This window comes from Rhinolophus ferrumequinum, chromosome X (assembly GCF_004115265.2).
Source record: "Rhinolophus ferrumequinum isolate MPI-CBG mRhiFer1 chromosome X, mRhiFer1_v1.p, whole genome shotgun sequence".
NCBI classification, from domain to species: domain Eukaryota; kingdom Metazoa; phylum Chordata; class Mammalia; order Chiroptera; family Rhinolophidae; genus Rhinolophus; species Rhinolophus ferrumequinum.
The window spans coordinates 16214789-16286877 of NC_046284.1; the positions used below are offsets into that span (position 1 = coordinate 16214789).

Sequence of the window (72089 nt, forward strand, 5' to 3'; positions counted from 1 at the left end):
TTCAGCCTGACTTTTTCCCCAATTGAAATTCAGGCCCTCAATGGTTGGTTTTTCTTGGTTCTAAATGTTGATAAAAAAGGGTTTTCTCCACTCCCTCAATTTGATGTGACAGGCTTCTGGCATGAATAATGGAAGCATTTCTTTCACAGGCAAATCAACTTAATTTAGCAAGCCTTTATACTCTCAGTGGGCAAGCCACAATCCCCGAGATTCCATGAGAGCCTTTAAGTTGGACGAAACCTTTAGAATTTGCAGAAAATGTATAAAGTAAACAACACTTATTTTGTCACAATACTTGAATAACTTTTATGCAGGAGTTACAGATGAATATATTACTTCCTAATCAGATCTTGATTTACAAGCAATTTGTGATGAACCCTCCAAGCTCAAGAGAAACTCGCCCTCAATAAGAAAAATAAGAGAAGTCGCTACACAAATAAATTTTAAAGCCTGAAGATTGAAAACAAAACACAACAAAGAGCTGAGAAGACAAAAAACAAATAACCTCTCCCTCCAAAAAAAAAAAAAAAAAAAAAGACAAATAAAAATCAAGGTACTTGTGCCTTGTAAGGCTGAGTGGAGTTTATAACAGCAGTAGAGAAGAACTATTTTGAACAATCCTTTTCAGTGAACTGAAAGGGTAGCACTTCTAGCCATCAGATTAAAAGCAATACATCCTATAGTCATTTCCACTTCCAAATTCAGGACAGTTATTCCTCTGAGAACTTTTCAGAACGTAAAGAAGACATGTTAATAATGCGTTAGAAAAACGGATGGCACTCATAAGAATAAAACTAAGACATATGCCTTGCAGTTGGCCACTGAGGAATGATTTAAAAATGAAGGCAACCAGACATGCAGTACAACAGATTTTGCATTAAAACAGTCTCTAACAGAATATGGCGGTTCACATTTGCCCTTTGGCCTTTGGTATCTTTTATATAAGGGGAAGATGGGAAGAAAGGAAAGAACAAGGACTGCGAATCTGGAGGCCTGCTCCCAGCTCAGCCAGAAAATTTCCTGTGACCTTAGACAAGTCCCTTCCTCTCCCTGTGCCTTTTATTCCTCCTCTGTTCCATGAGAAGGTAGAATGAGGTGATCTCTAAGATTCCTTCCAACTCTAAAATGCTCTAATCATAGCCTGGTGACAAAGTCTAAGTGAGTAGTGATAAAAGTACTGAAATATGACATGTAACTCATAAATCTTAAAGAATGCTTACAACTCTGAGGATGGGGCTTGAGCAGGTTTAGTAGCAGATTGAACTTGAGCTTCTTCTGGCAGCTTTCCATAATATATATACATATATACAATGTGCTTGAATCTGCAAAGAAAACCCTAGCAATTAGGATTTTATTGGAGCAAAAACAGTTATTTTTATTCTAAACTGTTTTTCTTATCATCAACTTCTGAGAATATTTATAAAATGGTAAATGATAATTGATAAGAGAATTTTACTACATACACACTTTTTTCAGTCCTCTTAATGTATCATAACTTTCAGCATACACATTGAAATGTAATTCTGTCCCAATCATATACACTTTCAATAAAGATAGCTAGCTTCTGCTTTACTGTTATTTAAAACAAAAATTTATGAAGATATGTTCAAGCAAAAATAACTGGCTTCCTTAATGTCAGATTTTTCACATTATATTTCAACCTCAATTTACATGTTAGGGTTACTTATATACAATAAAAAGAAAATTTATTAAATTTCAAATAATAATAAACCATAGTGAGCTATTTTCACATAAATATTGTTTCAGAGAATAAAGAACTGCGTTTTTTTTAAAAAAATACACATTCTACACATCTTTAAATCTCAATTTCTCTCTCTCTCTCTCTCTCTCTCTCTCTCTCTCTCTCTCTCTCTCTTAATTAGCTAATCAGCCAATTAGGTTCCAAGAATTACAAATGTCAGGGAAGGGAGAAAGGAAAGAAAAATGGGAACCTAGGCAAGGTAGAATAAAATCCTTTTACTTTAAAGGGTGTCCACCATTAACCTCTGAAGAATTCTACTCCACCTTGATGTATTTGTTATTCCCAGCCTCGACCCCTCCCACCTTCTTTCCCTATTATAATTGTTAGGTCAGTTAATTGGCTGATTAAGAATACCCTGGAATTTTTATTAACTGGCAATTAGAATCAGACCTAAGGCATATAGGATCCTTTCTGATGGGGAGTGTCACTTGAGTTACAAAGATTAATAAAGTCAAATGGATTTTAAATTCTGGTTTGGTTCATTTAGCCTTCTTGTATGGATATATTAGCATCCATAGCTTTAATATCATCTCAGTTGCTTTCAAAAAAAACTGCATTCAGGTGAGAGCAGCAATCATTTAATCTCCAAACATGAAAAAAAAGTACACCTGAGAATATATTGTCTATGCACAAACCCTAGAGGTGTTTTCATCTGCTATGATAACAATTTCTATATTTTATTCACAACACTCTTATTTCTATCCAGATCCATTCCAGTGGAAGACCCAAGTTCCTCATTCAAAAAGCCCACAGGAGTATGATATATGGCATGCCCTAATCCCCTTGGCCTAGTTAAGTCCTCTCACGGTCTCTTTCCATAACTTGTCTAAGACAAGCTGGCACTTAGGAAGATCCATTACACAAGGTATCCAGTTATGGGCGAGGCAAATGCTCCCTTACAATCCCAAACCAGTTTGCAGTAAGAAAATGGTATACTTCTATTAAAATGATGACCCAATGAGATAGAATTGGGCCTATCAATAACAACACGGACAGACAGCTAAAGAATGCACATATGGTATTGGGAGGGTAGACCCAGGAAAATGCTGGGGGCAGCATAAAGTAATAGTTAAACCCACGAGCTCTGGATCGGACATGGCCCAAGTCAAAATTCTGGCTCTACCACCAACTTAACAGTGTGACCTTGGGTTAGTAACCCAGCCTGTGAGAACCTTTGTTTTTTTCATCGCAAAATGAGGATAATAACAGAAGCCATCTCACAGGTTTAATGGGAGGACTAAGATAAGGCATGCAACTGTTGGTGGGATTGCAGACTGGTGCGGCCACTGTGGAAAACAGCATGGAAGTATCTCAAAAAATTGAAAATGGAACTACCTTAGGACCCAGCAATTCCAGTCCTGGGTATCCATCCAAATAAATCCGAAACACTAATTCGAAAAAATATATGCACCCCTATGTTTATTACAGCACTATTCACAATAGCCAGGATACAGAAACAACCGAAATGCCCATCGGTAGACGACTGGACGAAGAAACTGTGGTACGTTTATACAATGGAGTATTACTCGGCCATGAAAAATACTGAAATCTTACCATTTGCAACAACATGGATGGACCTAGAGAACATTAAGCTAAGTGAAATAAGTCTGACTGAGAAAGACAAATACCATATGATCTCACTTATGTGTGGAATCTAAAGAACAGAATAAATGAGAAAACAAAACAGAAACAGACTCAGAGATATAGAAAAAAACCTGTTGGTTGTTAGATGGGAGGGGGAAGGGGATGGGGGAAAAGGTGAAGGGATTAGAAAGAGCAAAGTAGTAGACACAATATGGTCATGGGGATATGAAATACAGTATGGGGAATATAATAATGTTGTAAAGGTTTTATAAGGTGTCAGATGGGTACTGGAATTATCGGGGGATCACTTCATAGACTGTGTAGATGCCTGACCACTGCACTGTACACCTGAAGCTGAAGTAGAACAATACTGAATGTCAACTATAAGGAAAAAAATACATATATAATATATATATATATATATAATATATATATATATATGGTCACGGGAGGTGGAGTATAGCACAGGGAATAGAGTCCATGGAACTGTTTGGCGGGGGAGGGCTATCACTTTGTGAGGGGTGTAAATGTCTAACTATTATGTTGCTTTGTACACCTGAAACTAATAATAATAATAATAATAGTAAAGTTAACCCATGCAAAGAGTTCATCTCAGTGCATGGCACATAGTAAAGGTTCAATAAGAAACAGCTATTATTGGCTTCATTGTCTTTCCCTCATTGGGTTTACTGGCTGGGTGAGTAAACCAAGAGGCTTAGGGAATGTTTGCTATTCTGTAGATCAAGTCTGAGAACTTGGGAAAACCTACAGGACAGCGATCGGGGCACACAAACTCTCCGTGTCTGAAGAGTGGAAAGAGTTTGGCCATGGAAAACCCAGCATTGGGGAAATGGAACATTGCTGGGATCCAGGTGTAAGCCAGGTTGACAGGAGTGGGAGGGCATGGGCCGGCCCAAACGCTGGGGCCTTCTGGTTACTCACAAAACCTGCTGCACCTATGGTGTGAGGCCCATGGAGAATTACACCAGTATCCCGGGGACACAGAGGTTACAAATGCGGACTGTGGAGCCAGACTGCTTGGGTTTTGTAGCAGCAGCAACAGCAGCAGTAGTTAGTCGTAGTAGTAGCAGTAGTTTCAGGTGTACAAGACAATGTAATAGTTAGGCATTTACACCCCTCACAAAGTGATAACCCCCCTCCCCCAATCTACTACCCCTCTGACACCGTATATAGCTGTTACATTTCCATTGACTGTATTCCCTATGCTGTACTCCACATCCCGTGACTATAAATATATTAAATTATAGTTGACATTTAATATTATTCAACTTCGCCTTCAGGTGTACAGTGCAGCAGACTGCTTGGGTTTTAATCTCTGCTGTTACTAGCTGTTTGGCCTCAAACAATGCAGTTGTGCCTCTTTGTGCCTCAGTTTCCTCCTCTGTAAAATTGGGAACAAGTTATGAGGTCCTAATTTATAATCCATGTTATAAAAATTAAATGAGTTAATATTTGTAAAACTCTCAGAAGAATGTCTGGCAAAAATGAGTTGTATATGTTTTTGCTAAATTCAGTAAATGAAACCTGTTTTGTACGAGCGGCATTCACTTTGCCCTCACGTCGCTGGCATCCTGCCCTCCAAATGACAAGCGTTTAGGAGACAGAATGATGTATGGAATCCTTGTACCGGCTTTGCAAGATGGCAATCAGATGACCAGAGGCCAGAAAGGGAGGACAGTGATGGAGCCAGGAGTCCAAAAGCCAGTACTCTCAGCGTTTACTGGTTTAAAACCTACCCACTGACACACAGTGACATGTAGTATCCGTCACCTTATAGGTCCTTTAACCTGAGAGAAAATGGGCAGGGGGCAAGTCTAGCAATGGATAAAATTGGAAAGGCACTGGAGTCTATCTTTGAACCTAAATTCTCGCAGAGCTCCCCCTCATCTCAGAAAATGCTTTCTCCTTTCCCTCCAACAAGCAAGTGCTAAACCCACTCCTTTAAAAAAAAATCCAAATGGAAACACAGAATGTTAGACTTGGAAGGTCTCTGTCCAACTTTTATGCCCTCATATTATAGATGAGGTCACTCGTGCCCATACAAGGGAAGTGACTTTAGTTAAACGACCAAATTCATATTTTTTTCCAATCTCTTCAGATTCAGCATCAAGTTGCAGTTAGAAAAGAACAATGGACCACTCTCATCCCAACATTTGCCGTTTGGATTCTTTGTAGACTGGTATGCCTTCTAAGAGTTCAAGCCAAATGCCACTTCATGAGTTCTGATGTGCTGTCTGCATGGGGCATTCCAATGCAAATCGAGTGTCTTGGTCGGAACATCTCGGTCCTGTTCTCCCAGATTTGCATCACTAATATATGCAAATGCCGTGTAGTCCAAGGGCATCCGGGGGGTAAAACTACCAGGGAACGTTGCCCTTTCACGGTTCTGTTTTCTCAGAGGTAATTCAGTCACTATGGCAAGTTTCCCCAAAGTAACATTTTTACTCCAATTGTGAACCTGATGGATTGTTTATCACATGACCAACCAAGAAGTTGTGTGCATCGCGTGTAGTAGCACAGAAGCAAAGGAGAGGTAGAATTTTGAGATAAAAAAGATTGTTACTATAGTTGCTAACACATGGTGACTATAGTTGATAACACTGTATTGTTTAATTGCAATTTGCTAAGAGAGTAGGACTTAAGTGTTCTCACACACAAAAACAGGTAAATATGTGAGGCGATGGATGTGTTAACTCGATGGAGGGGGGATCCTCTCACAATGCACACGGAATCAAATCATCAGTTTGTACACTTTAAGTATCTTACAGTTTTATTTGTCAATTATACCTCAGTAAAGCTGGAGGTGGAGGGAGTTGTGCAGAAAGATGTTTCTGAGTCTAGCTTTCCTCTCATTTTATACATGAGGAAACTCAGGTCCAGAGAAGGCGAGTCACCGAGCTAGTTAGGGCCAGATGAGAAGCCAGTCTCCCGACTCCTGGCCCAGAGTTCCTTCCTGTGTAAAATTTTGTGCATAAGTTTCAGTTTATGTGAAATTCCTTCAGCAAGAAATATATGACTTGCAGTGAGGTGAAGCATGTTATCATAGGGGCTTTACTGGGATTTAGTCTAACTGAAATTCACAGTCCCCTCTGTATTAAACATGTTGCTTTCTTTTCATGGGCAGAAAAATACCGTAATTTCTGTTAAAACCTTTTCAGGTATTCCGACTATGGGACATGGATGTTGCTGGGGAATGCTAATAATAGGTCAAAATAGCACTCTAACCCTGTAGATGTCAGAACAAAAACTCCCTAGAAACATTTACTCAGCGCTCTACCTTTTATCATTTGAAAATGCTTGATGATACTCAATTAAGAGGTCTCTTTTGAGATAACCATACTGCATTTAGAGAAATCCGATCATATAGCATTTTAAAGTATATTTCTTCCCCTAATTTTCTTAGGCATCTGCTGATCTTTATTTGTCAATGAAAACCATACATTAACAGTTTGGAAGAAAATGAATAGCCTTTCTTGCTATGTTATAGGTCAATAGTTACAGCCGAAGTTTCATTTCTGTCCCATTAAAATTGCTTATTTGCCACATCTCGATGTATATCAAATGGTAATAAGATACGGAATATATAAGGTTGTGACCCATGCCAGTAGGTTTTGCTGTTTCTGGGGTTTTCTTGTTAATTGGCTGCACTGTATGTCAGATCGGATTCTTCCAGGCCATCGTTAAAGCTGATGATCCTTCAGAACATCCGTGAAAAGAGAACTAGAAGGAGTTTCACCAAAACGAGGAACTAGAAGTGAAATTTCTACGGGCAGAGCAATGGCTTGGAAAATAAAGGGCATTACATCCTGTGAAACTCCTTGAGTATGAAAAAGGGTGTTTTACCAGGAGAAAAAAAAAAGAAAAAACTACTCAATTTGAAATTCTGCCCTGATTTCAGAGTTTTCAGGTTAGAACACATTTCTGGAAATAGAAAACTGACTAATATGAAAAAATTACTCTTACCTACGTCAAATAATGACTTGCCCCGTGGAGTTATGTATACTTTATTTCATCTCATAAATGTCTACCTCCGCTGCTGGGTGTAAGATTATTTTTATGGAAATGAAATTATATGCTAACCTCTCCAGTTGAAGCTCACTTTTTGAACCAATGGAATAATTGTTTTATGATGTGAATCATCCCTCTCTAATATATCTATTCTTAGGCTGGACTTTTGTTCAGAAAATTTCTTAACAGAGAGATAGCCTTCATATCCTTATTTTTCAGTATTTGAAGGATAGGACTTGGGGGAAACAGAAAAGCAGGATAGGGGAAAGGCAAGGACAATGGCCAGGAAGTCAGAATACCTTGGCTGAATCCAGTTCTAACATTTACTAGCCAAAGGACCGTGGCCACGTCAGTATATTTTTCTGGGCTTCAGTTTTCTTACCTGTAATAATGTCAGCTAAAGAAACTATGAGAGTCAAATGTAATCAACCATCTGTGCAAAAACACTTGGTAAGCTGTAAAATGCTAGACAAAGTTGATAATTAATAATAATTAATTAAATTACCCCACGTCCCCCTTCCAAAGCTGACAATGGAAATGGTCATCGGTAGCTCCACATAACTGAAAAATCCCACACCCCAAAACACAATTTCAATTAAATAGCCTGGTTGCGGCCCTAGCTTGAAAAGGGAAAGTGTGCAGTCAGGTAACATCAGAAAAGCCGTATTTAGCTGGAGCTAACTTCTGTGTGGAGTCTGCCACTGGCACGTTGAGGGAACGAAAACTAGTTTCCCTCCAGACTGACCGAGGGCGGAAAAAAATCCCCAAGAAAATCCCCAAGTAATCAGTGAACTTCAACTCTGTTAGGATCTACTTCAAATTTGAGTCTGTATAATATGTTGGGAGTAACTCATTAGATTAATTGACTTGAAAATACTGATCCTTTAAGGTGCAGTTCAATTACTGGTTCCGTAACCAGCCCTGGCTCTCTTCAGTTGGAATTAATCTCTCCCCAGCCTGTGCCCCAAATACAAGTGGTATGCCTCTTGTATGGCACTCATTGAAATTTACTTTATCTTAGAGTTTGTGTGTGTGTGTTCATGTGTGTGTACCTGCATGTGTGCATATATGAGTAATCAAAACATACAGTGAATGTTTAAACAAAAACAAAAAATGTATTACAGTAAAAGACACATTACCATTAATCCCCCTCAAAACACTCCCCCTCGCTTCGAACACACTTATTCCATCATCGTTGCCACTTTCTGAAGCAGTTCTGGAAGTCCTCTGTCATGAGTGTCTTTAGTTGTGCTGTCGTGGCTGCCTTAATGTCCTGAATCATTTTGACTTTGGGGAAGAGCCAGTAGTCGCATGTTGCTAGATCTGGTGAATAAGGTGGATGAGGACACACTGTAACGTTTTTATTTGACAGAAATTGCCATACACCAGAAGCGATGTGTGACATGGAGCGTTGTCATGATGGAGGATAAAACCATTTGCCCATTTCTAAGGCCATTTTCTACACACATCGTTTCTTAAACACTCAAATCATTAGAGTTCAACAAATTCAGGTCACACAATTCCATCAAGGTTAAAAAACACAATTAACATCACCTTGATGTTACTCATAGATCTTGATTGACACGCTTTTTTTGGCAGGAGGAATACTGGGTAAGTTCCATTGAGAACTCTGAACCTTGGTCTCAGGATCATAACCATAGACCTAAGTTTCATCTCCCATGATGACATGTCTTCAAAAGCTGGAACCTGAAGCAGCACAATCACACAACGGCAACAAAATTGACAAACGCCGTTGCCTTTGTTCAACAGTCAAAATGCGTGGAAGAAATTTCACACTCACTTGCCTCATGTTCAAATCTGTTGCTAAAATGCTTTGAACAGAATCATTAGTGATGTTCAGATCCTCAGAAATTTCCCTAATAGTCAATCGCCTGTTTAATCAAATCATTTCACTTACTCTTTCAACATTCTCTAGGGTTTTTGATGTTGAAGGACGTCCCGATCTCTCCTTGTCTTCATTCGATTCACGACCATTACGAAATCGCACAAACCACTTGTGAACTGTCTTCATAATCACTGCAGCATCAACATAAACTAATTTTAACATTTCATGTGTTTCTTTAGCACTTTTTTGCAGTTTGAAAGAAAATTTCATGTTACTGCATTGTTCGTGATCCATGATTTATGGCACACTATAAAACACACCTTCTCTCAACCGTAGCTCACACCTGACTGACTGCAGCGAACAAGTTGAAACTTGTCACACACTGTTACTAAGGCTCGACTCACCGCTTCCCGTATTAAAGATCCCTGCCTGTCCATTGGATGGCATTCGGCAGCAGCATTCACCGTACTATTTGATGACACCTCATATGCCTATGTCCTGCCTCACTCACACAGTAGAATCTAAGCTCCTGAAGTCAGGAACCACGTCATGGTCATCATTATATGTCCTTCATAACACCTAGCACATCGCCTTAGGAAACAGTAGTTGCTCAATAAACACTGCTAACTGTTAAAGGAAAAGAGAATTGTGCATTTACTGTTAAGGGAAGTATTTCCTGTTTTCTGTGCCCTATCCACTTATAGGTTTAAGGCATTCCCCTCCTTAATGAATGCAGTATTTTAGGGAACAAGTCCATGGAGTAATAGCTTACTGTAGGCATATTTTTAGAAAAATCAGTACATAGCATAAAAATCATAATCATTGTTCTTTTCTTTTTATGCTATATTATTTTTCATTAAGCACAAAAATTCTTCCAATCGCGTCACCTAGAGATCATTTTACCCACTGCTCTGTTTGGCCACCAGTATCTCGTCTCTCTCTCTCCAGCAATGGTGAGGCACATACCCTTTCCACGGAGAAGAGAAATCCATGGTTCGTTGCCTTTGCCAATAACAAAAATGTTGCAGAGCCTGGTGGTACAGCTGTTGCCACTGGCATCTCTCACATGAACCACATCAAAAGAACCAAGGGTGTCTCTCTGTCTGTTGGTGATCACACCAATTCTTCTCAGGTTGGCACCTCTGGAGACCATGCACAGGTTACCAGTGTCAAACTTGATGAGATCAGTAATTTTGCCAGTCTCCAAATCCATCTGAATGGTGCCGTTCACTTTGATGAGGGGAGCAAGGGAGCGGATGGTGTGAGCATCATGAGTCACCAGATGAGGGATTCCCTTTGTACCCACAAAGACCTTTCTCACTTTGCACAATTTGTACTTGACCTTCTCAGGTGTATATGATGAACAGCAAAGCGACCCTTGGTGTCGCAGATCACACAGACACTCTCTCCAGTCTTGTCAGTTCTGATGACATCCATAAAACCAGCAGGGTAGGTTACACCACTTCGGACCTTGCCACCTTAATCAACCGCTGCACGCAGATTTTCTTCACTTCATCTCCTGTCAGGGCATACTTCAGTCTGTTCCTTAGGAAGATGATGAGAGGGAGGCATTCTCTCAGCTTGTGGGGACCGGCGGACAGACGAGGAGCAAATACACCCATCAGTTTACCCAGCATCCAATGCTTTGGAGCTGCTACATGCTTCAGATGCTTCTTGGGATCACGAGCCATGGCTGTGCTAGGCACGGAACAAGCCATAATCCCTGTTCTTGAAGCACAGTGGTTGATAATCTCAGATATGACAATAGGGATTCCCAGAATAGATGGAACTGAGTATGGCAGTGCTGTTAAATCCCTTAAAGGAGGTCAGTGTACTTGATTTATCATAAGCCTCCATGCCAATTGGTGGCCAGGTCCCTCTAGGACGATGGTGTCCAATCCAGGAGCCACTAACCAAACCACCTGTGCCTCTGGAGCACATGAAATGTGCCAAGACTGAATTGAGATACAATGTAAATGTAAAACACACGCCTGATTTAAAAGACTTAGTACAAGGTTTTATAAATAATATGAAATATATCACTAGTAATTTTTATACTTATTGAATATTGAAATGAAACTATTTGGGGTATATAATAAAATATATTACCATGTTTCCTTGAAAGTAAGACCTAGCCAGACCATCAGCTCCAATGCGTCTTTTGGAGCAAAAATTAATATAAGACCCGGTATAATATTATATTATATTACATTATATAATACCCAGTCTTATATTATAGTAAAATAAGACTAGGTTTTATATTAATTTGTGCTCCAAAAGACGCATTAGTGCTGATGGTCCGGCTGGGTCTGGTTTTCGGGGGAACACGGTTTCAAAAATTAATTCACCTTTTATTTGTATTTTTCTAATGTGGCTACTAGAAAATTTAGAATTACATATGTGACTTGCATTATATTTCTATTGGACAGTACTAAAGTTGGAACCACTCCCTTAGAAAAGACTATCCTTAAAACAACCTTAACGCTAATAATTAGCACATCCACCAAAAACCATCTACTCTTGAGGCTATCGGGACCCTGAAAACCAAAGGGCCATGATGACACAAAGCACTGATACAAGACTACACTTTCATCTCCAAAATATCTGAGTCTGTATCCAAGCTACAAAGAGGAGTTCTGAATAAAGGCCTTCCAAGCAGAGAAGAAAACTAGAAAATTTTCAAGAGTTACATGTAAATAAGAAAAGGTATTTTTGATGTCCCTGAAGAATAAAACCTCAATATTTACCAACTTGTGCTGACATAATGCCACAAGAAACCAAAAAGATAAAATAAACTCCAAGTGCTTTGCATGAGGTACCGTGTTTACCTGAAAATAAGACCTAACCGGAAAATAAGCCCTAGCATGATTTTTCAGGATGACATCCCCTGAACATAAGCGCTAATGTGTCTTTTGGAGCAAACTTAATATAAGACCCCGTCTTATTTTTGGGGAAACACAGTAGCACAGTGCCTTCCATCCTAACAATGTTTGTGGAATTGAATTGAATTGGGAAGAGGTGGTCTAATTGGATTTGATCTCTTTTTACACTGAAGTCAATGAACCAGGCTATGTCCATACACAACCCTGAAGCTCTGTACTGAGTCTATTAACAGGTATTGAGGCTGGATACCAGGCTGTCTTGGCCCTTTATAACAGCAACTACCGTTTGCTTGCTAAAGCACTAGCGGCTACAGCAAAAAATTAGGTAAATGTGACCTTCACTGTAATCAATACCTTCTGATACCCATGTTTCACCTAAAGCAGGAGGGATCCTGCGGCATAGCCCCTGAGGCTGAGGAGAGCGTCATAACAGAGCCTCTGATGACTGCACACACCTGCAGTAGTTACATTTTATCATTCATGAAGCTTTGGGCTCTGTGTACAAAGGCACAGATAGCACCTGAAATTGGAGTATTAAAAAGAGACTAAGGAATAGGAAGAACTCATTAATTAACTAGACGGGGGTTTGGGGGGGCTTCACAATGTATACATACATCAAACCATCACGCTGTACACTTTAAATATCTTACAATTGTATTTGTCAATTACACCTCAATAAAAAAGAGAGAAATAGGAAGAACTGATTTTTACGCAAAGGGAATGTAAACATTTGAGAGAATAGCCTGGTAAAATTGCATGCAATCCTACTTAAAACATGAAAAGCCAAAAATGGTATCAACAGATCTATTCCGTTAATTCTGTGAAATACAAAAAGGAACACATGCGACCCAGGCATTTGGCATTGTGAAAACAGACTAAGCAGTTGATTGATCGATCTATTTTCAACAGGTTGTGTGGACATCCTGTAGACACACTTACTCTGCAGCTATTGCCTTCAAAGAGGCAAAAATCCAATCAGATAGAGAGTAAAGTGGAGATGGCCACAGTGACCCAGCAACCTCTGTTCAAACTTTCGCCGTGGTAGGACACTCTTACACTGGGGTGTTATTTGAATGAGACCCAAATCTATTTATGTATTTTCCTAGTCTTCTTTATCACCATCTTGTGCACCACTGAGCAGTTTTTGAGGAGACAAGTCACTATTACAATGTTGTCAAGGCCCTTCTCGTTTTCTAGTTCAAATCCTTGTTCATGCTGTTTGCTAAGTACTTGTTCCCTGTGACAGCTTTAAGCCAAACAGAACACACTGAATGCGTATTCCAAACCACTCTGTCCTGCTGGGCTCCAAGTGAAACAAGCTCTTCAAACTCCATCATGTGAACTTTTCACAAGGAACAATCTCCCTCAGACAATTCTATTCAGAGATACTATCCGTGAAACTGGGACTTGGGGAAGGGGTGACATCACAGGGGTCCCCCTCTGGTCAGGGTCATGACCACCAAAGTTGTATTTAAGAGGCTCCCACGTGGTCTGGCACATGATTTTCTTAATGATCTAACATTTCCCCCAACTTTCCCATAAGCTTCCAATTTGAGATATTCACACTTAAACACAGAATTGGGTACTGGTGTCAAGTAAGGCTAGGATTTCAAGAAAAAAAGAATGAGAAACTTGGAGCCAGGGTCTCTATTAGGGGTAGGAGAGCAAATGTGAGAAATGCTGTATAATGTGGGGTTTTTTTGGCAGTGTATTAGGAATCATAGAAACATAACAAAAGTATTATATCCCACCAAAGGGCTGGAAAAGCAAAAAATTTTCAAAATAAAAAAAAAGAGGAAGGAAGAAAAATGGCTGGGAAAAAAGTGAGAAAAAGTTAAAGGAAGTAGATTTGTTTCAAATGTCTTACGCCAAGGTTTGGAGATGAGAGCTTTGAAAAATGCAGAAGGATTGTTCCACTGAGATGGATAGCTAGCTGGTCTGCAGTTAGGCTACCACAGAGGAAGAGCAGCACAGCAGGCTGGATTCTGAGAAATCTGGGGTTGTTTTCCAAAAGACCTGCCTGGCAGGTCCTGAGCAAGGTTTTGGACTCTCCTGAAAGATCTGTAAAAGGAGGAGAGCAGCTTACGGATGCAGGATGGCTTCCACCCCAGTTCACACCAGAGTTGGGGTATGCGAACTCGGTGGCCATACAGGTTGCCCTTTAGCCCAATGAGTCTATGAACTCATCTCTCTGTGTAACATCCTCCTGCTCGGGTTATATTTTTGAGAAAGCCCAAATAAGGGGGCATTTGACTGTAATATGCCCCTTAAGCATCTGACATTTTTTGAAAATTCTTGAACTGCCAAGGAAAATGGAACCAAAAGAGCCTGTAAGAGGTAAGCCTGCTCTGTGCATACACGTTCCAATCTTAAAAGTGGCCATGCCATCCCCACAGGGTGAGTGAGTCTCCTGGCTGGGAATTGTTTCAACATGGCAGCCCTGGTTTCAAGGCCTCACAGAGCTCAGCTGGTCAGACACTAGATATTCAAATGAGAATATCACAGAAAGAAGGTTTTTACTACCACTGCGTATTGAATCAAACCACAGATCAGAAAGTACCAGAGCTGATGAGATCTTAAAAAACCGTCGAAGACAACTCACTCCTCTATTTCATATACCAAGCAAAACAGGGCTGATTGGCTCAAGGTCAGTTATTGGGTAAGTCACGCCTTATACCTGGATCCCCTGTGCTTATCACTGATGCCTGAGACACTGCAATGATATTTATAAATAAGAACATTGGTAACTCGTTATACGCTACACTTCTTTGGGCACGCACGTTTAATGCCCCATAGAATAAAACTGCTCCTCTGAAGTTTTGTTTTGACCTTTCTTTCCCATGATTTTATGACAAAGATCATTCTTTCATTGCAAACTATAAAAGTATGGTGTAATGTTGAATATGGCTTTTCAACCTGGACGTGCAGTAATGGAATTTCTCACACACCTCCATAGGGAAGAGATCCCCCTGCGGTGACTTAATGGTTTACAGTCTAGTGGGACGAACAAAGACACAAACTGACAAGTACTGTGATGAGTCCGAATGGGAATTTGGGGAGGGGCATTTAACCTGAACTTGGAAGGGCAAGGAAGGTATCAAAAAAAAAAAAAAAAAAAAACGCCAAGTCCGAGGTGAACTTTGAAGGCTGAGGAGGAGCGAAGTAGGCCAAAAGGAGTTTAGGGCCAGCCATTCGAGACTAAGGAAGCCACAAGATCAAAGGACCCAGAGGCCAGAGAGGAGAGAAAGTTCAGGAAACTTCTAGTGGTCCAGTTTGGCTGGTAGCTAGAATGCAGTGGTGGTGGCAAGGGGTGACTTATGTCCCCAGAATGCACAATTTGAACAGCTTCCCTCAAATAAACACAGCACAGAAGAGATAGTATGCTTGCCATACCGGAGTGCCTTCACAATACAAGTTTCCTAGACCCGCTCAGTCATCGACAGATTAATTCAAAGATCATACACAATATAACTAAGGGAGGTAGAGTGAAGTGAGCAATAGACCGGAACCTGGTATGGGGTAGGAGTCTTCCCAATAAGTCAATGTTGTCCTCCTGGGGAGGCCAGTTGCCCCATTTGTAAACGGAATAGTTGACTCTGCCCTAGATGATCTTTAAGGTTCCGCTTGGCTCTAAATTTGGGAAGGATTCCACCATGCATATGCTACTAGAAGAGGTATGTAAATGTCCACGAAGGCCCAGGATGATCAACACCCAATCTTCCCCTGACCGCTACTCCATCATCATTTCATAAGAGGCCAAGTGATCTAATTGCAATGTTTCCTAACACTCAGTTCCTAATTTTGATGAGGAAGCAGTCGTCTAATGGATTAAATACTCAGCTAAACATGAAGAAATCAGAACCTTCTCTCAGGCTCCTATGAAGTAACAAAAAGAGGATATTTCACTTAAGTTTTTGCCTCAGTCTTCTCATCCACACTCCTAGAAGGAAAATGTATGAAATATATGCAAAGTGACGATAAAGACAGTATGTACAAATGGGGAGATTCATTTTAAGCCTACATAGAAACTTCACCAACAACGACCAATTTAAAATTAGTTCCCTGAATGCATCACAAATCTCACATCAGAGTCACTCAGATTTCAGATTTCACTACTGTTCATTCAAGGTGTGAGGGGGACCAGAGTTTGCCACCCCAAAATATGCCTTTGGGATATTGATTATTTTAAGCTGGTTATTTTTAAGAAACAAAAGACTGAGAAAGAACCTCTGACTCCTTCTTTAACTGTCTAAAAGAATTCAGATAGAAAAACCTGCTTCAGGAAGTGAATCTTAGTATATTTACCATGGCGTAAATTAAGTGTGGCAGACAGAAAGAAATCTAGCAAAGTCTGTTTGTTGGACTCCCCTCTGTGTCCCATTGTTTCTGGGTGGCCCTGCAAGAATTTGTTTACCACACGTTTGCTCTTTCTCCTCTACCTGTGACTTGCCTACTTTCCCTTTGAAGTTCCAGACGCCTGCCTCCCTCTCCTTATTTCAGAATGGTATATAAGCCTCAACTACCCAATGTGTCCTTTGGTCTCGTATTCTTCTAGGACCCCTGGATGTACATACGTAATAAATTTGGTAATTTTTTTCTGTTAATCTGTCTCATGTTAATTTGATTATCACTCCAGCCATAAGAACTTAGGAAAGTGGGAGAAATATTATTTTTTCTACCTGCACAGTTTGGGCAAGCCAGTCAGGAGAGATTGATCAAATGTATTACAGACGTACATACAGGGGTTCCATAAGAATATGAGATCCTAAGAGGCACTGGGCGGTTGAGGCTTATATGCCATTCTGGACTAAGGAGAGGCAGGCAGGGGTCTGGGATTTCAAAGGCAAAGGAGGCAATTCACAACTAGATGAGAAAGAGCAAACGTGTGGTACAGGGGTCTCATATTCTTATGGAATCCCCGTATGTACATAGGTAATACATTTGGTCATTTTCTCCTGTTGATTTAATTATTAGCACCGCCAGAAGAACTTAGAAAGGTGGGAGGAAAATTTTTCCGCCACCACACATGCTATCATGGGAGGAGGGATTCCAGTGGCATCACATGTTAAAGTCACAGGATTGCTGATTGTCTGAACAAGCATTTCTTCTTCAGGCCCTTCAAAACTGGAAAAATAAGATAGGTATAGATACATACATATATATAGATATATAGACAAAATTGTCCCCTCGAATCCATCACAAATTTCACAGTGGGGTCACTCAGGTTTCAGACTTCATCATGTATCACAATTACCAAGGCCTCCTACTGAAAGCAAGTTGCTTCCACTTCTGGGACCCTCCCATTAAGATTTTAATTCACCTAAAGGGCAGGGCTGAAGCCGGCAGCTTCATAAGCAACTCAGTAGATTCTCAAGGGAGGTGGTCATGGGACTGACCACACTTTGCAAAAAGCTGAATCTAATAGTTAGGAATGAGGGTAAAGGCACGCAAGAGATAGTCATCTAGAAATTAGAGCATAAGCTTTAGGTGCTTTTGCTGGGCAGTAAGTAAACAGAGAAAGGGAGCAGGTGAATAGCTATACCTGGGTCTGGATGGGAGCTTACTCATCCATTCATTTAATAAATATTTATTGTGTGTCCATATGGATAAGGCACCGTGCGAGGTACTGGGGGTTACAGAAGGAAGCAAGACAAATGAGGTCCCTGTCCTCTTACTGACATGTCTTCTTACAACTCTCCATTCCTACCTGCTAAAATGTCTGTGGTTGCTCAGTCAGTCCTACAACCCCAAAGGCCCCAGCGGTTCCACTGGAGGAGGGTTCTCAAACACAAGAAGCAGGATGATGGGAGGCACGGCTATTTTGTTTCTTCAAGACGGGCCCGCTAAGAGATTCTGCAGCTGGAATTGAAGGCTTTCTCAGACATGAAGAAGCAGTGCAGAATACACACTGGCGGTGCTTCCTACCTGGTATGGTTTGAGGTGTGGGAGGGGGTGAGTGAGCAAAGACTTCCCAGAGAAAGCCCTTTCAAGGATCTCCAGAACCCGTTAACCAAATGCCAATGTCCCCAGGAAAGAGCATTCTACAGGGAGGCCCTGTGCTATCCCTGCTCCAGTGTCTCACTGCCGGACAACCAGGCATCCTGCCAGACCCATCTCCGTAAAGCACAGATTGAGTGGTGCCATCCCTGCCACAGGACAGAATCTAAAGTACTAGGTCAGGCATTTGAGACCCTCTAGACTTTGGTCCCTGCCTCCCCTATTTCTCCTACCCAGCTCCTGTGATCCCCTTAACCCACTTTACGTTCCTTCTTCTTCTCAAACTTTGTTAGATATCTTTCCTCTGCTGGTATCACGTGTGCCCTCCCCTACTACCCGTGTTTCTGGGCCCAGTTCTAGTGTCACCTCCTCCAGAAGCTGTGATCCTCTTGGCAAGGAGGGCCTCTAACCTCTGAATTCTTCTGCACAGCCCGTGAGTACTTTTCAAACAATTAAAAGGGCTTTCTTGACTACATTAATTTATCTTCCAAGCCAGAATGTGTTCTTTGAGGATGAGGATTGCTTTTAATGTTCTCTTTTTTATATCCCTTCTCAGGGCCTAGCACAGTGGCTCAGGAACTACTTGTGCAGTGCTTCAATAGCAAGGTTCTATTCTATCAGGGAATTCACCTTATGTTGTTGTATTATTGTAATACACCGGTCAATTACAAATCTACTCCAAAGGCTACACTAATGAAACAGAAATATCTCCGAAATGAACCTCAAGGCAAGGTTCTACTCATCTATCTGTTACGCGCTGGTGTGGGGAGACCCTGGGGTGAGTTGGGTGTTTTACCTACCCCACCCCTTCCATAACCTGACTCCCACTTCCTCCATTCCCACCCTCTTGCCTCACCTCCCCTCCACCCCACCCCTATTCAAAACCACTTTAGCCTTTTAGGTGTCCCTAGGACTTTCACTTCCAAATCCTTTCTTTCCACTCTTACCCTCTTACCCATATTCTTTGACAAGAGGAGGGAGAGCTTTCATTACTCTGGTTGCAAGGTGCATCCAGTTGCAAGTTACATCCCTCAGGCAATTTCAGGAACTCCAAGGCTACCCTAATACCCTGAGTGATGATTCTGGGTCGTCATGAGCTAAACACACTTATAATTAATACAAGATCTGGGATATTTAGGCAAGTTTCAACTATATAACAGCAGTTTCCAGCTCAAACAGAGATTCTACATTCTGATTTTTAAATTGATCTAGTTTCTTGTTTTTTTTTCCCTAAAATACAATGGATTTTAATGTTTTACTGATTTTTATTTGTAGAGAATGTAGAACATTTACTGAGTACCTTTAGGTGCCAAGCATTGTTCTAGATACTTCAAATATGAACTTGATCTTATTATCACAATGACCTTAGGAGACCCATAGTTCCATTTCACAGATGAAAAACTGAGGTCAATAGACATTAAGTGATTTGCCCAAAATCATGCAGTGAATTTGCGGGGCTAGTAGTCTACTGTTGGTTCTTTTAATAAAAACTCGTGCTTTTTTAGTTATATACTGCTGTACCCTCAAGTAAAACCCAGAAGCTCATTCCACTTCATCTTCCATTTCCAAAAAGAGATCACCCAAAGTACGTAACCTCAAAAAAAGGGACTTTTTACATTCCTAAGGAAAAGGAGCACCACTGGGCCATTAAGGATGCCACCATCATAGATCCCAGGATCTCGTTGGCTTAATTTTCCTACAAAGAGCATTGAACTGACTCAATATCAAGTATTACCAGTCCAACCACCACAGTATCTCCTTATACCCTCACATAATTACCAAAATAATCAACTATTTAAAAAAAAATCTCACAGCCTACTAGGTATTACTTGCAGTCTCTTTCTAGAAATTAGGTGCATGGTACAGTGGAGCAAAAATGGAAGACTCTAGATTGCACAAAGATGTCCAGTTTTACATTTTGATAAAATGTAACTGAACTGGCAAAAACGGTGATAGCAAACAGTCAAATAAACAATAAAGGATAAAAGCATCCTGTAAGCAAGTAAACACCTGTTAGTCCTTCCCCTTTAAAATTTTTAAATAAGGTCACATTTATTCATTCAACAAACATTTATTGAGCACCAACAACTGTGCTAGGTGCCAAGAAATAAAACTGTGAACAAGATAAATCAGGCTCCCGCCCTGACTGGACACTGCTGCTTTAAATGATCTTGCTAGCTAGCTGCTCTCTGCCAGCATTTTATTTTTGGGAAAGTAAGAGTCATATGAGGCCTCTCTGAAATACTGTTCAAGTTTCATTATGGCAAACTCGATAGAAATCTTCGTTTAACTTAAAGAAAGAAGAGATGGCCTCGAGTCTCCTTTCGACAAGCAAGTTAAAAGTTCGTTAGCTTTCAAGCAATATGGCGGCGGGTGACCAACGGCATTTTAGACCAATCGGTTGCGCTTATGGGTTGGGGAGTCTGTGACGCCACCACCGAACTGGGCCGAGGTGCGTTTGCGGGTCCCCCCACTGTCCAGGTGGAGGGCCAGTTCTTCTGAGTTGTTGGGGTTCAAGTCGTCCTCGAGGATGCTACTTTTTCGGAGCCCGCCACTAGTGACACCGCTGGCAATGTCACTGGCTTGAGAAGGGGAGTCAGGTGCGCCAGATCGCACGCTGATGTTCGCCATGGCGCCACTGAGGCCGTGCAGGGCGATGGCCTCGTGGAAGGGCTGCAAGTCGACGTCCACCGAGGAGCTGGATTCGGTGGTCGTGGCCTGGCTGGGGTTCCCGGCGGGCGGCTTCGCGGGCATCCTGGAGGAGCGAGGTGGAGGACGAGCTGGGGGCGCTTTGCCACACAGGAAGCTAATCAGGTCTTCTCGGAGAATGATGCTCCGGCCCTTCTTCACCCACTCCAGCACATCTTTGATGCGACGCTGGTAGCCAACCTGGACGCCCAGGTCAAAACTTCGTTGGTGGGCATCCCCGCTCTCTTTGTAGAGGCTGGTCACGGCCATGGCGGCACTCTGGAAGGGGTCCCACATGGAGAGTTCCGGCTGTGGGCACCCCGAGTCCTTGTAGAGCTGGGCCACGGCGGTGGCCGAGATCTGGAAGAGATGCCACAGCCTCTGCTGCTCGCTCTTGAGCCCCGCAGCTTCAGCGGTCGCCTCGTCCTGCAGCTCCGGGGGCAGCTGCTCTTCCTGCTCGGCCTCGGCCAGGCACTGGCGCTCCCACTTGGAGAACCAGTGTTCCGCGACCTCGGCCTCGCCCTCCTTCGGCTGCTCCTCCATCCTCCTCCTTCTCCTGGCCGCTGGCCTCCTCCTCAACCTACTCTTGCTCCGCCACCGCCACCTCACCTCCAGCTCCGAGCTCCCCTTCTCGTGCGCTCGCCGCCGCCACCTCCGCGTGCGCCCGCGGCAGGCAAGCGCGAGGGAGGGAGGGGCCCTGAGGCCAAGAGCCGCGGCGCCGCCCGCGGTCCGGGTGCACGCCCCGCCCCGCCCCGCCCGGCCCGGCCCCCAGCTACGCCGCGGAGATAACTCTGCAGCCGCCGGCGCCGCCTAGCTCGCCCCTTCCGGCCCCGCGGTCCGCTTCTAGGGCCCCCCCACGGCGCCGCGGCCTCCCCGAAACGCCACCGTTGCCGCCTCGGTCGCCGCCGCCGCGGCCCCGCGGCTCGGCCCCAACCCCCTCGCCGCCGCGGCTGCCGCACCTAGAACTCAGAGGGGGGCCGGCTGGAGCGCTGCCTCAACGCGGCGCTTGCCTACCGCTTGGGCCCCTTTTCACACATTTTTGAGATTTGTCGGCTTCATCCAATGAGCTGATCAAATTTTACATCCTATGTTGCCAGAGAGGATTATGGGGCAACTTCATGGTGTCGATCACATCCAGGGCGCCGATCCGGGAAGGCCGGGGGGTAAAGTGGAAGGAGCACGGCCCTAATGAATAGGCAAGCGATCTGAAACCCAGAGATGCCCTTCACACAGTAGGTACCCAAGAAAAGTGTTTTCCGCGGATCGTGGATCGAAGCAGTATTTTGTAGAGAAAAAAAAAATCACGCAACCCCTCCCCCCAGTCTTCCCCCCTCCCCCCTCTTCTTGGGCCTCAGTTTCCCCAAGTGCCCAATGATGTTGTGGTATGAGGTCTCTGGAAAGCACTTTCAGTCGTGATTTAGAACTTTGCTGCTGTCCCTGCAAAGCACCTCTTCCGGGCCAGTTGCACACATCAAATTCTAAGAGTCGTGCTCAGAAATACGTAGTATTGATTTTTTTTCCTTCAATATTTTTGCAAGGCTTTCTGTCATGAAAAAAAATGGGCTGGGGGTTTTCTGTGTGGTCTACTTTCAAGTATTGAAAATTCCAAGATGAAGAAGTAAGGGGAAAGAAAAATAGGAACGTGAAATCCCAAACACGGGATTTTCTGCTGTAGTATAAAATTCAGTGCCTTTTTAAGGAAAAAACAAAAAGAGAAAAAAGAACCTTATCTAATTTCCAACATCTTAAAAATTCTAGCTAGTTAAAACATCATAACAATACCAAAATTAAGCTAAACCGGTATGTGATACGAAAGTCTTTTTCTTTGGATTCAGTAACAAGTCCCTTGTAATGATGCGATCCTTTTTCAGTGTTGACAATTCCAGAGCAAATTGTGTTAAGAAAAATGATCACTGAGCTAAGAATAACATCAACAATGAGAGGCAATAACGTAATGATTATTTTAATTTAGGGGGAAAAGTCAGAATTTCAGTTTTTGTTGGAAAATATTTGCTAAGTCTCCGGAAAGCCTTACAATTTAGATAAAGGAAGCAAGCTAAATCTTCTAGCAAAATATGTTTAATAGTTCCCAAATATGAAAATTGACATCTAAAATAAAATGATCTAACCATTAAGCTTTTTATCATCTGCCTTAGAAGAAATACATGTTTCTAAATTAAATATAAGAGAGGAAGAAGAAGAAGAGGGGATTGTGCCCTTTCTCTGCAAACTGGGCTTTTTCACGATTCATTAAACCCTTTTTCCATATGTGTAATTGGACTCTTCTCATTTACATAAAGGAGGGATGAGGCAAAAGATGTAAGATCAACCCAAAAGGAGAAATACGTTTCTCATTCTCCGGTGTTAAAAAAAAAAATACTGTAGAAGAAAACTCCAAGGAGGCAGAGCCCCCTCCCCCCCACACACCCACATATACCAGCCCTGAAATACTTCATGGCCAAGGAGTTGGAGGGGTTGCCAGAGCCTTGAGGAGTGCCCTGCGCACAGTGTCTCACAGTAATTATCAGATGAACATGTATTTATTTTATCTTCTCTAAGCAAAAAGCTTGTACTGAAATGACTTGACACTAGGACACCATATCATATTTTCTCCCCTCATTTCTCATGGGGTTAAAAACCAAGAAGAAAGACAGCACTGTCTTTGAAAGAGCACAACTCTCTGCTTGGGCTTCAGTTGTCTGGCTGGTATCCTCCATTCAGTGGGTTTCAGCACCTGATTAATTAGTTAATTAGTACTTAGAGCTGACTAGCCCCGGTCGGCAATTTTCATGCCCTGCATGGTGAAATGTTGAATCCAGCATTGAAATTTCTGTTGCACACCCTAATTATTATCACCCCACTACTTTTAAAGCCATTGCACCAAATTATTATAATAGACAGAGCCAGACAACTGTGTGGGAATATGTTCTTTCTGAGAAATAATGGTAGACTTAATCAATATTTTTCACTGTTGCCCTTAACACATTTAAATAAAACAACTGAATGGGAAAAATTTGAATTCAATTAGCCTCCAACTTCTTCCATAGAGAAAATGATTTTATGTGGAGAGATGTTTCAAAAATCACACCAAAAATTCTTAATGTTTTATCAGTTGCCCAGACAGCAAAGTGTGTTTACAAGATATCCTGAGAGTGGTATTGTTCCTATATGTTTAAAATGTCAGGAATAAAAAAAAAATAGAAAATAGAAACCAAACCAAACCAAAAGAAAAAAAAAGATCATTTTAACTAGTTGTAAGGAAACAAGGCTATCTATGTGTTTGGGGTAGGGGACTTTTGATGTTTAAAAATACTGACATGGTTTAGGAATGAGTTTTCTATTGGAAAAAATATTCCTTGGCGACTGCCCCATTCTTCCATAAATGTGATGTCATGGCTAAGGTTACAATCAACTAGGGAAAAACAGTTTTAGAAAATAAGTTAGGACACAAACCTAGAGGAGTCTAATTTCTGGCATTTCTCAATGTGCCGTCACCAAAAAGGACCCCAGTGTGTCAATGATTTTCAATATTATCGGTAGCTATTTTCACCTGAAACAATCCTTATATGTAAGTAGTGAGTTGCCTGTAATTGTAAGAGCTAAATGGTACACAAAACTGGGTACACAACCACACAGATCAGTAAAAGGGTCCAACTGAAAGCAAAAGTAAACACCAACCTTAGGAAATGAAAGAAGTTAAAAGATAAGTGTTAAGGACCTTATTCTTTTTGGAGAATAAAACAAGATTTAGTAGCTTTCCACTTAATTTAAATGAAAAGAATCACTACCTTACATATTGCAGTGATAATGTAATGGGGAAAGAAAACAAAAAAGTCTTTGTACGAATGACACCTCCTATAGTTGTTGTGAAGAAACTTTTCCCCTTGGTATCTGCTAACAAATTCTAATTAATGCTGCACATTCCTTTACTGAAATCATTTAATGCGTAACAAGGGGGGTAAAAAGAAATGCTGAATGCTCGTGATTGCCCTGTTAGAATTATGGGAGTGAAAGCCTGGGGCCCCAAACTTACTGTCTATTAAAGCCAAGCTTTGAAAAAGAAATGCAACCTACAAAAGCTGTCAATCTCCCTTGCCCCTAAAGCCTGGGTTCACATGGATTCAAGTGACAGCCCTCCTCCCCCATGCACAATACATCAATCTGTCTCTCCCACAAGCACCCACAGCCCATTGTGCTGGCCGCAGGTGCCTATTATGGCACCCATGGCTGCCTCCCACAGCTCCGCCCCTGAGAAACAGGAACTGCAGACAATGGAGCCCTGTGGGAAGACAGAGGTGGGTGTTGAGAGGGATAACAGACAGATGGTAAAGGGTATAGGGTAGTAAGGTAGTTTCAAAACAAATGTCAAACATTCAAAATTATTGCTTTCGCATGTCTCCCCTTTTGAATTGCCTCTGCTTCCATCACCATCTGCCATAATCATAAAAACACTTACCTGTTAGGATGAATATTTGCTCCCCTTTTTGGGTGGTGCTGGAACGGATGACCTTCGTACTCTACTCCTCCTTTTTAGCCTCTAGGTTTTTCAAGGTCACAGACTGAGTAGTTTTTGTTAAGTGACACCAGTAGACCATATAAAGGAAAGAAGGAATATTTCTAAATCGCTTTGGTGAGGTTTGTGATTTCCCTTTGAGCTTAGTTTTGGGCTTCATAAAGGGCAAAGTTTATAAAAACTAGTTACTTTGGGTACCATATTTGGGAAATCAAAGTACTACTATAAGACGCCTTACAAATGTCAAATCAGGCAGGTGGAAAGTCTTAGGTTATTTCTTTTCTGGTAAGGTGTCACAAAGGGAGATGAGGTGGATTTAATAATAAAAATATTGAAGGTTTATGACTGAGCCTCTTTTCCTATTTCCAAACATGTCAACAAAAATAAGTAAAATTGTAAAAAAAGAAATTACTAAATACTATTCACATAGATTGCCATTATCAGAAAAAGTATATTTTAAACATTTCATTTCATACACTGTCACTTGTCTAGGGTGTTTTTAATCTTCTGAGTTATGGACTAATTAAGAAGCAATAATTGCAAGAATTAAGATGTGTGCCCAAAACACATATATTAGTTGAAGTAATATGAGTTGGTTGATTTTTGTCCTTACTTGATCATCTCAATATACCACCTTCTTCCTGTTTCCAAGATAATTTGTCATGAATTAAAAGCAAGCTAACAATAACTGCATCACATTTACTACTACCTGTCTCAAACAAACAAACAAAAAATGATCAAGAACAATCTGGCACAAAAATCTGTAAGTCATGGTCAAGAGGACTGGTGCCTTGTTAGGAAGAGGGTACCGCAAAATAATGGCTGGGACTAAAACCAGCCAGTTTTCCTGAAGCAAACAAGAGGGTCTTGGTTTGCTGTCAAAACCTACAAACTAGGCTTTAACTAGGGACTGTCAGGGATCCAAATGAGCTCCTGGCCAGGGAGAGCTTAATTAGCAGAGTTGGTTTGGGTTTTTAAATTACACAAGAAAAACAACCAATACAGTATGAAAGCATACAGTGGTCTAGTGTAGCACAAAATTCACTATTCCATTATGCGTGTGTGTAGTCATTTCACACATTTCTTTAACAACAGAAACTTAGATTTTAAACATCATTTTTGTGCCCATTACTAGGGCATGCTTCTTTTATTTTCTTCTTATGTATCCTTATGGAGATTTTAATGTATTTATCACCAAACACAAGTATGCCTGCTCCCTCCTTTAAACATAAACAGCAGTATACTACATACACTATTTTTTTTTTACCTGAGAAATCTTGGAGATCAGTCCATATCAGAACATTAAGAGCAACTAGGGCAGACTTCTTAAATGTGAATAGTTTTGAGTCATATTTGGTATTTGTAAAAATTAAGACTCTAGTTCTTGGGAAAATACATAATTCCAATATTTAGCTACCAAAGTGATCAAGCCATTTGGAATCTAATTTTATTTCTCCTAACCACAACTGAATAAGGCGTTCCATTTCTAACTAATACTTAGACATTTCTCCTCCACATTTTCTCTGGCTCCCATTTAGATGGATAACTCCAATTATGGGAGCCAGAGAAATTGTGGAGGAGAAAGTTGCAAATAACCTACAGATACAACCTTTGTTAGGGATGCTTACATGGGAAAACTTTTAATGTATTTATAGCTAGGGTTTCTGAATTGTTTCTCTAGTATCCAAGATACTCAGAGTTAACAGAAATTGCTAAGGCTCCGCACTTGATCCACGGTCCATTATTCAGATTACTGGTATCTCACAAAAAATGACCTTCCTCAGTTGATTGAACTGATTAAAAGTTGCCAGGTTTTAGCTATAAAATTAGTTGACGATACAGTCCTTTTGCCTGTGCTCCCACATCAGATCCTTTCACTTCTAGATGTTTTCCTTGGGACTCTTGAATCTATCCATTTTAAAACTAACCTAGTTTGCTTTTAAAATCCAAGATTTTATTGTCAGACAAACCTCGGTTCTAATCCTGCCTCTGGAGTTTAAAACTTGTGTAATTTAATTTCTCTGATACTTGAGGTTTCTCTAAAATACGGATAATACTTAAAGATTAATTGATACCATGCATTCATTCCCTATTAAAGCAATGCTTGGAACAGAGTAAATCCTCAGAACAGAGTACCTGTTAGCATGATTAATAATATCAGTTATACAACTGTAAGAATTAGCTAGATGGACTCTCACATCTGACTGATCAGCAAAATCACAGGTTTTGTGTGAACTTAAATCTTTATTTCTCTAGAATAAATGCCCAGCAGTACAATTGCTGGGATGTGTATAGTGCTTGCATGTTTAGTTTTTAAAGGAAACTGCCAAACTCTTTTTCCAGAGTAGCTGTACCATTTTACATTTCCACCAGTGATGTATGAATGACCCAGTTTCACCACATCTTCATCAGCATTTGTTATTCTAACTTTAGCTCCTCTGACAGATATATAGTGATAACTCGCCCTGGTTTTAATTTTCATTTCCTTAATAACTAATAACATTGAATGTAGTTTCATGTGTCTATTTGCCATCTGTATATCCTCTTTGGTGAAATGTCTCTTCGTGTCTTTTGCATTTAATTTTATTTTTTTAATCAAACTATAGATAAAGCATACCCAGGATTTGATTAGAATTGTTCATTTCATTTTACTTTTAATTTTCCTATTTTAGTTTTTAGTTTAACACTTGAAGAGCACTTACTGTGTACCAAATACTCTTTTAAGTACTTTGAAATATTTATCTCAATTTAAGTGATATTTAATCTTTCAGCAGCCCTAGAAGTAGATACTGTTATTATCATCTCCATCTGACAGTTTAGGAAACTGAAGGCACAAAAACATTCAATAATTTACCAAAGATTAAACAGATAACAAGTGACAGAGCTGGGATTTGAACGTATGTAGGCAGTAGTTGTTAACAAGCTTAACAACATACACATAATATTAGAGCTGACAGAAGCCAGAAGCAGTGGGAGGAGGGAGAGAGTATAGGAAAGTTTCTCTGAAATGAGTATTGACAAACATAGTCTGCAATTACTGGATCCAGAAAAAGATATTGTAGTATATTATTTAAAGCTGTAAAGGTAATCACTAAAAGTTGTGAATATTATAAAAATATAATTAGTATAATTTTGGGAAAGTCAGAAGTAGGTAAAGGAGGTGGCGTAAGTTTGCCAAATCCTTCATCTTAGTAGAGAGTCAATAAATACCATCTAAAATTGATAAAGTGAGAAAGAAGTATAAACATCATTTAGAGTGTGACATTAATCATTAATATAAATACTGTCTAAAATTGATAAAGTGAGAAAGAAGCATAAACATTACTTGAAGTAATGATATTAATCATCAGAAAAATTCAAAACTAGAAATAGTTCAAAGTGGTTACCTTTGGAGATTGGAAGTTACTTATTAAACACAAAACTTCTTTTTCTTCTATACTGTTCAATTTTTTAAATAACTGTATGTGATTATTATTTCTAGAATAAAAACAAATGTTTGAAAGCACTGCAAGTGATTTTAACGAGGCTAGGACTGATAGACATTGAGCTAAATTACACCCAATATTTTTGGGGGTCTTGAAAGAGGTGAGGATAAATGGGATAGCATGTTGCATATTGGTCTGGAGTTATTAGGTGCTTTGGTTCCACTTGTGCTATCCTTAACTTCCAACCCTCCCTAGCATGCTATTCCTAACTCTATACTTTTTTGCCTGTCCACTCCCAAACTATATTCCTTCAAATCCAGAATCAGAAGATTGGTAGAAGGTTAGCAACATTGTTGGGGTCGAAGATAGGGAACTGATTAATTTCCATCTTCCAAATTCAAACTCCTGACACAGTATATAAATAGACCTCAATTCCAGATAATAAGATGCTCAGAAAAAGGCATTTTTCATTTGAAAAAGCAATATGTGCACATGGTTACAAAATTCAATTAGTACAAAAGGGTGTACAGCGGAGAGTAAGTCTCCCTCAACTCCAGACCCGTATCTTCCTTGCCAAAGTCATCATTTGTTAACATTTTTAATGTGTCCTTTTAGATTATGCACACGCACACACACACACGCACGCACACACACACAAATACACACACACAAATACATACATACAACTAGGAGCCTAACCTTCGCATGATCTTGTTCCTCACTTCTTTTTTCCAATACTAATATTTTTTGGAGATTCTTCCAAATTTCATATATAGATTCTTCCAAACTTCACATATCAGTCCTCTAGCTTCATTCTTTTTATCAACAGCATAATAGCTCCTTGTATGGGGATATCATATTTATTTAACCAGTTTCCCATTTATGGACATTTTATTACTATATTTTTACATTTATCATTATAAGTAATACCATAGTGACCACCTTTGTACAAAAAAACATTTACACCTGCTTTTATTTCTGTAGAATAGATTCAGAGATACATACAAGCATGTCATATATACATGTGTAATGTATCTTTCTATATGAGTAAAATCTATTTGGTATCTGCATAATATTCTATTATATGACCACTAAATGTACCATAACTTATTGAACTTATTGAAGAATGAAATTAACCATCACAATGTGTGTGTGTGTCTGTGTGCGCACGTGTGCATAGAAGCATGTTTAAAGTCAGTGATTATTTAAGAATTTAGAAATCAGACCAAAATACACTGGATAATATCCACAGTATTTGAAAATGTAACAAATTTACCATCACTTTTGAAAAGTGAACTCTACAATACATTCCCAATCTGTCTTCTATTCCCCTAGAAAAATTAAAGTACTAATAAAATACCTTTTATTTGTTCCTTCAGGGAAACTTAAATCCCAAATTATGTATAAAGCTTTTTATCCTGTTCTGCTCCATCCAGCTATAGGGGCCTCACTTAAGGGCTTGCTAGGAGTCTGGGACCTTATCACTTAGAACTGACATAGAGTTCTCAATATCCTCCAGCCAAATTCTATAATATTACGTAAAGCCCAGATTTCTCCATCTTTCCAAAGTTCCAAGGAGCTAACGAACCACAGAGTACGTGGTAGCATGAGTTCCACACCCACAAAACTTTATCAAATGCCATGGCCAAATAAATTGCTGATATTCCTTACAATTAGGCACCATTTCTCAAGCAACAGTAGTACCTAAGTCCAGAGGGTTGTTATCAGATGGTGACAACAGACCCTTAGCTCAATAAAATACAAGTATAGAGAGAGAGAAAAAAAAGAAAAGCTAACAAAGAAAAAAAAGGGCACATTTTGAAACAAATGGTGCTGAACAACTCAATATCCAGTTGGGGAAAAAATGAACCTCAACCTTATCTCACATAAGGCAAAAACATTAACTCAAAATGGTTCATAGAGAGAGGAGATCCAAGATGGCAGGGAAGATAAATACTGTGTTTGCCTCGTCCCATGAACACATCAAAATTACAACTAAATTATAGAACAATCAACCTGGAAAACCATCTGAAGTCTATCTAACTGAACAGTTTTATAACTAAGGATATACAGAAGCCACATCAAGACCGGTAAGAGGGGCAGAGACACAAAACGGGCTGATCCCACACTCATGTGTGGTGGTTGAAAATCTGGAGAGATATCTCGACCACAGATATTCCCCACGAAGGAGCGAGGGACCCCAGCCCCGCAAACCAGGCTCCCCAGCCTGGAGTCCTGGTGCCAGGAAGAAGAGCCCCCACAACTTCTGGCTGTGAAAAATAATGGGGGTTCCGACTGTCCAGGTGGGACGGAAGGCTACGGGAAACCCAGACATCCTCTTAAAGGGCTCGCGCAGGCACTCACCCCGGGCTCCATCCAGCGGAGGGATGGTGACTCTGGGGGCATCAGAGACATACGGGGAGAGACTGAGTTGTGTAACTTCGGAGCGAGGACTGGAGGGACAGTCCTCATTTTCCCTGTGTGGGGCCCTCTTCCTGTACAGCCAGCCGGCAGGCGCCATCTTTCCTGTGTTGAGCCCGCCCCCACCACTGTCAAATCTGAATCTGATTGGCCTGGTGAGCTCTGCAGCTCCAACCTGCTGACTCACTGAGACCTTCCCTCACCCAACTTGCTAATTGCTGGAGGCTTTATCAGCGGCTGAACCTTAGGGGAGCCAGCAGGTGGCAGCAGGCCTCGGAGTGTCTTGACTTTTTGCGGAGCTACCCCAGACCCAATACTGGTAGCAGCCGTCCTCAGTTCGAAACATGCCTTCTCCCACACACCTCCAGGTAGAGTGCAGGTAGCAACCAACAGTGGGTCACTTTGTAGCTCCTACCAGGTACTCTCTGGCCAGTCACAGGCAGTGGCTGACCTGGGCCTGCACTGGAGCTCTTCCCAAGAGGCCCCAGAACCAGCATACTTGGAGGTTGGCTTCATACCATGGCAGAGCACCACCCAATTAGCCCCCCAAGCAGCACACACAAAAGGTGGTCTCAACGGGGACCAGAGCCCACTGGGGGGAATCCTGCCTCTTGGGGTAAGTCCCCTGCACAGCATCCCATAAGCTGTGGATGTGGCCAAACCCCACAGCCAGTCATGCCAATAGCAATCAAGGCTCAACTATATAACAGGAGGGCACACACAATCCACACATGGATGGATCTTGAGATTATAATGCTAAGTGAAATAAGTCAAACAGAAAATGTCGAGAACCACATGATTTCACTGAATATGTAGGATATAAAACTGTAAACAACAAAGGAACAAGACAAACAAATGAAGAAACAACAACTCATAGACACAGACAATAGTTTAGTGGTTACCAGAGGGTAAGGGGGGAGGAGAGTGGTAGATGAAAGTAAAGGGGATCAAATATATGGTGATGGAAGGAGAACTGACTCTGGGTGGTGAACACACAATGTGATTTATAGATGATGTAATGCAGAATTGTACACCTGACATCTACATAATTTTACTAACAACTGTCATCCCAATAAACTTTAATAAAAAAAAGCATAGGGTGGCTGAATGGATAAGAAAACAAAGCCCTTACATATGCTGCCTACAAGAGACTCACTTCAGATCGAAAGACACATACAGACTGAAAGTAAAGAAATGAAAAAAGTTATTTCATGAAAATGGAAATTAAAAAAAAAAAAAAGCTGTGATAGCAATACTTATACCAGACAAAACAGACTTTAAAACAAAGGCTATAACAAGAGACAAAGAAGGATCTAGTAATTCCAGTTCTGAGTATTTATCCAAAGAAATCCAAAATGCTACTTTGAGGGGACGTGTGCATCCTTATGTTCATTGCAGCATTGTTTACAGTGGCCAAGGTGTGGAGGCAGCCTGGGTGTCCATCAATGGATGAATGGATAAAGGGTAGGTGGTACATATATACAATGGAATATTGGTTGGCCATGGAAGAAAATGGGTTCTTGCCATCTGCAGCAGCATGGATGGACCTGGCGGGTATTGTGCTGAGTGTAGTATGTCAGACAGAGAAAGACAAATGCAATGTGATTTCGCTTATATGTGGAATCTAAAGAACAAAATAAACAAACAAATAAAACAGAAACAAACTCATAGATACAGAGAGCATTTTGATGGTTGCCAGACAGGAGAGGGGTTGGGAATGGGTGAAAAAGGGGAAGGGATTAAGAAGTACAAATTGGTTGTTACTAAGTAGTCATGGGGATGTAGAGTATAGCATAAGGGATATAGTCAATAATATTGTAATGACTATGTATGGTGTCAGACGGGTACTAGATTTATCGGGGTGATAGATGGGAGAGGGTAGGCAGAACAGTGATAAAAGGGGTTCTTACAAGATAATCAAGGGGATGTAAAGCATAGGGAATATAGTCAATAATATGGTAACAACTATGTATAGTGCCAGGTGGGTAGGAGACTAGTCAGGGGGGACCACTTCTTAAATTATATAGATGTCTAACCTCTATGCTGTACACCTGAAACTAATGTAAAATAATGTTGAATGTCAACTGTAATTGAACATTTTTAAAAGGAGGGAAAAGGTAAAGGAGAATAAGAGGTTCAAATTTGCAGGTATAAAAGAAATAAGTCATGGGGATGTAATGTACAGTCAATAACATTGTGATAGCGTGGTACAGTGTCAGGTGGTTGCTGGGCTTATCATGGTATATACATGTTGAATAACTATGGTGTACACCTGAAACTAATATAATATTGTTTGCTAACTATATTTTGAATAAAAATCTTTTAAAACATGGTTCATAGATAAACTTAAATGTACAAACCAAAACTATGAAACTTCTAGAAGAAAACACAGGAGAAAAATTTGGGACTTTGCAGTAGGCAAAGATTTGTTAGGACACAAAATTCATAAAACACAAAAGGAAAAAAATCGATCAATTGAATTTCATCAAAATTTAAAACTTCTGCTATTCAAAAGTTACCGTAAGAAAATAGAAAGGCAAGCCACAGACAGGAAGAAAAAAGTATTTGTAATACATCTATCTGATGTGTATCTAGAATATAAATATCTCCTATCACTCAATAAGAAGATGACAAATAACCCAATTAAAAACTGACAAAATGTTTGAACAGACACTTGAGAAAAGAAAGTATATGAATGGCCAATAAGCACATGAAAAGATACTCAAGATCATTAGTCATAAGGAAAAGGCAAATTAGAACCACAATGATATATCACTACACACAAACTCAAATGGCTGTTACGTAGCCATTTTAGAAAATAGTGTGGCAGGACAGTAAATATATATTATAAAATGAAACATGCACTTAACATACAGCCCAGCAATTCCACTTCTAGGTATACCCCCCAAAATGAAAATGTATGTCCAGACAGACACACACACTCAAAGATTCATAGCAGCATTATTCAAAATAGTCCCAAACTGGAAAAAAATTCAAATAGGAATCAACGGATGAATGGATAAACAAACTGAAATTAAAAGGAACAAATTTGGAGTGGATGGTTAGCTCAGTTGGTTAGAGCGTGGCGCAAATAACACCAAGGTTGCTGGTTCAATCCCTGCATAGGCCACTGTGAGTTGCGACCCCCTTAAAAAAATTTAAAAAGGAACAAACTATCACTGATAGACCCAACAACATGAATGAACTCAAAAATCATTTGCTAAGTGAAAGAAGTCAAACACAAAAAGAGCACAGTGACAGAAAGCAAATCGGTGGGGGCTTGAGGCCAGGGGTCTTGGAAAAGTATAAATGGGTAAAAGGAAATTTTTTAGGGTCACAGAACTGTTCTGTAACTTGATGATGGTCGTTACATGACTTTATACAGTTACTAAAATTCCTCCAACTATACCCTTAACATGGATAAATTTTACTGTATGTAAATTGCAGCTCAATGAAGTTGGACATTTTTTTAAAAGGAAAGATTTTATGGTTTCCTATTTGCCAAAGTGCCAATCCATGCTAGTTGTCCAGAGTCAAATTGAGAGAAACCTGCTAGGTGGGCAATCGTATCAGAAAGCTACCACATTCAGGGTATAAGGAACCCACAACCCATGCAGACTGCTTCCTTTCGGAGGATGGCATGTGGAACTTTCCTTTCTTCCAAACTTTAGCCAGTCTCTAGGTCTTTCCTGAGGCTTCCTTCCTCCCTTTAGGGTCTAAGCCATATACACATCTCTAAACTCCAAATTTCATTTTTATTTCCACGTCTGTGTTCTCCACGTCAGTCACAAACTCTGTGTGGGCTCTGCCCAGGAATACACATTGCATTTTCACTCATTAGCATTGTCTTCTACGTTTATAATATTTATATATCTCTCTGCAAACTCAAGCTTTTGATTCTTTTGCCCTCCCCTATTCCTGTCACAACTCAAAGTTTCCTCTCTACCATGTCTCTGAGGAGGTGGGAGGAGAGAGACAAGTTATCTTGAGGGATAGAGTGTGTGGCTTAAACCCCCGAAATGTTGTTCTCCCAGGTAACCCAAAGGGCTGAAATCCAGCGAGCTTCTTCACGAAGTGACCTCTCCAATCCTTGGGACCAATGAGACGGGACCAATGAGATGGGGCTTTTACATATCGATCTTTGATGGTGCCCCCAGAAGCTTCTCAAGGGACTTTATACTTCTATAAAGTTCACATGAAGCCAAGAGAGACCCATTCAATGTCCTGTGTCATATTACAGTCTGCTCTGCTGACCAACTCCGCACACTAGACAAAGTCAAAAGATGTCCACACGAATATAACATGCAGACTGCCTATCAGATTGGCAAAGATGAAGCAGGTTCATAAGGCCCGGTTGGTGGACTGATGGGGAAAACATACTTCTGTACACTGTTGTCATATGTATACATTGTGTTGATATATACACAAATACACAAACGTATATAGAAATACATGTGTGTCTGGGACAAGAATTTGGCAACAGAGTTAGAAATTTTTCACGTATTTACTCTTTGCCAGCAATTCCGCTTCTAGGAATTTGTTAAGAGCACAGGATCTGGAGTGAGACCACCAACTTCTTCCTGACTGTATGACATTTCCCTGTCACAGTTCTCCCATCCATATAATCAGGGAAAATAATGGTACCCTGGCCAACACTGGGAAAAAAACATGGCCATATATTATGCTGCATTTTACCGGTAGGATGATCAGCTGTGTGGAACTAAGGGGGTGTCCAGGATGTGGGACTTTCAGTGCTAAGTCCACCAAGGTCCTGGCCAAACTGGAATGGAATGCCAGGTCCATGTCGCCTCCTTCAGGAACCCCAATTTCTTGACTAGTCAGTTCTGCAAAGTATCAGAACCATTCAAAATCACCATCTTGACCATTTATGAAGCACCAGCTATATCTGAGGTCCTTTATGTAAGTCAGTGGTTCTCAAACTTGAGATCAGAATCACTTGGGGGGCTCACTGAAACACAGATTGCTGGGCCCATCCCCGGAGACTCTGATTCAGTAGGTCATGGAAACATACCAGGCAGCCAGGATTGCAATCAGAGGCAAAAAGGTGGGGAGAAGTGGGGACTCATGAGACTGAAACAGCAGGTGCACATCATGAAGTTCACAACTCACACTGGTGTCCCCAACAACACGGAGTGTTTCCTAAAACAGGGACCTTGTCTCATTCATCCTTGATATATGTACCCCTGAGCGTGCCTAGTGCAGTACTGGCTGCACAGCAGGCATTCTACAGACATCAGCAGCTCTTGATGACTTCTTCAAGGAGATGGACATTTTAAGCACAAGCTGGGGTCACGCTCATGACCCCATCTGACTGATTTGCTACATCATTTCAGGATACCTACCCTGAGATCTACTAACTGCCACGGGGCAGGCTTCATCGAGTGGCCTTTCATTCATCCGTCACATATTTACTGAGCCCCTAGTTGGCCCCGGACAGACCCCCGAACATGATATGATCCTGGGCTCCTGCATCAGCCAGCCTTGGGTGCAAGCCGCTGGTCTCCACTGACCAGCTCTGTGTACTTAGGCAACTTCACAGAAAAGGGGGATGGAAATTCTATCCATTTCACAAGATGCTGGTGGGGATGCAGTGAGAGAGTCTCACCGTAACAGCTGAGCACATGTCTACTGAGTACTAGTAAATGTTTCATAGATGTCAGCCATCGTGACCCAGATCCCTTCCCTGCAGCACTGCTGTGCGACCATAGGACGTTGTGGGTGGAGTTAACCTCGAGTCCCTGCTGTCACACTCGGCCACTTCCTAACTGGCCAGCCATCCTGGGGCACAGGTGGGAGGAGCTGGAGGGAAAGGGATGCTCAGAACCCAATTCCAAGGGGCTCTCAGCTGCTCTAGGAAGAACTAGGTATCGGCCAAGGGCCTCGTGGGCAAGCACACTTAACGGACCTGGGTTGAGGCGTCTGGGCACCAGAAAGCCTGGTTTTCAAAAGTAAGCAAAGGGGCTACGACGAGGACTAAGTCAATTCCTGTAAAGCACTCAGCACAGGTCCTGGCCGCTAGGACATACTCAGTGAGTATTAGCTACTATTAGAAGAGCCAGGGTTCCTGCCCCTGAAAGAATCGCTAGTGTAAAACCCTGCTCACTAATGGAACCCTGACTTGACCGATTGGCAGTAGCCCACGATGGTGGGATTTGTAGAGCACAAATCAGACCCCACGGCCTCCAAATTCCCTCCCCAGCCCCAGATGTCACAATGCCACATCACTGTTAGCAATACGCTCTTCCTATAAAGGGTGGCAAATACATAGCACTTGTTCCCAGGACTCCTCCTGCTTGCAGGACCAATGAGGTACTCTGTCCCACAAAGCCAAGACAGGACCTCAGGTAAGGCTTCGTTACATGGTACTCCGGGTAGAAATTGCCAGAAGACCTAAGGTGGCCTGGGAATTCTACCACTGGCCTCCTGACATATAGGTTCTCTCCCATTTCTTTTTTAAATTTTCAGATTTGGTTTTACAATTAAGTTCGTTTGTCACTGTTTATAACATCCTGTATTGAAATCTTTATTGAGATCATGTAGATTGACATGCAGATGTAAGGGATTATACAGAGAGATCTCATGCACCTTAAGCCCAGGCTCCCCCAAGGGCAAAACCTTGGAAACAACAGTACAACCAAAATGTTGATATTAGTATGATCTACTCATCTTATTCGCATTTCCCCAGTTTAACTTGTATTCGTTAGTGTGTGTACACATGTGCATGCATGTGTATTTAGTCTATGTAATTTTATCGCATATGTAGTTTCACTGTCTACCACCATAGCCAATATACTGGGCTGTTCCTTCGCCATAAGGAACATAAGGCACAATCACCCGCCTCCCAGACCCCAACCCCTATTTGTAACCCCTGGCAAGCACTAATCTGTTTGCCATTTCTATAATTTTGTCCTTACAAGAATGTTACATACATGAAATCATAGAGTATGTAACCTTTTGGAACTGGCTCTTTTCACTCAGTATCATTCCCTGGCAAGTCATCCGATTGTTCCATGAATCAACAGTTCATTCGTTTTCATTGCTGGGTCATATTCCATGGTGGATGTACCACAGTTTATTTAACCATTCATCCATTAAAGGACATCTGAGCTGTTTCCAAGTTTGACGCTATTATAAATAAAAGTGCTCTGAACATTTGTGTACCAATTTTTACGTGAACATAAGTCTTCATTTCCTGGAACAAATGTCCAGGGGTGAAATTGCTAGGTCATACGATAGTTTCATTTTCACTTTTAAGAGAAACTGCCAAACTATTTTCCAGGATGGCTGTATTACTCCACATTCCCACCAGCAATGTATGAATGATCTAGTTTCTCCATATCCTCGCCAGAATTTTGTGTTTTCACTATTTTTTATTTTAGACATTTTGATAGGTACACACCTATCCCATTTTGGTTTTAATTTCCATTCTCCTAATAATGATGTTAAGCTAATCACGTTGGATTTCTTTTTCATGTGTTTATTTGCCACCTGTATATCCCCCTTGGGGAAATGACTATTTATGTTTTATGTCCAATTCTGATTTAATTATTTGCTTTTCACTGTTGAGTTTTGTGAGTTCCTAGTCCTTTGTCATATATATGCTTTGTGAATATTTTCTCCCAGCCTGTAGACTGTCTTTTCATCCTTTTTTGCTTGGGCTTTTGCAGAACACATGTTCTAATTTTGATGAGGTCCAACATATGAATTTTTCCTTTATGGGTGACGCTTTGGCCTTAGGATTTCAGATACGCACAGTGGAGGTATCCTCTTTGTCCTGTAGGCAAGCTACCTTAGAGGTTTTGTGGGCTGGGGTTAGCATCCAATTATCACATATCAAGCATGCACCAAACATTACCTCATTAAGTCTTTCCAACCACCCTCTGAGATAAATTCCATTACTATCTGCATTTACAGATAAAGAAGCGGAGACACAGAGACTTGGGGATTTGCCCAAGGTCCCACAGCTAGGAAGTAGAAAAGCTTGCACAAAATCCTTGGTCTGTTTTTGCTTCAAAAGCACCTGACCTTGTGGTCATCTCAAGTTTCCAGCAGGCTACATAAAATCTTCAGGTGCACAGCGCGTTTATAAATCTGACTTCAGATATGACCATACAATTAGGAATGTTCTTGTAACCAGGTCAAAAAACAGGGACAACAACTGATGCAAAGACGGAAGCATGCCCAGTCCCCCAATCTTTGCTGTGTACTCCTCCCAGTTGCTCATTCTCACAATCCAAACATGACTGAACACCCCGTGTGTGGCTCCATGCCCTCAGGCCAGCACGGATCTCCTGGCTTGGTGGCACTGGACTTTCCTGGGCCACTGCAGGCCCACGCACATCGATCTCTAAGAAACCCTGTAATCTGGCTCCGAGCTTTATAGAGGTTGTCCGAATTCCTAGGTTTGATTCCTGCTGGCTCCATGCCAGTAGAGGAATCGCACGCCCACAAATGGCCTAAGCTGACCCCCAAGCAGTCAGTCCCCTGCATACAGCATAAGGGCCCCTCACCAGCTCAGCTGACCACGGAGACAACTGCCTGCCCACGTTTGTCTCCTCCCACTTTCGTTTACTTCTGACCTGTGGGTTTGGGTTTTAAAGTCATGTTGGACTCAGGCTCCTGGGCAAAGAAGATCTTCACGTTCCTCTGTGTTTTGATGCATATGTTTGAATACTTTCCAAAGATGTAGCCCTCCTCTATGACATTTAATTTTACATTGTTCTTTCCTTCAAAAGCTCCTCTCTTTTTTTTTTTCCTTTTGATTGGGGAATATTGGGGAACAGTGTGTTTCTCCAGGGCCCATCAGCTCCAAGTCACTGTTCGGCAATCTAGTTGTGGAGGGCACAGCTCAACTCCAAGTCCAGTCGCCGTTTTCAATCTTAGTTGCAGGGGCCTCAGCCCACCATCCCATGTGGGAATTGAACCGGCAACCTTGTTGTTAAGAGCTCGCGCTCTAACCAAGAGAGCCACCCGGCCACCCCAAAAGCTTCTCTCTACTGACCCATGGCCCAAATCTCCTTCTAAGATCCTTTCTTAAAACCTATTTGTTTCATGCATTCATTTAACATTTTCTTCTTGAGACCCTACATACACTTTGCTAAGTAGCGTGCCAGGCACTGCAGATACAGCAGAGAACACGACAGACACAGACCCCGATGTCCTAACGTTTGCATTTCATCTGGGAGAAATCAAAATTAAAGAAGTGATGACAGAAATCATTACTGGCTCCAGTGTGCACCCCCTGGACTTTTCTCCTACTTCCACACTCAACTTTTACGCTGTACTGAAAGTGGATTGATCACCTTTCCCTAAACATGCATTAGGTTTTCCCTCTTCCCAGCCTTTCTACATGCTCTTTACTAATAATGTGCCACCCCATTTCTAGTAATCCCTACCTACCACAGTGTCTCTGCTGACCTCCGGACCCAAATGAAATCCCACCTCTTTAGTTGATGGTTCCTCCACGGTCCCTGCTATGTACGAGGTCGGAAAATTAAGTTCGTGAACTCACCCTAGAAAAAGTGCTACATACCTCATTGCTGAATATCACTACGGTCACCTTCGAAGTACTCCCCTTGGGCAGCTATGCACCGACGCCAGCGCCTAGTCCACCCTTCAAAGCAATTTTGGAATTCTTTTCCTGGAATGGCCATCAGAGCTGTCGTCGTATTACCCTTGATGTCCTGAATGTCATCAAAACGTCTTCCTTTCAATATTTCCTTTATCTTCGAGGAAAGAAAGAAGTCATTGGGGGTCAGGTCAGGTGAGAAGTGAGGGTGTTCCAATACAGTGATTTGTTTACTGGCTAAAAACTCCCTCAGAGACAGTGCCATGTGAGCTGGTGCATTGTCGTGATGCAAGAGCCATGAATTGCTGGTGAAAAATTCAGGTCGTCCAACTTTTTCACGCAGCCTTTTCAGCACTTCAAAATAGTAAACTTGGTTAACTGTTTGTCCAGTTGGTACAAATTCATAATGAACAATCCCTCTGATATCAAAAAAGGTTAGCAACATCATTGCAGCCAGTTCACGAACTTAATTGTCAGACCTCATATGCTGTCCTCAAGACCCAACTGAAATCCCACCTCTTTAGCTGATGGTTCCTCCTATGTATGTCTGCCCTCTCTCTATTCGTAGAGCACTGGGCACCACTAATGACACTAACTATACGCACACTGTGTTATGTTCTAGTTATTTTCATACACATGTTGCCCCACATGAAAGACAGTAGAATCCCTGCGGGCAGGGTTTGCTTCTGATGTGTCATCATGCCCCTTGCACATGTCACAGTGCCTTGAACATAGCAGGCACGAAATGTTTGCTCAGTGGGGTAAGGACCTACCCAGACTCGTTTGTGGAATGCAAGGAGCACTTGGGGAGCAGTTATGATGCCCTCACTTAGAGGGCATTTACCAAGTGTCAGACACTGCTCCAACATCTGGACAAACATCAACTCCATGGATTCTGAGAAGAACCCTACGAGGTAGGTACTAGTAGGAGCCACATTTAACAGATAAATAAAGTGAGACTCAGGGAGGCTAAACATTTAGCCCGAGTCCAGGGCACCCCACCTGGTGTACGTCAGAGCCAGGTTTCTGACCCAGGCAACCTGCCTCAGACCTGAGCTCTTAGCCCCAGCCTCCTAACAAGGCCTGGGATGATTTGCCCAATGTGGATCTGGAGCTGTGGGATGGCGAATATGGAATCCAGATCCAATTCTTTTGGCACACCTTAGTGCCATTTCCCCACTTGTGTTCTTCATAGCAACTATGCGCCAAAGGGCTGCTGAGGCAAACAAAATGACAAAAAGGGCTGAATTCAACTGAGTCTTCCTGAAGCTTTTCTGAAGCGCAGAACTCCTCCAGTTGTCTATGTCAGAGTCCCCGCCTTTACATGCATCATTGCCCTCTAACGCCCAGGACACTTTTTAGCCATTTTTCTCCCTAATGGCCCCCTCATGAAATTTTAATACCACAGATAAACTATACGAGGGCTGACAATTAAGTTCCCAAACTTGTTGCAACAGTGTTACTAACCACTTCTGACATCAGAAGGATTATTCATTATGAATTTGTACCAACTGGACAAACAGTTAACCAAGTTTACTATTTAGAAGTGCTGAAAAGGCTGCGTGAAAAAGTTAGACAACCTGAACTTTTTGCCAACAATTCATGGCTCTTGCATCACGATAATGCACCAGCTCACACGGCACTGTCTGGGAGGGAGTTTTTAGCCAGTAAACGAATAACTGTATTGGAACACCCTCCCCACTCACCTGATCTGGCCCCCAGTGACTTCTTTCTTTACCCAAAGATAAAGGAAATATTGAAAGGAAGACATTTTGATGACATTCAGGACATCAAGGGTAATACGACGACAGCTCTGATGGCCATTCCAGAAAAAGACTTCCAAAATTGATTTGAAGGGTGGACTAGGCTCTGGCATCGGTGCATAGCTTCCCAAGGGGAGTACTTTGAAGGTGAATCAGCAATGAGGTATGTAGCAGTTTTTCTAGGATGAGTTCCCAAACTTATTTGTCCAACCTCATAGATTTCAGAAATGTTTAGGATCAAATTAATGGTTCTCAACCTTGATTGCACATTGAATCACCTACAGAGCTTTAAAAAATAGGAATCGGAAAGAAGGCAAAAAAGATGATTAGTCTCAAAGCTAAACTCTACCATAAACAGCGCCATGCTGAGAAAATACAGATGAAAAAGACTATCAAGATGCATGAAAAGAGAAACACCAAACAAAAGGATGATGAAAAGACTCCACAAGGAGCAGTACCTGCGTATCTACTGGACAGAGAGGGACAGTCCCGAGCTAAAGTGCTTTCCAATATGATTAAACAAAAACGCAAAGAAAAAGCGGGAAAATGGGAAGTCCCTCTGCCCAAAGTTCGTGCCCAGGGAGAAACAGAAGTATTAAAAGTTATTCGAACAGGGAAGAGAAAGAAGAAAGCATGGAAGAGGATGATTACTAAAGTCTGCTTTGTTGGAGATGGCTTTACTCGAAAACCACCTAAATATGAAAGATTCATTAGGCCAATGGGCTTACGTTTCAAGAAGGCACATGTAATACATCCTGAACTGAAAGCTACCTTTTGCCTGCCAGTACTTGGTGTAAAAAAGAATCCCTCATCCCCACTTTATACAACTTTGGGTGTTATTACCAAAGGTACAGTCATTGAGGTGAACGTGAGCGAGTTGGGCCTTGTGACACAAGGAGGCAAAGTTATTTGGGGAAAATATGCTCAGGTTACCAACAATCCTGAAAATGATGGATGTATAAATGCAGTCTTACTGGTTTGACAGCAGTTCATACAAGTAACTCCTTATAATTATTGAAGATTATACATCAATCAAGAAAACGACCTTTACTGTGATGTTTCTGAGTACCAAACAGCTTCCATGTCTGCAGTCAAGAGAACTATTTATTCTATTGTAAAGAACATTAAAATGGCCCAGTTTTACAAATTGGTCTTTATTTTGGGGTCTGTTTAGCATTTAGATGTTCATGAAATTGAATGATTAAACAAGCAGTTATAAAAATAAAAAAAAATAGGAATCGATTGATCGCATAGAAGAAAACATAGGTACTAAACTTATGGACCTTGGTCTTAGAGATGAATTTATGAATTTGACCTCAAAGGCAAGGGAAGTAAAAGCAAAAATAAATGAATGGGGCTATGTCAAACTAAAAAGCTTCTGCACAACAAAAGAAACCATCAACTAAACAATGAGGCAACCAACTGAATAGAAGAAGGTATTTGCAAAGAATGCCTCTAATAAGGGGCTAACATACAAAATATACAAAGAACTCTTACAACTCAACAACAACAAAAAACCAAACAATCCAATTTAAAAATGTGCAGAGGACCCGAAAAGACACTTCTCTCCATAAGACATACAAATGGCCAACAGATACAGAAAACGAGGCTCAACTTCACTAGCTATTAGGGAAATGCAAATAAAAACCACAATGAGATACCACCTCACACTGGTTAGAATGGCTATCATCAACAAGACAAGTGATAACAAGAGTTGGAGAAGTTGTGGAGAAATAGGAACCCTCATGCACTGAGGGTGGGAATGTAAATTGGTACAGCTTCCATGTAAAATAGTATGGAGGTTCCTCAAAAAATTAAGAATAGAATTACCACACAACCCAGCAATCCCTCTTCTGGGTATCTATCCAAAATCGGAAAACATTTATCCGTAAAGATATATGTACCCCTATGTTCACTGTAGCTTTATTCATGGTGGCCAAGACATGGAAACAACCCAAATGTCCTTCAATATATGATTGGATAAAGAAGACATGGTATAGGGCAACCGGATGGCTCAGTTGGTTAGAGTGCGAGTTCTTAACAACAAGGTTGCCGGTTCAATTCCCGCATGGGATGGTGAGCTCCACTCCCTGCAACTAAAGACTGAAAACGGCGACTGGACTTGGAGCTGAGCTGCTCCGTCCACAACTAGATTGAAGGACAATGACTTGGAGCTGATGGGCCCTGGAGAAACACACTGTTCCCCAATATTTCCCAATAAAATTTTTTTAAAAGTCATTTAAAAAATATTTTTTAAAAAAAGATGCAGCATATATATACACAGTGGAATACTGTGCTGCCATAGGAAAACATGAAATACTGCCATTTGTGACAACATAGATGGATCTTTAGATTATCATGCTAAGTGAAATAAGTGAGACAGAAAAAGTCAAGAACCATATGATTTCACTCATATGTGGGATATAAAACTGAAAGCAACAAACAAACAAGCAAACAAACAAAAACTCATAGACACAGACAATAATTTAGTGGTTACCAGAGGATAAGGGGGGAGGGAGAATGGTAGAACAAGGCAAAGTTAAGAACCACTAGTCTAAACCAGTACTTCCAAGACTTTAATGTGAATAAAAATAGCCTGAAGATATTTTTTCCAGCTTTATTGAGATATAGTTGACATATAACATTGTGTGAGTTTAAAGTGTACAATATGATGATTTGAGATATATACACACACACACACACACACACATATATATATATATATGATTAAAACAATAAGGATAGTTAACACATTCATCACCTGACATAGTTACCTCTTTTTTTTTTTGGGTCTTTCTCCATCTGGCTTATTTCATCTAGTACAATGACCTCAAGTTTCACCCAAGTTGTCACAAATTGCAAGATTTCCTTCTTTTTATGGCTGAATTTTTATAAATAGAAAAACAGATTGGTAACAACCTGTCAGTCGACAATTGACGCAAAGACAATGAAGGAACATCCAGAGAAATACGAGAAAATTCAGGATTATGTGTTGTTGTGGAAGACAAAGTAAGAAATTTTTGAGAAGGACACGATAATGTTGACTGCTGCTGAAAAATCAGGTAATTGGAGGCTTCGAAGTTTCCATTAGCATTAGCAACAAAGAGATCACTGGTGAAAGCCGGTGGCATGGGCAGGGACCACACTGCGGTTGATGGAGCAGTGAGTGTCAATGAGAAAGTGTGCGAAATGTTTCAAAAGAAGTTTGGCTGCAAAGGTCAAGAGACAGATGGGACAGTAGTTTGGCAGAAATATGACCACAGACGGCTATTTTTTAAAGATGGGTGCATGTTTAAATGCTGATGGGAAAAAGTTCACAGAGAGGAAGAGATTTAAGTTAGTGGAAGAAAGAGAGGACAATCAATCGGGCAAGATGCCAGAAAAGGCCAAAGGAGAAGGCAGGTCATGGCAGTAAGATGACACCTCATCCTAACAGGAGAAGGACGCAGCCGAGACTATACATGCGGGGATTCGAAGGGCGCTGTGTCTGATGGCTTCTATTTTCCCTGAGAAGAGAGATAGGAGTCATCATCTAAGAGTGAGTAGTAGGGGCAGAGGTTTGAAGAAAGTGGAAAAGATTTAAAATAGTTATTGTTCAGAGTGGGAAATGAGTGGATGGCTAGACTAAGTTTGAAGGACCACTTGAAGTGAATAATCATGAATTTACAGTGGAATGCTTTACCTTGTTGAGTGACTTTTTCTGGCAGCACCCAGCCAATTCAGGAAAGGTATAAAGAAAGTGGGTAATTTCACTGAATTCATCCAGGTTTGGGAATTTCCTAGATAGTAGGGTGAGGTGAGTGAGTTTCCTTCCCACACTCCGCCTCCCCTAGCACAACATTTAAGGAGGGACTCATTGTCAGGGTCATGCAAGTGTAGGATTGGCACCAGACAGTGAGTGCCTCCTTATATTTTTTTTTGCGGGGGGAGTGAGAAGAGGTAGTGGGGAAGGCTCGCTCACCTCCCCGCAGGCCCAACCCTGCACAAATTAGTTTGATCTATTGGCAATAGGGTCATGAAGAATATTGACAGAGGAATTACAGCGATGGACCATGTTATGTAAGATGGATGGAAAGGAAAGGAAAAATGGGAGAAAGCAGAGGAGTGAGGCAGCCAGGCAGAACTGACTGAGTAAACTCAAAATCTAGGAAGTTGTAGCCAGAGACGAATGGCTGAAGTTGTCGTCTTACAGGTGGAACAAGTTTTAGGTCCCGAAAAATTCCAAGGTGAAATGGGAGATGTGGGTGGCTGAGGTGAAGGTCAAGGAGCTTCAAGATCAAGGTGTCGGATGGGTTTTTCACATGGCTGTTGACTTCATCCAGAATGTATGGTAAGATTTGGGACAGAGGGGAAGAATGGGCCTCGTAAATACAGAGTATCTATTTTTTTTTAGTTTTTTTTTTTAATTTATTGGGGTGACAATTGTTAGTAAAATTACATAGATTTCAGGTGTGCAATTCTGTATCACATCATCCATAAATTACACTATGTGTTCCCACCCAGAGTCAGTTCCCCTTCCATCACCATATATTTGATCCCCCTTACCCTCATCTCCCACCCCCCAACCCCCTTACCAGAGTATCTTTTAAGAGACCAAGAGATGACAGCAAGAAGGAAGGCTAAAGAGCAGTTCAACGGTTAGGCATACGTCTCAAAAGGAGCAAGGTTTTTTGTTGTTATTTGTTGTTTTCTTTACAAGAGTGGAGGAGCAATAGATTGAAAGCGGCTTTTGACAGTAAAGGAGAAACTGGCCCTGCCATACCATGAAGTATGGGAACATGACCCGCAGCCAGCTCAAGCAGCAGCTGGAGTTATGGTTCCTTCACTAAAGAACCAGGTTTCATTTAACGCTAAGTCATGAAGTGGCTCCTTTATAAAAGGGTTGTTTGGAGGTGGATTTGTTAAACAGGCAACATGAGGCCCAGTGGATTTGAAGGGGTGGATGAAAGCATGGAAGAATGAGCTGATTCACAAGGTTAAAGAGACAGTTAAGTCACAATGAGTCCCACGGAGGATGGTGGGCACCCAGAACTCTAAAAACTCTCTTTTGGCCCGCAGGTGACATCCTGAAGCTACCACATGGGGCTCAAATGTGTGTTTTTGCTTTTTTCTTTCTCATGGTCCCTGGGGATGGGATGGCAGTCAGTGGTGACAGGAAAACCCTTATTGTGACTTCCTTTTCCTTGATACTTTCTTTTCAGCCCAGTTCATAACAATGATGAAAATAGTAATAATAACTAAATTTAGAAAACACTTACTGAATGCCTACTACGTGCCAGGTACTGTTCTGGGTGCCAGGAACCATTCATACATGACAGACAAAGTTCCTGACCTCACAGAATTTACATTCTCTTAGATAGTCAGGCCATGAACAGAGAACAGAAAAGGAAGAAGTATATAAGGTGGGGGAGCTGGGCGTCTTATGAAAAGAAGCTCAGTGGCGTAAGTGCAGAGACAGTGTTGATGACGACATGTGTGTGAGGAGCTGTATTAGTGAAGGTAGTCAAAGGAGGCTCTTCGGAGCAGAGACCTGAATGATAATAAGAAGCCAGGCCCATAAAGATGGAGAGAAAGGGCATTGCAGATCAAGGAAAGAGAAAATGGAAAGGCCCCATGGGAGGGAAGGAGCTTGGCATGTTTGAGGAACGAGAAGGTCATTATGGCTAATGAGAAGTCTTGCCAAGTCCAAGAGCTTGAAGCATCCCCTTTTAACCACCTGCTGCTAAGGGTGAGATTGAAGGGCCTCCATGGTCTAATTGTGTAAGGACCTGAATGTCCCAAAGCTCGTCCAAGAGGTTGAAGCTCAGTGGGAGTAGCAGGCTACCCTCAGGGGTGGTGCAGGAATCTGAGGAATCCTTGCTACACACTGAAGTGACAATGAACTTGCTTGGCAGGTCCAAGGCCATCTTGGTCCCAGATCTATGGCACAGTCACAGTGGAGACGGGGAAGTGCTGTTGCCCCTTTCATATCTGAAAGTACTTCATCATAAACTGGGGGTTTTCCCAGACCCTTGGCTTGAGGCTATTACAGGAGATAGGATTTGGCAGAGGCACCAACAACGTGGTTGGAAGAAAAGTGGCATGAAATACAGGATTTAAGTTTTTTATAAGAAGGTCATATCATGGGACTCGAGCCAGGAGAGGCCAAAAACCAAAAGGAAGCAAGGACAGAGTGTTATGGACAGCACAACTTATGGGATTCTAGATACACACCCACCTCAATGGGGATGATCTCATGGATTACCGGTTCCTTTAATTGGGTGGCCTCATGTCTGTGAATCAGAGCTGGGTTCATGGAGTTACCTTGAGTCCCTGAAACTACGAGGTGTGATCAAAACATACAAAGAATGTTTAAATAAAAAAAAATATTACAGTAAAAGACACATTGCCTTTAATCCCACTCAAAATACACCCCCTCGCTTTGGACACACTTACACCTATCATTCTTGCCACTTTCTGAAGCAGTTCTGGAAGTCCTCTTTCGTGAGCGTCTTCAGTTGTGCTGCAGTGGCTGCCTCGATGTCCTGAATCAATTCAAAATGTTTACCTTTCATGGTCATTTTGACTTTGGGGAAGAGCTAGAAGTCATACAGTTCAAGATCTGTTAAATGAGGATGTTGAAAACACACCATAATGTTTTTATTTGACGGAAACTGCCATATACCACAAGCGATGTGTGACACGGAGCCTTTCCATTCTGATCAAAAACTATGTTAAATACTGCTGCCGAGTGCCATCCAATGGAAAGGCAGGGACCTTCAATATGAGAAGCAGCACATTGAACCTTAGTGACCCTGTGTGACAAGTTTCAACTTGTTTGGTGCAGTCAGTGGGGTGTGAGCTACGGTTGAGAGAAGGTGTGTTTTAAAGTGTGTCGTAAGTTGTCCTCCATCATGACCATGCTCTGTGTCACACATCGCTTCTGGTACATGGCAATTCCTGTCAAATAAAAACATGACAGTGTGTCCTCATCCACCTTATTCACCAGATCTGGCACCGTGTGACTTCTGGCTCTTTCCCAAAGTCCGAATGACCATGAAAGGTAAACGTTTTGAATCGATTCAGGACATCGAGGCAGCCACTACAGCACAACTGAGGACAATCACAAAAGAACTGCTTCAGAAAGTGGCAGTAATGATGGGATAAGTGTGTTCAAAGCGAGGGGGAGTATTTTGAGGGGGATTAATGGCAATGTGCCTTTTACTGTAATAACTTTTTTATTTAAAAATTCATCATATTGTTTGATGACACCTCATATAACTACTTTAATCCAAAGACAGAAGCCTATAACCAGGGCTCTAAAGAAATGAGAAACACGGTTACAAAAGCGAGACCAGATTGCAGCATGGGGTGGGACTCAACAAATGCTCTCGCACACCTATGAGCCTAAATTCATTAATAAAGTTGCTTTCTTTATTGTAGCATCAATTCAGCCAGTAGGCCTAAAAATCCACACAGTTACAAAGGAAGGTATATATGAACAGCCAGCCATGATAGCTACACAAATATGTAAGCTTTATTGGGAGGTCACTTTGGAAATGCCTGGGTTTCTGGAATTCAGGTCAGTTTAGCACACAGCATGGAGTCTCCCCAAACCACCTCCGGCCTTTCTGGAAATTTCTGTGAGGCTAGATTGTTCAACTCAAACTCCTGGAAAAGGTATGTATTCTCTAGAGCACATCAATGACTTTGTCCAGGTAAACATAAGGAAATACCAGCTACATCACCAGGGCGGGAAGTGGAGTCTGAGGGGATGTTGCTATTTACGTTCCCATCAGAGTTTTTAATTTTTAATGACACCTCACCATGAGCAACCAAGGATCATTTAAATGGGGGCCGGCCTGGTGGCTCAGGTGGTTGGAGCTCTGTGATCCTAATGCTGAAGGCCACCGGTTCGATTCCTACATGGGCCAGTGGGCTCTCAACCACAAGACTGCCAGTTTGATTCCTCCAGTGCCACAAGGGATGGTGGGCTGCGCCCCCTGCAACTAAGATTGAACACGGCACCTTGAGCTGAGGTGCCTCCAGGATGGCTCAGTTGGTTGGAGCACGTCCTCTCAACCACAGGGTTGCCGGTTTCGACTCCCGCAAGGGATGGTGGGCTGCGCCCCCTGCAACTAACAACGGCAACTGGACCTGGAGCTGAGCTGCACCCTCCACAACTAAGATTGAAAGGACAACAACGTGACTTGGAAAAAGTCCTGGAAGTACACACTGTTCCCCAATAAAGTCCTGTTCCCCTTCCCTAATAAAATCTTAAAAAAAAAAAGGATCATTTAAATGGCTATTGCAGCTGCCCTCAACAGCTCAGATAACATCTCCGTATTCTGCTTCCCACCCTCACGTTTAAACCTTCCTTTTCTTGTCTGGTTTTCATGGTTTTGATCCCACTGGCTCACATCCAGGTTCTCCCTCTCTGCCTAGCCTGTCTGAAATGATGCTTCATCTGGACGACTGGCCTTGAGTTGGCATCTCCCCAGATGTTGCCTCTCTGCTTGGCTGTCCTAGCACTACACACTGCACTTCTAGGCAGATGTGGCTCCTCCTATGCCCATCTCAGGCCCCCACCTACGACAGCTCGGGGAGCCCACTTATGTGATGAGCTCTGAGGAATTACAGTGCTAATTAAAATTATTTGTTTGCATGTTGGCCTCTTTCAACTCGCCTATGAGCCCGTAAGGGGCAATCAACCTAGAAGCTGAGATCAACTTCCCCATCTATAAAATAGGAATAACAATATCTTTCTCAACTACCTTACAGGGTTCTTCTGAGGATAAAAGGAAACAAATGACAGGAGAGCAGTCTGGTAAGGTGTAAAGCATCATAAAAATGTGCTGTTGCCATCTAAACTCTACTGATAGGATACTGAACTCTATACTCTGGCCCCTGCCACCTATCCAAATTCAAGCGCTAGCCAGTCCCATCTTCTTTGGTGCCCAGCAAGCTTACCAAGGCATTCGGGGTGGTGGATGGAAGAAGCAGCTGGTTTTGACAAGGAAATTTATTGTAGTCAAGAACTTCATAACCACCATACCCATCGTCCTCTACCATTTGAATGCAGATAGTGCAAAAGTACAGTAGAAACCAGGAATAACAAGAGCTGAGAAACCCACCACGACTCAGCCTGGTGTTTGCCACTCACCTGTCCTGCCTTTCTCCTTAGCAAGCCTTTTTGAACCAGCAAAGAGGTGCTCTGTTATGGGGCAGCCGCTTTGTTGTGCTCAAGGCATGCACAACTCATTCCTGCTTCCTGGGCTTGGCTCACATTGATCTCCCTCCTGGGAATAAGTTCCGCTTGCCCTTTACCTGGTTAAATTCTCCCATCTTTGAGGATCCAGTGTGAATTCCATTTCCTTCAGGAAGCCTTCCCAGAATACTCCTCTGTCATTCATCTCCTCCTCCCTCTGACCTCCAGCAGCACTTAGAATCTGCACCCCAACAAGTCAGCATCTGCAGTTAGTCCCTTGTCATGTATCTCTCCCTAAGTGTTTTGGGTGATTAGGCTTGTCTCCTTGACTTCTGTACCTCCTGCTGTGATGTCTAGCAAAATACTAGGTACATAGTAAGTGCTCAATAAATTCTTAATGATGGAAGAACATGTTGAAAGGCTAATGAAAGGGGAAATTGGTGACGCTAACGATGGACTTCATCCACCTCGCAGTTTTGCCTCTGGCTGCTCTTTGACAGAAAAGCAATGCCACAAATGAAGGTGTCTGGTTACAATGAGATGGCATGCTGTATAAGAGACTGGAGTTTACATAGATTTGATATGGGATACAATTTGTAGTCTTAGTAATATCTGATCAATCTCAGAAAAAAATTATAGTGACCTGCATAAAACTAAACATGATATACGATTTTGCTATTAGGTGAGTAGTTTGTTTTATCCTAAAGAACTGGAAACATTTTGTGTGCTGATGTCATGTACGAGTATGCTTTCACTTCACATTTTATGAGTGTCTGCTCTATGCCAGGCCCAGCACTGGGCCCTAGGAACAAGAAGATGCAAAAAACCCAGCTTCTGCCCTCAAGGATCTCAGCACTTGGGGGAGCCAAGCACGTAAACGATCATTTAAACACATTAGAAGTGCTATGGGGCGGCCGGTTAGCTCAGTTGGTTAGAGCATGGTGCTAATAACACCAAGGTTGCTGGTTCGATCCCCACATGGGCCACTGTGAGCCGTGCCCTCCTTAAAAAAAAAAAAAAAAAAAAAAAAACGAAAAAGAAGAAGTGCTGTGATAGAGGCCTGGACAGAGTACAGAGTATCACAGCTTCACAGAGGAGGCGACAAATGAAAAGACTTAAGTCCTCTAAGCTCTTGGCCCTTAGTGAATTTTAAAATATGATTCATTCATTCTCCGTCCACCCACCGCCCAGAGCATATTTTAGGAGTAAAAACATCTAGACAGTTTAAACAATGTAAAACTTTTCTGACTATCCCATCACACAGTCTTTGGTGAAGTAAATAATAGATCATTTATTTATTATCATGATGCAAACACAACACGCTACTTGTCAGTCTGATAACCAGTACACTTCGAAAAATAAACTGCAATTGAACTTGTACCCCCAGGAATTGTTTATTTTTCTGAAAAGTGCTGAAACTTTCTAGCAGGAGTCCACACCTATCTTGGTTCTGCAGATGCCCAACTCCTAAAAATGTCCCAGAACTTTATATTGATATGTTTGGAGGGGGGAAAAAAATCCTGCTCATTCCTCGAACGCAGGCCACAGGCACCCATAACAGGTTGTGCTCAGGAAGTGCTTCCCATTCAAATTCCCTCATTGATCCTCTTTAAAGCTTTTCCTTCCCCCCTCAGAAGACTGAACCTATTTTCCAAACCACAGATTCTGATCCAAGGTTCAGAGGAGTTCTTATGCCAATACCAGGGGTAAATGACAGTCTGGGAGACAGTGTTTGGATACATGTATTTGGAACTATATATACATTTACATGTTTCATGGTGATAATAAGGCAATTTATATTCAGACTTTCAAATGATCTCAAAAGCATCACGAATAGAGGCAACTTAGTAGTACGTACAATTCTATTGCCCAAATCTGAGTTTCCAAAGGGGACCAGGAAAGACCATTAGCCTTCCTGTTCAGAAGGTTCTAGCTAGTGGATCATCAAATCCTTGCTTCTTTAAAAAAACTTTCATTTATTTTAAGTGTGTTTTTCCAGGACCCATCAGCTCCAAGTCAAGTAGTCGTTTCCATCTAGTTGTGGAGGGCGCAGCTCACAGTGGCCCATGTGGGGATCGAACCGGCAACCTTGTTGTTAAGAGCACCGTGCTCTAACCAACTGAGCTAACCAGCCGCCTCCTCAAAACGTCACTTTGAACAGCAGCTGGTAGTTATTGTTATCATACAGTTTTTAATTGTTCGGTATATTCCAGAATTATAACAACACTAATGAGGTCAATACTATTATTTTCCCCTTTTATAGATGAGGAGACCGAGGCTCAGAGATAACCTGCCCAAGCCAGAGCCTCGTTTCATGCCAAGATTTGTTTCACTCCAAGCAAGCTCATAGTCATTCCATTAAACGGGGTGGGTTCTGATGCTAGAGTAGGTGGATTTGCCCTCAGGAAGCTTCCCTCCTCTGCGATTGGCTCCCCCTGACCTGGCAATCCAGTCACTAGGCCTCTTAATCTCTTAGCATCTCTTCTATCCATTTGGCTGATAATCCCACACCCTTCAGCTCAGAGGTCTCCCTTGTACTGGCTCCACCCGAGGGCTTGCCGCACCCCTGGGGTGCCTGGCTCATTGGTAGCCCAGTTCTCTGCTGCCCCCCTCTTTCACTCCCTGCCCCCGGCCCAACCCAGGATCTGCCCCAGTGGCAGGGGCACTGAAAGGCTCCTCCCCCCTTATTTGCAGCCCCAGTTCCAGCTTGCCCAGCTGGCCCACTAACCAGCAGGCCTAGGAATAAGAACGATTCATCTGACCATCTTACATTTGACCTTGTGAAAGGTTTTCCAGACTCTGACACTGACACCTGTTTCAGAAGTTATATATTTCTACAATCCATCATAAGATGGCCTGTTTTCTGCATTGAAAATTAAGTGTCAAGGTGACCAAGGTAAAGTATTTTGTTCCCAACAAACATTGGAAACACTGAAAAATTCAAATGAGTTTGTAGTAAACTTGGAGACTCACTGAAAAACGGAATAGAGTATCAAGGAAATGTGTCTTCTGTTTGGATGCCATGCTGAGAATCACTGAGGGAAAGCACTTTTTGACCAGCACACCTAGAAAACACATGGAGAATTGTTCACACCCAATCTATTGTCTTTGGTACAACAGACAACGCTAGGGTGACCACTGGACTGCAGGAACACTGGCTAGGATGGGCCACGTCCTGCCTAGGGAGCACTCTTGGAATTTTTTCCTTTGTATTCAGTGCAGTCAGTCTTCTTGACAAGGTCAGGACGTTCTACGGGATGTAAGACAGTCAACTTGCCTGACAGACTTCGACTGCCAAAGACCCCTAAAGAGCATTGGAGCAGGAGTCAAGGGATACGGGTTCTAATTCCAGCATTAATTAGAAGTGAAGTTTTCGCAAATGAGAGAAGAAGAGTTAGGAGGTGACAGGAGGTCATAGTTAGGAGGTCTGCCTAACTATGGAAGCCACAGGGACGTCCATTTTTTAGTTCAATGATAAAACGGAACATTTTAACAAGTTAGAATTGTTCAACAAAGGAAAGAAATCATTCGGGAAGCAGTGAGGTCCCTATTACTGGAAGAGTTAAAGCTGTAGGTGGATCACCTATGAGGTACGGGGCAGAAATAAATTCTTGCATCAGTAGAAAAATGAGAAGAGGTGATTTCTAAGGTTTTGTATGCACTCGGCACTTAGAACAGTGCCTGGAACTAATACCCAAGAAAAGTTTGTGATGGGAAGGAAAGAACAGAGGGAGGGAGAGAGGAAGAGAGGAATGAATCTGTTTCACTTCTTCCCCAATGGAATGTGGTGGGCAATAACTAAAAAAAAAAAGAAAGAAAGAAAGAAAAAGAAAACACCAGCAAGCACACATAAATACTCACGTTTAAGAATTTTACCACAAAGAAGCTATGATTCTAATGCTGATACCGTGAAAGAGTAATAGATGTTAGGGGAGCACTGTATTAGATAAGACTGTTATAGTATGATGTAAAATAATAATGTTAGACAACATTTATCGATTTATCGAGCACTTACCACCACATGCCAGGTGCCATATTGAAACCCATTTAAATTCCCCTATCAAGCCCATAAGGTAGGTTCTCTTAGTTTAGAAAAGGCAACCAAATTACTCAAGACCTCATAACCAGAAAGAGGCAAAATGAGGAGATGAACTCCTATGTGTACAGAGCGTAGGGTGTGTGTATCTGTATCTGACTTTAAAGCCTGTGCTGTTGCCTATTTTGCTACCTCTCCACTTTAATATGTGGTTATAAGCTGTTGTTATTGTTGTTTATCATGAAATTATTTTAAAATACGTAATACATGCATATGGTACACAAGGCAAAAGGTGAAAAAAAAATAGAGAGTGAAAAGTAAGTCTAAAGTGGTCTCTACACGCCTGTCTCCTAGCCACCCAGGAGACAGCCACTGTTAACAGTTGCTTTTCAAATTAAAAAAACTTTTCTTTTAACAAAACTGGGGGTTGACACTACAGCATTTCATACTCCATGTAGACCTGAGCATGTGATTCGAGATTTCTAATTTTAAAATTTTTCTGTGTAAAACATTCTTCAAAATTGATACCACAGAAAACATGATAAAAACAGCTCACAGTACATTGCAAATGCTAATGCTTTTCAGACATTAATTGCTCAATTGGTGAGTCAAGCTTGGTGATATAGTATATTCTAATTCTTTTACATTTTCTATTTCAATGACGTAACTTCTTTTTACAATAAGATGGAACATCTGTCTAATGAAAAATGGGCCATTATTATTCATCTTAAGCTATGAAGCACCGTTCAACAGCTCTGAACTAATGGTCATTACATCAAATAGGTTTTACTTTAGTCATTATTTCTAATACATGTGAAATTAATACACAGTGTTTGTCATTACTGAGCACTAGAATATAATTCTAGAAGAAGCAATTAATGTCTATCAGAAGTTTTTTTGAAATATGATTATCAAATACTGAACTAATGAATCATTTGCATATCTGAAATTATAACCTAAACATTAAGCACTCTTCTGATAGGACACATTAGGCTTAATAATGAAAAAGAGAGAGAGAATGAGAGATTTCAGATTTAAGTTATATACATTGTCCACTTCCTTGCCAGCTCAGAATTTTTTCTGAGGAGAATTCATTTTCAAAAGAACAGTTAAACAGCTTCAGGGGAAGGCTCTTTCTTCTGAGGCTTTTCCAGGAATTGAAATGTTCTTTTCTCTTATTTCTTTTATTTACATAAGAAAAAAAAGGAAAGTGGTTTAGAAGACCTGAATCTCTCAATTAAAAAAAAATCATGGTTAATTGTCAAATTCAATCTCTATATAGAAAAATGCCATCCATTTCCAAACGTTGCTTGTAAACTCTCTGAGCAAAGGGGCAAAGAATAATGCACTGTATTTCCCCTGCGGTGTTATATTGCGCGTTCACCTTAAGGAGCATATGCTGCTCTTTTGAAATATGCAGGCTCCCCTCTCATTGTACAGGGCCTCCATGAAAAGATGGAGGGCTCTACAGAATTAACATATGAATAGGCGAACATACCTCCCAAGAAGCCCCTGCACGAGGGGGGCACAAAAGGAGGAGATCCTTTTATTCATTTTGCAGTTAATGAAGAGTAAGAGGACCCTTTCGGACCACTTTTCATGGGGACTCAGAATTTAAACTGAAAATGTTGAATGTAGAAAATATCCATCTAAACTTTGATGCTCTCTACTCTTTCCTCCTTCCTAACAGGCCCAGCAAACGAAAAAGGCAGATGTGTAATATCTGGAAAGAGTAATTGCTGGTATCAATGTTAAGAATTGAAAGCTGATAAAGTTGATCATCACTGGTCTTGCTGATTGGCTGCTCCGTTGTGATCACTTTAGCAAAACTGCTTTACCTGGAAGAAGTTGACCATCAGGGTTAGATCAGAGTCAGTGTTCTAGATGTGGGGATGTGACCAGAGGCTGTTAACATAGTATTACTGGTGAGCCTAGGAAGTAGGACTGAAACCAGGAGCTCAGGCAAAAGGCATTTCGCCTGATTTGGGTGGGATTACTGTTAGCAAAGGTCTAACTCTAAGCAGAGCTCAAGACCCATTTGCTAAGGAGATTAGGGTACTTGCTGCTCTGGTCAGCTCCAATATAGGACTCCATATATCTTTCCTACCTAGAAATAAGAGTTACATATTACTTCCCCTGGGTGCCAACTTCCATGACCCTCCTCTGTGCTCTTGTCCTTGCAATATTACATACAAATTCTGGCATTATTACATAGAAATGCTTCTACGTCTGTCTCCGTGAGGGTCACAAACCACGGCCATGCTTTTCGCTGCTGTGTTTAGAGTCTACATTACAATGCCAAGCACACAACTGATGCTCAGTAAGTATTGGCTCAATAATGAAAAGCTTGGTTCTAGGTGGGAACTAAGTCTGTGCCATTGCCATGATTAGGAGCTGGGCCCAGGAAACCTGGAAAATTGTTACCAAGGACAGATGTATCGATGAGTGCTTGTCCATGGAGTAGTCAGTCTGTGGGACCATCAGTTTGGTTCAGGGGTGATGCTTTCTGCTGGAGCTGCACTGTTAGCCAAGGTATCATTGGAATTAAAGGGAAGGAAATTAGATGGGAAACAGGGAAGGTGCAGAACCAGGTGAGAATAAGTAGAGGAGACCGGGGAGAGAAACAACCACGTGGGCCCTGACTGAGGTGGAATGGGGCGGAAATGGAGAGATTCTATGATGTCAAACCAGTAGAGACAGGAGGCTGAAAATTTGATTTAAGATGAGACTCAGCAAACTATTCCTGTAGGGCAAATTTAATCTGCAGCTAATGTTTGTAGACCCTGTGATTTAAAGAGTGGTTTTATGTTATTAAATTGTTGGAAGAAGGAGGAGGAGGAGGAGGAAAAGTGGTAGAGGAGGAGAAAGAGAAGCAGCACAGCAACAGAAATGGGATGTGGTCCACAAAGCCTAAAATGTTTGATATCTGGTCCTCTACAGGAAAATTTTTCCAATCACTGATTTAAGTATATAAAATCAAGAGAGCAAAAGCAAACACATCCCCAAGCCCAGACATGCTCATATATGCACGCGCGTGCGTGCACACGCACACACACACACACACACACACACACACACTGTAATAATGGAATACGATTTTATTGTAATTTGAAAATACTAAGGGCATTTTGACATTTTGATGCCCTGTAAGGTTTGTGAAAATGGAAATTAACCATTTGTATTATCTGGTAATTAAGCTAGCCATAAATAAAATATTTTGTAAGGTTCTATTTCCATATTTTTGTGAAGATTGATTTTTCTCTACTCCAACCTCTCAAAGATGGGTATCTTATCCAGCCTCTGCTGTAATCATTCTGTTTGCCCTTGGACCTTTACCTAATTATGAGAATTTTGCACCTCTGGAGAAAAGACTTTATAATGTGAATATATTTGAGAGATTATAACTTTGATTTGATCTCATTCAGTAGTGTTCTTTAACGTACAGTCATAGAATGTTTCAGAGGTGGAAGATATTTTAGAGACCCTATTGTGCAAACCCCTTGTTTTACCAAAAGGAAAACAGAGATTAAGTAATTTATCTGAGGTTTAAAATAAATCAGGGTCAGAGGGAGACCCAGAAATCTTAGTTCCAAGCTCTCTCACACTGCTGCTTCTACACGGTATCCCTTTCCTAAACTCTTAGGGGCAGGACTATGTCTGTGTTCTCTCTCGCACCAGTGCACAGCACAAAATGTGTATTGAATAAATGAGCAGATGATAATCAAGCTAAGATTTACTTTGCACTTAACCATGTGCCAGACACTATACCAAACACTTTACATGCATTGTCTCTTTTGACTCTCATAACAACCCTAGGAGTAGGTTGTTTGTTTTTTAACTCTCCCTATTTTACAAATGAGAAAAGGCACAGAGAGGTGAAGTGACTTGCCCAAAGTCACACAGCAAGGAAGTTGTGGAATTAGGCTTGGAACCCGGGTCTTTCTAACTCCAAAGCCAGCGTTTTTTAATCAACACCCTAAAAGTGTGGTGAGGACCAATAAAAACATCAACTCTGAAATTATGCTGAAATACTAATCATGTGCCCTTACATGTCCAAATTCCATTTCCTACCCTGCCTTTATTCAGCAAATGAAATCCAGTGAACGGGACCCTCAGCTTGTTTTTCCTGGCTTTGCCCAACGCTCTGTGTGACCCTCCCCCCCACAATCAGCTAATAATCTCTCAAGTTCCCTAGCCCCTCAAATCCATTACATAGTCCTGCTTTTTGTGACACCCCAGGGTGTCTCCAATTATCTCAGAGGGGTTTCAAGAAATTCTCAAAACAAATTTTAACCATAATCCTTTTTTTCAAAAAGAACTATATGCTTTACAAAACCTTTAGGAGGATAGAAGGGATTTCCTTCAAAAAAAACAAAACAAATGAAAATGTGGCAGTTTTTGATATTCCCAGAATTTAAGGTGAATGTTAAGGGATGCAGCTCCATCTGCTGGGCATCAAATACAATCATAATACATAGTGGTTAAATATTGATAACGCATACTCGTATTTATAGTCTGTAGCATTTGTCATGTTCTAACACTCATTTTTGAAGTAACAAAAAATGCACAGCTATTGTTAAGATTTTGTAAAACAAACTTTACCACGGGTAATATAAGCGTAATCTCGCCTCTCAGAGATACCTACCACGTTGAGTTTTTCCTTTTGTTTCTATGCATCTATCCCTTTTTCCACAGGTGAGAACATATATGCACAGTGATATGTAATCTTGATATTTCTAAACATTATATGATAAGCATTTTCCATGTCATTTAATAGTTACCATAGGCACAATTTTCAATAGCTGCATAATACTCTATGTTAAGATTATACCTAATATATGGTGATGGAAAGAGAACTGACTCTGGGTGGTGAACACACAACGGGATTTATAGATGATGTAATACAGAATTGTACACCTGAAATCTATGTAACTTTGCTAACCATTGTCACCCCAATAAACTTTAATTTTAAAAAAATTACACAATAATTTATTTACACATATGCCCGTTGTTGGATATTTAGGTTGATTGACAATTTGGTTATTATAAATCTCTTTGGATAAATTTCTCCAGACTTCCACTTACTTCCTGGGGAGCGATTGTTGTTAACAGTGGAAGTCTGTGTCAGAGGGTAGGAATATATTTTAGTTCCTAAAACGTACTGCCAAACTGCTTTCCAAAAAGACTGATCAGTTTATCCTCCCATTATCAGCGTATGAATGCCCTTCTTATGGCACCCTAGCTAACACAGAGTATTGTCTTTTTTCATCTTTGCTAATTAATTGGTGAAAATTGGTCTCTTGTTGTACCATTAGCATTTTTGATTACTGGTGCAGGTGAACATTTATTCATATGTTTATTAGCTATTCACATTTCCTCTTTTGTGACTTGTTCGTTAATGTCACTTTCCAATTGAGAGCCTTTGCATTTTCTTATTATTTTGTATATGCTCTTTAGATATTGAAGACATTATTTTTTTTCTCTCATATTTATGGCAAATAGTTTTCCAAGCTTCTTTTTTTATTATATTTGACATATACAACCTTTTCATTTTATATTGTCGAATATTTTAAGTTTCTTTTATGATTTTATCCCATTGTTTTTAAGCTTGGCATATCCTTTTCTATAAAGAAGTATGACAAATATTCACATTTTCATGTTTCATTTTTTCATTCACCAGGAATAAATTTGGATGTGAAATATGAGACACGAAAATTTTTTATAAAAAATATAGAACATTTTAATACTCACAAAAATCCTTTAGACACAGTATATTATTATAAAGACGGGAAACATTTTTTCTGCTTTATAAACTAATCAACTTTATAAAATAATTAAACTCACATGACTATCATACAGATTTTTTTAAACTACATGCCTTGCTTTCTTAAAATAATTTTTTATTTTTCAATTACAGTTCACATGCTTCAGTGTACATTAACTTCAATGTACAACATAGTGGTTAGACATAGTGGTTAGACATTTATATAACTTACAAAGTGATCACCCCTAGAAATCTAGTACCCATCTGACACCATATTTAGTGATAATATTATTGACTATCTTCCCTACGCTGTACTTTACTTATCCGTGACTATTTTGTAACCACCAATTTGTACTTCGGAATCCCTTCCCCTTTTACACACATTCCCAAACACCCTTCCCTTGTAGCAACCGACAAAATGTTGTCTGTATCTATGAGTTTGTTTGTTTTGTTTGTTCATTTATTTTTTTTTCAGATTCCACACATGAGTCAGATCATATGGTATTTGTCTTTCTCTGTCTGACTTATTTCATTCAGCATAATACCCTTTAGATCCATCCATGTTGTTGAAAATGGCAAGACTTCATTCTTTCTATAGCTGAGTAATATTCCATTGTATATATAGCACTTCTTATTTATCCATTCATCTACTGACGGACACTTAGGTTGCTTCCATATCTTGGCTATTGTGTATAGTGCTGCAATGAACATACAGATGCTTATATCTTTTCAAACTGTGTTTTGGGTTTCTTCAGATAAATACCCAGAGGTGGAATTACTGGATACTCCTTTGTCTCTTGTTCAGATTTTACTTCAAAGTCTATTTTGTCTGGTGTAAGTATTGCTAGCCCAGCTTCTTTTTTCATTTCTATTTTCATAAAAAATCTTTTTTTCATCCCTTTATTTTTAGTCTGTGTGTGTCTTTCGATCTGAAGTGAGTCTCTTGTAAGCAGCATATGTAAGGGTCTTGTTTTCTTATACAGTCAGCCACCCTATGTCCTTTAATTGGAGCATTTGATCCATTTACATTGAAAGTAATTCTTGATAAATATGTAGTTATTACCATTTTATAATTTATATATACATTTTTCCTTTTCTTCTTAAAGAAGTCCCTCTAATATTCCTTGTAATACTGGGTGATGAACTCCTTTAGCTTCTTCTTGTCTGGGAAGCTCTTTATCCATCCTTCCAATCTAAATGATAGCTTTGCTGGGCAGAGTTATCTTGGCTATCGGTCCTTGCTTTTCATCACTGAATATTTCATGCCAATCTCTATGGCCTGCAAAGTTTCTGTTGAGAAATCAGCTGGCAGTCTTAGGGGAGCTGCCCTGTAGGTAACTAGCTGCCTTTCACTTACAGCTTTTAAGATTCTCTCTTTGTCTTTAACCTTTGGCATTTTCATTATGATGTGTGGTGTGGGCCTGTTTCGGTTCATCTTGTTTGGGACGCTCTGTGCTTTCTGGACTTGTATGCCTATTTCCTTTGTCAGGTTACGGAAATTTTCCATCATTGTTTCTGCAAATAGGTTTTCAAATCCTTGCTCTCTCTCTTTCTGGTACCCCAATGATGCAAATGTTGGTATGCTTCATGTTGTCACAGAAGCCCCTTAAACTATCCTCATTTTTTGGGGTATTTTTTCTTTTTGCTGTTCAGATCAGGTGTTTTCTGCTACCTTGCCTTCCAAATTGTTCATTCCAGCCTCTGCTTCATCTAATCTATTGTTGTTACATCGTATCTATTCAGTTATATTGTATTCTTCATTTCTGACTGGTCTTTTTTGTTTTCTATCTCCATTTTTAATGTTTCCTATCTCTTTATTGAAGTTCTCCCTGAGATCACTGAGCATTCTTATAACCAGTGTTTGGAACTGTGCATCTGGTAGATTGCTTCTCTCCATTTTGTATAGTTCATTTCCTGGAGTTTTGTTCTGTTCTTTCATTTGAGACCTGTTTCTTTGTCTCCCCATTTTGGCTACCTCCCTGTGTTCGTTTCTATGTATTAGGTAGGGCTGCTACGTTTCCTGGTCCTGGTAGAGTGTCCTCATGTGGTAGGTGTGCTGTGGGGCCCAGTGGCACAATCTCCCTAGTCACCTAAGCCAGGTGCTCCAGGTGCGTCTCTTGTGTGAGTTGTATGTGCCTTCCTCCTATAGTTGAGCCTCAATTGCTATTAGGTTGGTATAAAAGTAATGGCAGTTTTTTCAATTGTTTATAACCTTTTAAACCACAATTACTTTTGCACCAACCTAATATTTGCACATCAATGGGAGGCATTGATCCTCAGGCTGATTGGTTGTAAGGACTGGCCGAGACTACAGTGGAGGCGCTGTTGTTCAGGGGGTGACCTTACAGAGCAGGATTTGTTTTAGGGGGCTCTGGAGGCTGCTCAGTCTGCCCCTTGGGTGTGTCATCTGTAGAGATGGTTGGGTGGTGCTCTGGTGTGGTCTGAAACTGGCCATCAGGCGTGTTGTTCTGGGGCCTCTTGGGAAGGGATCTGGTAGAGGCCTAGGTCAGCTACTTCCTGTGCCAAGCCTGGGGCCACTTGGTATGACCTACAAAGTAATTTGCAGATGGTTGTCACTTGTACTGGGCTTGGAGGTGCCAGGAAGAGTCTAAGCTGGAAATTGGCTGCCACTAGTGCCAGGCTTACGGCTGCTCAGCAAGAGGCATGGGACACGCCAAGGCCAGATCCTGCTTGTTTGGGGTTTGTGAACCTTTGAGAGATTTTAGGAAAGTCTGCAGCATGAGCCAAGGTAGGCCACTTGTATGGAAAAACCACTGGAAATGGTTTGGATGGGCCCTCAAGCTGGGTGGGGCAGTGTCTCAGAGAAAAACCAGGGCAAGGCAATCCATGTTAGCTAGGTTGACAGAGAGTCAGATATCGCAGCTGCCTGCATCTGCATGCTGGGATGGGGGAGAGTGCAACAAAGAAACAATGGATTCTGCCAGCACTTCTTTATGGGAGAAAACTGCCCCTCCTTCCCTCGCCCTGAAGCCAGACAATTCAGTTCCTCCTCATACCATGTTTCCCCGAAAATAAGACCTAGCTGGACAATCAGCTCTAATGTGTCTTTTAGAGCAAAAACTAATATGACCCGGTATTATATTATATTATACCCGGTATTATATATATTATGTTATATTATATTATATTATATTATATTATATTATATTATATTATATTATATTATATTATATTATATTATATTATAGACCTGGTCTTATTTTACTATAAATTTTTGCTCCAAAAGACGCATTAGAGCTGATTGTCCAGCCAGGACTTATTTTTGGGGAAACACAGTATGTCCCTGGTACCTTTCAAGCTGCTGACCCAGTGCTGGAGCTCAGAGTGAGTGAGTCAGTCAGTGAGTAAGTCCGTGCATGGGGTCTTTAAAAGGAATGCCTCGGACTGCAGCAACCCTCCATCTCACTCAGCCACAATCTCCACTGGTTTTCATAGCCAGACGTTATGGGGACTTCTCTTCCTGGCCCTGGAACCCTGGGCTAGAGAGCCTGCTGTGGGGCTGGGACCCCTCACTCCTCAGGGAGACCTCCACAGCCAAGATACCCCTCCTGATTTTTAATGGTCACACATGGGTGTGGGAACAGCCTGTTCTTCATCTCCACCCCTCCTACCAGTCTCGAGGTGGCTTCTTCTCTATATCCTTAGTTATAGGACTTCTGTTCAGCCAGACTTCAGGCAATTCTCAATGACTGTTGCTGTCATTTATCGTGTTTCCCTGAAAATAAGACCTGGTCTAATAGTAAGTTTTGCCTCAAAAGACACATTAGGGCTTATGTTCAGGGGATGTCATCCTGAAAAATCTGCTAGGGCTTATTTTCCGGTTAGGTCTTATTTTTGGGGAAACATGGTAGTTGTAATTTGATGTGGTTGGGGGAGGAGGTGAGCACAATGTTTACCTACTCCACCACCCTGACCGGGACCTGATATATTTTCAAATATCATCATTCATTGAATTGCTCTTCCCGACTTTACTGAATTGTTCAATTATCATCAGCATATATTTCACACAGCATTGTCATGCTCCACAGAGATTTGCAAAGGTTCAAATCTGGCAGTAAACTTTGGAATGATTTGTCTTTAGCTGACAAAAAGATCCTGCAGTGTTGAGAGGTTGTAGGGAGCCATTTGAGAGTTTTGAGTGAATAATTAACATGATCATGTGTGCACTTTAAAAACAAGGTGACTATCATAAACTACAGAGTGAGAATAGAGCAAACGAAGGATGAGTTTGGAGACAGCCATGCCCGACAGTTGGCAATTCTCTAAATGATTGGTACTCTTTCCTGAATCTTATAGGCATCCTCCTCCCAGGCTTTTTAAGAATATCACCTTTTTAATAATTTTGGTATAATCCAGACACTGTGTTAAGCGCTTTATATACATTATCTCATTAATTCTCCTCAAACCCCAGTTAGGTATTATCACCTCCTTTTCACAGATGAGGAAATTGAGGTCTAGTGATTTCACATACCTTGCTCAAGGTCCCACAGCCAGTAAATTGGAGTAGGCAGGGCTCAAGCATAAGGATTTGGGGGAAATTAAATGCATATAAAACACCTAAGAGTGCCTGGCTTGGTAAATGGCAGTTTCTCATGCCCCCATCCATCATCAGTCCTTATGAATTTAAAATTCTATATAGAAAACATGGTGGCATCACAGTCACAAAACATTCCAGCAATTAGAGGAGGCTTATTCAAGTTTAATTGGGAACTATTTTGTCCGTGTGACATTTGTGTAAAATGAGCTCCAGCACAGAAATCACAAAGCCTGGCTTCTAGTGTATCTTCTTGGGCAAGTAACTTGACCACAAAGTTTCCTTGCCTGCAGAACAACAACAAAAAGCAATCATACGCCTCACAGCGTTTTCTGTATAAAAGCAAATCTGAAATGGTTCAAAAAGTTCAAAATTCTCCGTGATTTTGTAGATTTCCCAATTAACCTATCAAAATTCTTAGGCCATGAAAATGCCTATGGAAATAAACTGCAACAAGCAGTGAATATGGTCTCTTTGTTTGAATTTGCTTTGTTTTTATTTTTCATGACATCAATTTTCAAACATACACAAAAGTAAAGAGAACAGTGTAATGAACCCCCATGACCAATTACCTACCTACAATTTATTGATGATCAACTCTACCTTGCTTATTTTATATAGCCTCCTAATATTTCTTTTAAAAGACTTTTTTTTTATTGGGGAAGGGGTACAGGACTTTATTGGGGAACAGCATGTACTTCCAGGACTTTTTTCCAAGTCAAGTTGTTGTCCCTTCAATCTTAGTTGTGGAGGGTGCTGGTTCAACTTCAAGTTGTTGTCCTTTCAGTCTTAGTTGTGGAGTGCGCAGCTCAGCTCCAGGTCCAGTTGCCGTTGCTAGTTGCAGGGGGCACAGCCCACCATCCCTTGCAGGAGTTGAACCAGCAACCTTGTGGTTGAGAGGACGCGCTCCAACCAACTGAGCCATCCGGGAGCTCAGCGGCAGCTCAGCTCAAGGTGCCGTGTTCAATCTTAGTTGCAGGGGGCGCTGCCCACCATCCCTTGCGGGACTCGAAGAATTGAACCAACAACCTTGTGGTTGAGAGCCCACTGGCCCATGTGGGAATCGAACCGGCAGCCTTTGGTGTTAGGAGCACGGAGCTCTAACCACCTGAGCCACCGGGCCGGCCCAAGCCTCCTAATATTTTATTTTTCTGTGTACTTAAACCAAAATTTAAGATATTATATAAAGATGGGTCTTTTTTTTATTATGATAAAAAATAATGAGGGAATTTTATTTGGTTTTCTCAAAGCCTGAGGAAAAAAGTTCATTTTAAAATCTGGCAAAATGCAAGCTGGTGTTGATTTCAGTTGGCCTTTCTGCTTTGAAAATGTCTCAGAAAATGAATCTTCCACCTCAATAATACATTGGTTCATCAGTCCAGGTGCAGGGCTAGTGAACTGCCATTGTTTGGGAAAGACAAGCCGGTAGGCGGGTGCGGAGTGCGCCTGCTAATCTACGCAGAGGGCGGCGTTTTCATTTCTGTCCTAACAGGGTCTACAACACGAAATGTTTACCTACCTTAGAATATTGGAGCAGCTTGGCTTGAGGGCAATTCTCACCAGAAATTCAACTCTTCTTGACAAAGAGAGTGAGGGCAAGAAGACTAATTAAAATTACCTTCTTCAAGCGAGTTTTAGAAAAATAAATATAAACAAGCCACACTGCCCACTTAATAAAAAAGGTAGGAACCGATTTCTCCCTAAACCCGGGTACTTACAATTTTTTTCCCATGTGTCTAGTTTACAAACCTAATTGATATTCACAATCCACAGCCTAATGATATACGTAGGGCACGCATTCGTGTACCCATTTGTACAAATAAGAAAGTGAGGTGTCTAGGGCTCACACTAGCTGGAAAGTGACAGAGCTAGGGAACAGAAGCCAGTTCTTAATTCCTGTGTCAAGGCTGGCTCCCCACGTAAGCAAGTTTACCAAAAAAGAATGAATTTCTTCATCTTCTATTTCCAATCTCCTTGGGTCTTAACAAAGTATCTGTATTTTGTAGCAGCTCAGTATTTCTTGCCTGACTATTTGCCAAATAATGGGAGGGAAAAAAAGAATAGCTGTATGTATAAAGAAAAAGGAGAAATTAGAGGAAAAAAGTTAAAGGAAGGGGGAAAACATTAATAAGCTTAGCAAATAACGCATAATCTAGGAAAAATGGAAACACAGAGAAAAACATGTTCAGCAGCAATAAAAAGTCCTGAAATATATATCACAAAAAAGATCTGAAGGCCATAGATCAGAAAGCTGACAGTGGTGGTAATGACAACTGCAACTACTACCGCTTAAGTTTACGAGGCTCTGTGGGGCTCAGAGAGGTTAAGCAATTTGCCCAAGCCTGTAGAGCTCATAAGGATAGAGCTAAGATTCCAACCTAGACAGTCTGACTCAATTTTCATTTTTTTACACTTTCTATACTTTGCAAATTTCCTGCAATGAGCATGTATTACCTTTATTTTTTAATCCCATAGCATTCATGTCTAGAAATAATTTTCTGATTACATCATTAACTATAGTTAATTACTATTTCTATTCATCATTTGTATGTCACCTCAATTAGACTGTTAAGAGACTGTGTCTCAGGGAGTGGCATGTTTAAATGTACATTATAGCTGCTCGATGAATACTTCTTAAATGAATGGACAATGGAGAGAAAAAATGTGGGAGTGTGAGGCAAAACCACCACACACACACACAAAAAGGTTTAGGGAGGTGATGAAAGAGATAGATGAGTAACAGAAAAAGAGGCACAGAAACATAATGACCAAGAACAGGAGATGCATGTGGGACATAAGTAGAAAGACAAACACACAATAAAACATGGTAAATAAGAAAGAAAGCTTACTACACAGAACCCTGTTTTAGTGAACTTGTAAACAAAACTTGGAACTAAAATGCTTTAACAAAGAGAAGCCAGGAGCAGGCGAGAACGGAGTTTTTTAAGACATGGTACTTAAATTTTTTTTAAATCGAAAAATTATGTTGAAGTACCTTATGAGAAGGGGAACTACTAAAATTGCTTTTCTGGCAAAGCCTGTCCCTTCATCCAACAATTATCCTAAGATACTTGAGATCTCATCTCCATAAATTCAATAGGCAATTGGGGCCACTTTTTCTTTTGAGGCCAGATGCAGAAACAGAAATTACAGTCATTTCCTATATTGCAGAAATTAGCTGGCCAGTTGAAAGCCACCTGCACGCATAATTCACATCATCACAAGTTGGCATCTAGAAGGCTCAAGGCCCTGTTCCCTCTGCCACATACTTCTCCCATGCAGAGGCCAAGCTCAGATAACCAAAGTTGAAGTTCAAGTTTGCGGCTGGCCTGTGTTATGAGGTAGTGATCTTTTTGTGGTTCCTGCTCTCTTGCGAATGAAAGAATAAGAATTATTTCTCACAGTAATACAGAAACAACGTTAAACACAAAATCACACTGAGGCATGGCTGATAGCAAATAACAGCAGTTCCCAGCTCCATCACTCCCCATCACCCACACAAGAAGCAAAGCTTTTCTATGGTTTCACCTGTTTCTTCTGGTTTAAACATTATATAATCTAAATAACATGCCTAAACAGCTATTTAGTTAACAATTTTAGATGTTATCTATTGACTTTCTCTGACAATAGTTAAGGATTTATTAGCTTTCTTAGACTTCTCCCCACTCAACCCCATATCCTTCGTTTCCCTCAATCCTTCTATCACAATTCTTGGTTAAATCAGTCGCCACGTTTACACAGCTATGACTATGTAATTATTGTTCACTGCTAAGCAAAGTAGTTAATTATTGTAAGTTAGCCTTCACAGATTATTGTTAGTCTTTTGATTTTTTTTCTGATGTTAATAACTGTTTCAGTATTCATTTTTTGAGATTTCTAATGTTATTTTTATCCAGGGGTTCTAACAGTTCTGTAAAATACCCATATGTAATTTTTCCAAATACTCCAACTGATTTAAAATTTTCTGGTTCCATATTCTCCCTGAAGATTGCCCTCTCATAGCTCTCAATGTCCCTGCTACAAACAATGCCAGTTCTCTCATGGCCTAGAAAATGACTGTCCTCCTGGGACTTTCCCTCACCATTCCCTGGAATTGGATTCTTTGTTTCCTGGATCTTATACTGTATCTTCCTCTTTCTTGGTTTACTCTCTCATTTTTAGTAGAGTACAACCTCCAATCACTTCTAGAGAAAGAGTTCATAGGAGGAATTTTTTGAGACTTTGCATATTCTACTCTAATATTTAACGTGAGCATGATTGGATGGCTATATAATTTTAAGATGAAAATCACTTTCCATTAAAAAATTAGACATTTATGGTCAACTGATTTTCAACAAGGGTGGCAATACCTTTCAATGGAGAAAGAGTCGTATTTTTAACAAATGGTGCCGGGGCGACTGAATATACGCAAGCAGAATAATGAAGTTGGACCCTTAACTCATACGATACACATAAACTCAAAATGGATCAAAAACCTAAATGTAACAGCTAAAACTATAAAACTCTTAGAAGAAAACAGGTATAAATCAATCTTCATAACCTTGGACTAGGCAATGGTTTCACTTGCCCACATGACCAAAGAACAAATACATAAATGGGACTTCACCAAAATTAAAAACTTTTGTGCTTTTAAGAATACTATCAAGAAAGTGAAAGACAACCCATAGAATGGGATAAAATATTTGCAAATATATCTGATATGGAACTAACCTAGAATACATAAAAAATGCTTACAATTTGATAATAAAAGACAAATCACCCAAATAAAAGTGGGTAAATGATTTGAATAAATATTTCTCCAAAGAAGAAATACAAATGGCCAATAAGCACAAGAAGAGAAGCTCAACGTCATTAGTTATCAGGGAAATGCAAATCAAAACCACAAGGAGATACTACTTCACACCCACGAGAATGGCTATAATAAAAAGTTTTAAAAAACTGAAAATAAGTGTTTGCAAAGATGTGACGAAATGAGAACGCTCATACATTGCTGAGGGGAAGGTAACAAGTGCAGCTGCTTTGGAAAGCAGTTTGCCAGTTCCTCAAAAAGTTATAGTTACCGTATGACCCGGAAATTTCATTCCTATACCCAAGAGAATTCAAAACATATGTCCATGCAAAAACTTGTACACAAATATTCATAGCAGCATTATTCATAATAGCCCAAAGTGGAAACAACCCAAATGTCCATCAACTGATAAATGGATAAACAAAATGGAATACCATGGAACATTATTCTGCCACAATAAGGAATGAAGTACTGATACATGCTGCAACATGGGTGAACCTTGAAAACATAATGCTAAGTGAAAGAGGCTAGACACAAAAGGTCACATATTGTGGAATTCCATTTATATGAAATGTCCAGACTAAGAAAATTCATACAGATAGAATGTAGATTAGTACATTGCTAGGGCCTGGAGGATGAGGGGACGGGGGGATGAAGAATGACTGTTAATGGCTACAAGATTTCTTTTCAGGGTAATGAACACGTTCTAGAATTAGATAAGAGTGATTGTTGCAGAACTGTGCGAATATGCTAAAAACCACTGAATTTTACATTAAAAATTTCAAAAATAAACTTTAAAAATCTATTGAGGGTATTTGTAGAATTATTTGGGGGATTTTTTTTATTCTGTTCCACTGATCTAGGTGTTGATTCCTTAGCCAATATTACACAGTCTTTCTTACTGTACCTATACAGGAAGTCTTAAAAATAGGAATATGATTCCTCCCACTTTATTCTTTTTAACTATTCCAGTTCCTTTGCCTTTTCATACAGTTTTTAGAATAAGCTTGATTAAATCTACAAAAAATATTGTTGGGATTTTCATACGAATTGCATTATACCTATGAGTCAATTTGAGAAGAATTGATATTTTTACTATGAATTCCAATTGCAATTTTCCAATCCATGAGAACATTATGTCTTTCCATTTATTTAGTTCTTTGGTTTCTTTCATTTGTGCTTTGAAATTTTCATCATACAGCATACAGATCCTGTAATTGTTTTAATAGATTTATATCTAAGTATTCTAATTTGGGGGA

At 40.9% G+C, this 72089-nt stretch overlaps 2 protein-coding genes and 1 pseudogene across 2 annotated transcripts; 1 reads left to right on the forward strand and 2 right to left on the reverse strand.

The window, feature by feature from the left end:
- Positions 1-10120: 10120 nt before the first annotated feature.
- On the reverse strand, positions 10121-10912 carry LOC117025774 (40S ribosomal protein S4, X isoform-like; annotated as a pseudogene).
- Positions 10913-20238: 9326 nt separating this feature from the next.
- On the reverse strand, positions 20239-21516 carry HAPSTR2 (HUWE1 associated protein modifying stress responses 2). The gene has a single exon (XM_033112938.1). It carries the CDS (start codon positions 21329-21331, stop codon positions 20489-20491), a length of 843 nt encoding a protein of 280 aa, XP_032968829.1. The 5' UTR covers positions 21332-21516; the 3' UTR covers positions 20239-20488.
- An 18074-nt stretch (positions 21517-39590) lies between these two features.
- LOC117032885 (ribosome biogenesis protein NSA2 homolog) lies at positions 39591-43646 on the forward strand. The gene is made up of 2 exons (XM_033124613.1): positions 39591-39714; positions 42799-43646. The coding sequence occupies exons 1-2, from the start codon at positions 39591-39593 to the stop codon at positions 43479-43481; spliced, it is 807 nt and encodes a 268-aa protein (XP_032980504.1). The 3' UTR covers positions 43482-43646.
- Positions 43647-72089: the final 28443 nt, after the last annotated feature.

Excerpts from the sequence above, each read along its gene's own strand:
- LOC117032885 (XM_033124613.1), top strand. The coding sequence starts at position 39,591 with ATGCCAGTAGAGGAATCGCACGCCCACAAATGGCCTAAGCTGACCCCC. Across the intron at positions 39,715-42,798 it reads GGAGACAACTGCCTGCCCAC|GAATCGGAAAGAAGGCAAAA; the intron begins GTTTGTCTCCTC and ends TTTAAAAAATAG.
- HAPSTR2 (XM_033112938.1), bottom strand. The coding sequence starts at position 21,331 with ATGGAGGAGCAGCCGAAGGAGGGCGAGGCCGAGGTCGCGGAACACTGG.